The sequence below is a fragment of the Strigops habroptila genome, chromosome 5, assembly GCF_004027225.2.
Source record: "Strigops habroptila isolate Jane chromosome 5, bStrHab1.2.pri, whole genome shotgun sequence".
Classification (NCBI taxonomy): domain Eukaryota; kingdom Metazoa; phylum Chordata; class Aves; order Psittaciformes; family Psittacidae; genus Strigops; species Strigops habroptila.
In genome coordinates this window covers 52,113,251-52,185,057 of record NC_044281.2, presented here as the reverse complement: position 1 = coordinate 52,185,057, position 71,807 = coordinate 52,113,251, and the positions used below count along the sequence as shown (strand labels likewise).

The 71,807-nt window shown below is 44.6% G+C and overlaps 1 protein-coding gene across 1 annotated transcript; it reads right to left on the bottom strand.

The window, feature by feature from the left end:
- Window positions 1-39,186: 39,186 nt before the first annotated feature.
- MARCO (macrophage receptor with collagenous structure) lies at window positions 39,187-50,983 on the bottom strand. The gene is made up of 15 exons (XM_030488551.1): window positions 50,787-50,983; window positions 49,627-49,728; window positions 49,010-49,243; window positions 48,551-48,586; window positions 47,273-47,317; window positions 46,799-46,906; window positions 45,324-45,431; window positions 45,178-45,222; window positions 44,539-44,637; window positions 44,390-44,443; window positions 43,301-43,345; window positions 43,045-43,152; window positions 41,741-41,782; window positions 41,225-41,401; window positions 39,187-40,893 (listed from the first exon to the last, which is right to left on the bottom strand). Exons 1-15 carry the CDS (start codon window positions 50,899-50,901, stop codon window positions 40,763-40,765), a joined length of 1,449 nt encoding a protein of 482 aa, XP_030344411.1. The 5' UTR covers window positions 50,902-50,983; the 3' UTR covers window positions 39,187-40,762.
- Window positions 50,984-71,807: the final 20,824 nt, after the last annotated feature.

The following is a 71,807-nucleotide window of genomic DNA, read 5'->3' as shown; positions in this document are numbered from 1 at the left end:
AATTAGAATTCCTGAAGCATATTAAATGGTATTTAGTTTCTAACTCAATGCATCATTTTCTGTTAAATAATTGATTGTGGTGCAGTGATTGTGTTTGTGTAGTTTAAGAAAGCGATTAGACCAAAGAACATTTGGTAGGAAAGTTGCATCAATAACTCCGGCACTGCTCCAGCATGTTGTGGAGGTGCTCCTCATAGCAAAGATGACCACTGAGGTGGGCAAGCATTGGGGCTGAAGTCACTTGGGGCAATGAAAGCTGTACTGGACCACAGTGAACTCATCTTGAACATAGTCTTGCCTTCAGATGACCCCAACTGGCCAGGAACAAGGTGTAGCTGGAAGGAAGGAGAGCCCCTCACCCCCAAATCATGCCAATTAAGTGAGCGTAGCAAAGAGTAAAAGGCTGAAACTCTGGAGATGCTGAAGGAATACCCAGTGAGGAGTCCTGGCAAAAGCCATGTTGGATGCAGTTAGCCTAGAGGAGGACAAAACCATTAGGGATTTCACTATTTCACTAGGCCTTTGTACCCTGGTCACCAGCATCTGGAGCTCAATGCTGTTATTTTTCTATGTGACATTAATTTACCATCTACCTATCTGGTACCTCCAGTAGGGGAATACAGCAATGTCACACCTCTCTGTTGCCACAGCAGAGAAGAATCTACCTTCAGATGTGTGAACTTAAATAGGATTTAAAATGCTTTTTTCAGCCTACCACTCAGCCATGTTTGGATGAGGAAGGCTTTAACCTTCTTTTGTGGTTCTGTCATGGTTGGAGCAGTGCAATCATGGCCACATGGAAGGCACTGATGGAATTACCACAAGTCTGAGGTTAAAGCCAAAGTTTCTTTTATGCCTTTTAAGTGGACAGGTCTCATTGTAAACTTCCTGCCTAGGTGAGCGAAGACATCTTCTGGGCTGCCTGAACACCGCCCAGATCTTCAAGGCTTCACTCTATTTTACGAGGTATTTAGGCTGATTGAATGGCACAACACAAAGCCCATAATGTTTAACCACCAAGATTTTGGATAGCACTTCTCTCCTCCCCCTCAAGTTTTTAATTTTGATTTGCTTATATTTTTTAATGAGATGCAATTACAGTTTCAGTGTAATAGGTAGGAGGCTTTATATTTGTACTGCTTTGTAGTAAAGACATAATTACTCCATTTATGAATCAAATCCCTTTATGTATTATAAATACTTATTAAAACAGCCACTGGCAATTTTACCTCAACATGTTTCTTCATGAAGTAGGATTTATTGCCTGTGTAAAAATGCCAGTCTTTCCTGGATGTCCCTCCCCTACAATTGCTTGGCTTGCAGAATCTCTGTGGCTGATTTGGAGTGGTTCAGAAGGTGAGATATTTTATAGCACACTTAAATAGCTATGTGTGTGCATACACAGCTCATGTGCCCTGGAGGCACCTTCATGATTATTGTTTGTGCTCCAGTGATACCTCTTGTCTGTCTTTTGCTCAGTACAGTATGGGCAGACAGTAGTAGCTGTCATCTTCATCTTGGCCAAGTTTGGAGCTGACTGGGCTGTAGCCTCTGCTGTGCCACCTCAGCTGTACCAGAACTGTTTGCTTAGTGTATGCTGTGCACTGAGCAGAGACAGATCGATTGTTGCTTCTGTGGGAAGGTCTTCATAAGTCTATAAGCTCCAGGTTTCTGCATGAAGGTGGGTTTCATGCAACTGGAGAAAGTTTCCCTTCAAATACAATTTTTTTGAAAGGCAGGTGTTATTTCCCTGTCTTTTCCCCTTATTCTCAGACTGGTCAAGTGTCCTCCGCATCTTTAGGGGGAAAAAAATGCTTGAGTGGGAGGTGACACCACACAGGGTAGAGATCTGGGAAAGATTTGGATGTGGCAAGTTGTTTGATGCTTCAGAGGTTGCTGCCAGAAGGAATATTTGATCCATGGACTGTTGAAACTGTAGGAAAGGCAACTTTGATTTCTGTAGACAAAAGATCACAGTCCAAACAGTTTAAAAGGAAGGTTGGCAAGGCAAAACTCTGTCAGGTGACGCCAGAAAGTTTGTGCCAGATTAACCTGACTTCTCTCTTTCCTTGGCTAAGCTAAGAAACACCCTTAACACAAGGGCAGTAAATCTCCACCCTGGAAGTGTACTCCTGAGAAAATACTTTACAAGAAGTCCTTGATGAAACTAGAAAGTTTGGTTCTCAACAGATGAACAAGTAAGGTTGATAGGGAATTTGTTTACAGATGGACAATGGCAAGCAATAAGCTTTATAAAGACTTTTCTCAAAGGTAAGTAATGGGACAGATTTTTTTAAATGACATCTCTTTAATGGCCCCAAAAGACAAAATTGTATTTACTGCAGTAGCCACTGAGACACATTCAGAAGATCTGGTCAGTGGAGAGCAGAATGACAGTTGTTTGTTTGTTTGTTTGTTTCAAGAACCAGCAGAAACGGAATGAAATATTGTGAGAAGTGTAAAGTCCTGCATTTGGGCACTTGAGACAGTGCCCACATCTTGTGGTACATGCTAGAGGCTGGGATCTAGGGAGAGCAACCACCCGGTATCAAACAGGCAACTGTAACCTTAGGATGGGATGGACTTTCCCCAGACACAGGAAGGTGTGATATCGTTACCAGCACACAAGCTCTGTACAAGATCTTGACTCAAATACTGCATATCTGGGTCACACATCCTCAAGAAAGATGAATTCATGCTGGAACAGCTACAGAGAAAGACTGATAGAAACCAAGTGGAGGGGAGAGCTTATCCTAGAGAGGAGGTTGGAAGTGCTTGGTGAACAGGGACAGGAGTGCTTGTCTTTGAGTGCTCTGCTTGACAAAGACATGAGGATGGAGAAGGAACTCTTTGAGTTAGAGGACAATTCTGGGTAAGAAAAAAGATGGATATAACTTCATATAGCTGTGAACCATGAAGAATGAGAGGGTCAGAATTTCCTACCTATCAGCAAAAGAGCTTCTGGGGTGGCTCCTGAGAGGACATGAGGCAGGGCACAAAGAACTCCTGGCTAACCAAGGGGGTGTGTAACTCAGACACATGTAATAGTAGGGGACAGTAATCCTGGGTGTCCCTTCTGTCATCAAGCCACTTCTAATAGCCCCTTCATGCTCAGTCCTTCATGAGACAACACATGCAATTTAGGAATACCGTGAAGGTCCTAACGTGCCTGCCCTAGTTTATCCAACGGCTGTTATTCCTTTTTCATCAATAAGGAATAATGACACAATGAGGCCCTGTAGCTGGATCATTAATTAGGAGAGGTTTCACCTCTCAATTAAAAAAAAACAAAACAAATGCCTCCTGGATCCTTTTGCTGCAGTCCCACGGGAAGTAGGAGGTAATCACCCCATGAAGGTAGGGCAACCAGGGAGTTTCATCAAGCAATTCAAGGTGCTGTCTCCAGAGCTGATTGATTGGCCCAGGAAGCTCATTTAACTTGATATCATCTATCTTCAAAATTAATCTGGTGTGATGAATAAAAAAGAAGAAAGGCAAGCACGTTAGTAAGAATAGGCTGGTGGCTGATAGATAATTACGAAGCGAAGCCACCACAACAATAGATGTTTTTTAGCAAGAAGTGACCTTATGGTGTGGGAAGCACAGAGGAGTTTAAACCTCAGCATTATCCGGGGATGAGGGGGATGAAGGTGGGTTTGCCACATGGTAAATGGTGCTGGGATTTGTCACAGTGAATATGTAAAGGCTCTGGACACTGCTCCAGCAAGCTCTGGTGCTGCTGGTAGGTGGTTGTTTCTCAGGCATTTGATCTGCAATATGTTTTTTCAGATGTTTCATGGGTCCTGCCAGCCTCTGGAGTCATCAGATGGACCTGGCCCAAGGCAGCTGCAAGCAGGAACATGGGATGCTCCTGCCCTGGGGAGCTTCCAGGACCCCATGCTTCACCCCATGCTCTTTCTCAGCTCTCTGGGGAACCCCAGAAGCTTCGATGGTCATCCCTTTGACCACATCTCCTCCAGGATGTGGTCTGACCCAGGGGATATAGAGGCTGACTGAGCTCGAGGGCGAGCCAGCTGTGGGCACTTCTCTGTGGGAGCAGCTGAGTGTTGAACCGTGCTCTCCTATGGTGCCAGCCACATCCTGAGAGACCTGCAATGCAGGACTCCAACCCTTCCCTAACAGAGGCCTGCGAGAATCCTCTATGCTCGCATTTTGGGGTGGGTCAGGGCTCCAGCAGTGGGGTCCCGAGGAAGTGGCAGTGCTTGGCGCAGCCGAGAGCTTTCCCCAGCCGAGTTCACTGCTCCCCTTCTCTCTCCACAGGGTGGCAATGCCTGCCTTCACCTACAGCAGCCCAGTCCTGCCGCTTCCGCACACATCCTCCTGGGGAGCAGCTGAAGCACCCGGCCGGAGAGTCCCCGGGTATTCGGTGCTGCTGAGGGCTTGGGCACGGCTTCCAGGCACAGCCTGTGTTTACAGTGGCATGGGACGCCCGGGGTAGGAGGTGCTGCTGGTCGGGGTTGGCACCTCCAGCTTGGCACCTCTGCAATATCATGAAGTGTTTCTGCCCATCACTGCACTTTGGGGTGGCTTTTGGTAACATCCCTGGCCATGCTTCCATGTCTCAGTGCCCATCTGCTGCTGCTCATCTCCTCGGGATGCTGCTGCTGCTGCCGCACCACCAATGCACATCAGCTGAGCTTGGTGGGAAATCTCCTTAGCTGTGATGTCCTGGATTGAGTGGAGACCTGTGACCCCCCATCACACACCCAGAAGGCAGCAAGCTACTACAAGGTCTCGTAAATGCTTGTGCGGCTCTAATTTCAGGTCCTTTTCTGCAGAAGCTGTCAAGTGGTGCATCATGGCAAGAGAAGTAGCTGCTGAATAGGAGACATTAAATAGACATACATCAAACTTCTAACGTAAAAGCAAGCAGTGAAAAGGTAGATGCTAAAAAGAGGAGTATCTCAGGGAGTGAACAGAAATTAATTTCTCTGAAACAGCTGAGAACATTTGTTTATTAAAACCCACATATGTACACATGCATGAGAGGGTGTTGTGGCCAAGCACAAGCTCATGCCACTCCCATGACTGGCGGTTAAGCTGTAAGAATGTCAGAAGCCCCTGGGAGCTGAGCAGCAGCACTGTGCCCTGCTGAACCAGCTGGAGCCCACATAGGTGGGAGAGAGGCTGGGACCCTACACTGCTCCTGTCTTTGGGACTCGGGAGCAGCTGCATCCTGGAAAAGCATCCCCCAGGGTGTCCCGTTTTGTAATTGAATATTTACAATATACCAAGCCAGAGAGCAGAGGCAGGTGTTGCATTTTAAGGCATGCAGGAGGCTAAGTTGTGTGTATAATTGTTTTCAAGACTGAAGTCAGAATTTAACCCCATCTCCATTTCTGCCATGACAGTAGAGCCCAAACACGTCCTCTAACGATGTCATGTGTCAGAATTTCTTAATGATGCTTTCCCTTCTGATTTCTATTTAATTTGCACCCTCTCCTTCTGAAGATTACTCCCTTTTTGCATCCCTCCAAAAAAAGAACATTTAGTTAGCAGGGAAGAAAAGATTGCCATTGAAGAACGAAGAAAAGCACTGGATTAATTCTCTGCCTGCAGCTAAACTGAGAGTTCATCTCCTAATAGGCCATTTCAAAGCAGTTAAATTTACTCTTTTAGACTAACCATACTGTCTGAACAATATTTTATGCCTCTGCTAAAATATAATAGGCTAGAGAGACAACTCAAATGTCAAGAGTAGATAGTGCTGTCAAAGTAATTTGTCTTGGGTAATAGATAGAGTGACATGACTTTGAAACATTTTGAGAAAGAAGTCATTCCACATTTGAATGGTTTGTTTCTTTACTTTTTAAAAGCCAAGCCTGTATTATTTAAACTGTGTCTATCAGGAAGACTTTATTTTCCGTGAAAACACCACCGGTTTTGCAAGTGATGGAGACATGGCACAATGGGACTTTGCAATGTTTGACAGGGGAATTAGGTGACACGAGCAGGGTGTTCCCAGAGCATCCTCAGACCACCCATAGTGGTACCTCGGTGCTGCCAGTACTCAGAGGAGGTTGGGAATGAGTTAAAAAAGTTAAAGCCAGTGCTCTCAGAAGCAACAACAGTGCAACTGAGGTCAGGAGAGATGTTTTTTAGTCAAGGTGTTTCAAAGTCCCCTTAGGAGTGTGACACTGGAGAAGCAGTGTGCTTCTCCAGCATTAACCATTTAGATCAAAAATGCTACTAAATCGCAGGGATAATTACTGAAGAAATGTAAGTAACCTTCTCAACACAATGTTTGTCACAAGCCTCCCCATATCAGAAATGTTATTTTTACTGGTTATGGCTGTTTAAAGCTTTTATCAGTTACTTCACATATAGTCAGCAAATGCATGTATTCTTAAGCAGCATGTTACCCTGTTACCCAGTCTTGTCATTTGTCAAAATGTTCTGGAAGAAAGGATTAATTTAGGATTTTTTTGCTAAGAAAATATATACAAGGACTTAGAAAAAGTCAGAAAAATCTTAAGAGGTTTCATTGTCTTGTGTTAAAAAGATAAAAAGAAAGTTGGTAGGGTCTTATTTTGCAGAATGCAGAGTAGGTAAGATTTTTAGTGCTTACTTAGTCCCTTCACACCACTGTGCTGGGTAAAAGAATGGTTGAGGAAGGACCCAGAAATATTTATGTTCCCTTTAAAGCCTGTTTCCACTACAGGTGTAAATGGCAGATAATGACCACATTCTGCATCTTCCCCAGTGCTGTGTGCTCTCCTGGACTCATGCTGAGCTGCGTCAAGGCTCAGGGGGTTCTGCCAGGGCACGGGTAGGGTCAGGGTATTATCCATCCATGGGGATTGAGATTGGTCCTGCCCCAGGCTCAGAGTCTGAGATCATCTCAGTCATGTCCTTGATGGGGAACCACTTTAAAGGCATAAAAGAGCCTGCAAGTCGAAACACGACATGTAAATACTTCCTTCGCCAGGAAAAGGACCACCTCATTTGGAAATGGGTCCATGCAAACTCAGTGTCGAAATGCTATTGAAAAATGCCCATTGATGTGATTCTGCCTGATGGCAGCATGGTGCTCAGATGGGGACCAGCTTCCCTAGGCGTAGCCCCCATGCCTTGGTGCCTACCCCTTGGCAAAGCGTCTGCAAAAGTATCCAACACTAAAAGCATGTTTTGTGCTCCTTCCCCCATGCACAGGTATAAATAGCCGCCAAAAACCATGAGGCTGTAGCAATAAATTGCCTCATTTGGAGGTTTCCCAGGAGCAGTCCATAGATGACCATCGTTGATATCCCTGTTTTATGGGTGAGTGCATTGAAGGATGGAAAGAGACTCGCCCTGCTGCTGGGGTTAGAGGCAGCGCTGGGAATAGAGTGTAAGTGTCAAGCTAGGGAGTCTCATGTTTTAGTGGCAGAATTGACACTTGTGGATAAAATGTCCCTTTTCTTTTGCTACTCTACTGCCGTTTGCAGCCATTTCTATTCAAGGCATATTACTATCAAATCTTGTGGGGAACCCCTTGAGATTTACAGTTGATAACTAAAAGAAACTCCTTTATGTTCATAATGATAAAACAAAACATCAAGACATTTGAGTTGATTTTACCCAAGACATTTCCTGAATTACTGCTCTCTTGCAGCTGTCATGGGCTTGAAGCTTTCAAAAGCCCATTTTGTTTCTGCCCGTAGCTCTTTCATCGTCAAAGACTGGCACCGTACCCCTGGGTTGGCTTGTGCAGCTCAAAGAGGAGTGAGCCACACAGCTCCTCAAAGTTAAACAAAAAATCCTCACGGTTAATGAACTTGTCTAATTTTATGCAGAAAATGCTACCATCATTCCTTTTAAAACTCACTCCAAATTCCAGGAGTTAATACCAATGGGAATAGTTTCAAAAGTACCTTAGACTTGACTTGAATGCAACTCCCTTTGACTTTCAGCCAGACCTATACACTCCTACACACTTTTGTGGGGGGAGATTTTCGGCTGTCAAAGCCTTTTAGGGAGCACCACAAACCCACCTGGCTTCTTTTAATGTGCTGTGGCCAGCCAGCAAAAATCAATGCCTCTCTACTTAGCACTTCAAATCACATTTACTGTAATTACCCATGTAAGAAAATTATATGGCTCTACTTTAAGGATCTCCAAAGTTACTTTATGATCTTATTGCAGTATTTTATGGATGTTGTTGTATTTTTTTCTCCACATCTTAAACAGTGAATGTGGAAGAAAAAAAACCCACAACAAAAAATCAACATAACAAACCCAACCCATATACAAAAAGACAAATAATGTCCCTAAAATGATTAAATTCTTAGGCAGGTGAGTGGGTAGAAATGCTCTTGCCTACTCTAATATCAAGTTGACCTAAATTATACAGTATAGATTATTGCATTTAGAATAATAATGGTGGAGTGATTTTATACCAAGGACATGCAGCCTTCACTGAGATCTAGCCAGGTTTCTTAATCTGATTTATAATGCAAAATTTGGGTCAGGTGGATTGATTCCTAATAGACATATAATGAATCAAAATTCCTAGAATGGCTTTATTTTGCACAGAAGTGTCAACAAGCTGTACTTCTCTATTTGTGCACCTGGCATGTAATGATTCTCTTGCAAAAATCATAATCCATCAAGTCCTCCATTCAAGAATATCAATCAGTGCCAGGAACAAGGCTATTTTAGCCAGGAGTTCTCAGTCACTCTGTCTTCCTCTTCATGAACACTTAAGGCGCTGTGATATTTAAATTGTGCTTTGACATGTAATCATTACATGTTTGAAAATGTCTCATTCAGTTTTTGTTGCCTCATCCATTTGCTTACACCAGCTTCTTGTTTTGCCATTGTTCCTAGGGCTTTTAGCATAGGATACCCATATTGTTGCTTTTAATAGGTAGAAGCAAAATTGTCTCCCTTTCCTGACAAGAAACTTGTTTTTAGTATTAGAAAGCTAAAATTAAAGCTAATGGGATGTCTGTTCCTGCCTTAATGGAAATTAAAACAAAAAACCCCAGACCTTCCTCTTAACATATCTATCTTTGACATAACAAGCCAATTTCAAGATGATTGTCAAAACCTGTGATGTAGGCATGAATGTAGATCTATGGGAGCTTCTTGCTGAGATTTATGTCCTACTTGTTTTTCTGTGTTATGAATGACTTTTTTTCCATGGTGAAAGCAAAGTAACATGATTGGGATACTGTAATTCCCAGCCTTCTGCCAATGTCATCTTGGGCATCTTTCTGGCTATATGTGGGGAACTCATACAAGGATTTTGGCTGGAAATGCAATAAATCCCTTACACTCAATATGAGTTTGGGCAGGGCTGGGTTTGACGGGGTATAATTATACTATAAGAAGATGTACAGGTATGGCATAATTTGTTATAGCTGATATTGTTATAAACAATAACAGGGGCTTCTTTCTCTTCCTGATGAATCAACGTGCAAATGTCTAAGTCAAGACAACAGCCTGGTGCTGAAAGGTGCTGTGGTCATATCCATTGAGAAGCAGTGCCCCCGCTAGAGAGCAGGGCTAAGTGATCACATTATTTTTTAACTTGGTAATTGAGTTATAAAAATCAATTTAAACCAAACTTAAGCTGAAGACCTTTATAAAGCATGTTGCAGTAGTGTCTGGAAATAGAATAAATAGTCACTGTGTTCCTGACAGTGTGCTGCTACTAAAAAAAAACCCGAAACAACAAAAAACCACTAATGGTATGGCAAAGGTTATTCACTTTGCTAGTTTCAGCCAAAGTTTAGCTCACCAGTATGATCACAAACGTCCTGCTTCAGCCTCTGCTGGCTACTGCCATCAGTCTCCTCCTAAAGCATCTCTGGCATTACACAGATGCTTGGGGACTAAGTGAGGGCTGGAGGTGATCTTCCTATCTCTTTTCCCTCGGTGAGAAAGTTGCTGCTTGCAGAATGATTAGAGACCCTGCGGTACAGGAGAGCCCTGTCCCCATTTCTCTGTGCAGAAGCATCCACAGAGGTACAGCTTTTCCCTCTCTACCTATCTCCCATTTAAACAGGTTGAAAACTAGGGGGTTGCTGTGTTAAGCATTATTTGCCATGCTGGATGCAGGCAGCTATCAGTGGCTTGTAAAATGGTTGTATCTTTCTTGCTAGCCCCCACAACACACAACAAATCCAACTGCCCATCCTTGCAAATATGCTCAGACTTATCCCCCTCCAGCACATGGTGGGCTGAGATGCTGCTTGCCTCCAGTCTTCCAGCAGATCATCAGGGTTTTTTTCCCCTCTCTTGTAATTCTGATGTGTAGCTGTGAAAATTATACCTTATTTCTTCCTTGGTGTAAATTGATGCAGCTGCCTTGGAGTCGGTGGGGCTGTGCCAGATTGTACCAGCCATGAGCCTGGCTGGGAGCCAGTGCTTGGCACAAACTTGCTGAAAGCTGTGTACAAACAAGGCTTGTCACTATGTATGTTATTGCCCTTTTGTTTAGGATATAAATATGTCCCATACATGCCAGCAAGCCTCTCGTTTGCTATTTCAATGGAGAATCCTGTAAAACAGCTGTCATGCTGTCTCCTGTCAAATCAGTTACAGATGCGTGTGTCCTTCCCCATAATAAACAGGTATGAAATTGTCTTTATGCAATGCGCCAGCCCTTGCCACCGGGAATGCAAACAAGGGAAGCTCAGGAAAAAAAAGTCACCCTGAAAGCTGGTGCTTTGATGGAGCATCATGAAAGTTGCTCGGATCTCTGCAAAGAGACTTACAAGCAGAATGTGTCAGGCCATGACGTAATGAACCAACAGCAATCGGTGTAGAAAAGAGAGCTGAACTCCTAGTTTGTCCGCAAGGTCACCTTCCCACACTGCTGCAGGTGCATGGTGGCAAAGCAGCCCTTGTCCTGGCCAGAGTCAGAGCGGGGTGCCAGGGAGCACTCCTTCCTGCATCCAGCAAGATTGGTGCAAGCTTGGATGTGATGGCTTTGAGAATAGCTGTCTGTGTAAGAAGGTATAGAGTGGGAGGAAAGGAGATGGGTAGGATTTCAGGAGTGTTATGCCTTTTCTGACTCCTGTATCCATTACAAAACTTATTATTGCTGAGAGTGGTTGCTAATTTTGACTGGTTTTTGTCAATGGGTGACTTTGGGTGATAGCAGGACACCAGGCCTCCTGCTCTGAGGGACCTCCAAGTATGTACTTATCCAAGGGACCCAAATGTCTTGCAGTCCTTGATGGAAAACTCTGCCCTACCCTGTGCTCACTGCAGGCCAGCATCAGTTTGGAAGACCAGAGCAAACATGGATCGTGTGTCTGCGTGCCCAGCCTTTTCCCCACCTGAGTTTGATAAAAAAACCCCAACACGACATGTGCCAAAAGTCACTCAAGTACAGGCTTGCTCTTACATTAAGTACTACCCAAGAGTGAGTCGGTCTTCAAGATGGTTGGGAAATTAAGCTTAATACTTTGTCATTCCTGGGCCGTTTTGCCTCTGCATTCCACTTCCACCTTATACACCAAATGTTTTATGGCACACCTCCTGCTTTCAATTAGGCGTTTCTTTCCTGGTGGCTGACATTGATCTTTCATGTGAATTAAGTGTCAGATTGCGAAAATCTTCTTTGCACCAATGGAGGTAATAAGGTAGATTTGCAGAGATGAGGGTTTGGCCCACACATTTTATTTACATTTTCTTAGGCCGTGTCTCTGAAGTGGATGATCATGAAGCTGACAGCATCAAATAAATTGCCTATTAATGATTAGTATCTTGTTTCACACAATAAGAGTCAAATCTGCTTACACCTGGCAGCAATGCGCAAAGGTTTGGGGAGTTTTGGGCATCCGTCAGGGATAACTTTTAGCAAAGACTCAGTAGTTCAACAACAAGTAGTTGGGGTCCTGCACTGACAGTGGGTTTGAGGAATCTCTCAAAACAAGATTTGAATGCTGACATAATTGTCCATACTGAGAGTGGAAAGCGCGATGTCTTACAGCTTAGAGACTGTATGCAACTGATGAATTACCCATCTCCTTCCCACTTCAGCAATGTGCTGTCAGACTCATAAAACTCTTACGAAATTTCATGTGCACCTGAGCCAATGATGTTGAAATGGTGTGGTGTACTACCAGGTCTGTAGGTGATACAGCAATTAGTGAAGTGCTCCTGGGCATAGCACACCACACGCAAGTCAAACCTCTGAGACAGGATTTTAAAGAGGGATGCTGGAAACAGAAGTCCAGTGAGAAATCAGAGTGAGAAAACCCATCCTGGAGAGTATTTCTAAGATGCATTACAGGAAAATACAAGTTTAAAGGGGTTACATTCACATGATTGAAGGCTAAAATGTTGCAGGGAATCATAGAATTGTAGAATCATAGAATGGTTTGGGTTGGAAGGGACGTTAAAGATCATCTAGTTCCAACCCCCTGCCATGGGCAGGGATACTTTCCGCTAGACCAGGGTGCTTAAAGCCCCATCCAACCTGACCTTGAACACTTCCAGGGATGGAGCAGCCACAGCTTCTCTGGGCAACCTGTTCCAGTGCCTCACCACCCTCAGAGTAAAGAACTTCTTCCTTGTATCTAACCTAAATCTCCCCTCTTCCATTTTAAAGCCATTCCCCATTGGTCCTATCACTACATGCCCTTGCAAAAAGTCCCTCACCAGATTTCTTGTAGGCCCCTTTAGGCACTGGGTGCTGCTTTAAGGTCACATCAGAGCCTTCTCTTCTCCAGGCTGAACAACCCCAACTCTCTCAGCCTGTCTCCATTGGAGAGGCGCCTCAGCTCTCTGATCATCTTTGTGGCCTCCTCTGGACTTGCTCCAACAGAACCATGTCCCTCTTGTGTTGAACAAGAGATGTTTTGTTCTGGAGCCCAGTGAACGATGGCTTTAAGGAAATTTTACAAACCTTTGCTCATGTGTACAGTGAGTTAGATGTGAGGAAGTAGCCTCATAAAATCAGTAGGTATTGATTTATTGGTGTGGTTGACCAGAAGAATGCAGGCTGATGAAAAGACCAGAGGCTCAGTGGTTCAGGGAGGAGAAACTACTGCCCCCGTCTGCTCTCCTTCCTGCTAGCAATGGGCAGACATGTGTACCACTCCAGCCACTGCAGCTTGGGTGACAGGATGCCTCTTCTCACCAGCTTCATGTGGTTGACATGTTCACAAGAGCCAAACCTTGCTGCTTGGAGACACTGTTTTTTGCTGCCCACTTCAGACATATCTTTGGCAAATTGTTTTCGCTGTTAATATTGTACTCTGCTGCAGCTAGCTCTGCCCTCTTAATTCTACTCCTATGAGATCACTTTAGCAGTAGTTATTACAGCCAACCAAGGCATCATGCCTATCAAGCTCACTTCTACTAGGTGGGCCAAATTTGATCTTATGGCTGTGAGTTGAAGGTGTTTGCATTATATATTCATTTTGACATGCCACACGAATCCATGCAACTCTCAGTGCACAAGGTTGGGAAGAGCATTGTCAAAACGACAGGGCTTTTAACAATGAAGGCTGAAAGCTCTGAAATCCCCAAATTATACCCAGGAAATACATGGTGATACCTGCTGACATTTCATACAACTGCGTACAAAAATAGCTGTCCTGGTAGAGGAGGACATGGGAGTCAGAAGGGTCTTGCAGCTGGAGGGAAAAGGCAGCAAAACTAAAGTAAAAAACCCTCAGACCAGGGAGCTACCATCCTTCTCTTGGATGCTTTGCATGTTGGTGGTAGAAGAAACAGTCTGTCTCAACATTTCTCCCCATAACTGTGTGAGGACAGACATCCATAGGGACAATTGGTGAAGGACCATGCCTCCTTATGCCAGGAAAAATTCATATTACTGCATCTTCTGCAAGGACATGGCTGGGACAAGGGCTGCCTGGCAGGTCCTTGCTGTATCTTCCCACCCCTTCTTGATCCTCCTAGCTCAGGGTATCACTGGCGTGTGTGCCAGCTTTGCACATGTCCCAACATAGTGATGTCCTGGTACCCACTGCTGAGCAGTGCGCCCTGCTGCTGTGGCACTGCAGGCAAGACTGGAGCACTGGCCAGTATGCTGTTGGCAATATTGAAGAAAATAAATTAAATTGACTTAATTGCTGCTCCCAGGGCATTGCTCACTGCTTTGCTTTTGCCTGCAGGTTGCTGTGGGCCTGAGGCCTCCAGAGGGGGAATGATTTGCTCTCACCTGACTCACATCTAAGTTGATGTGTGGGGCTGGCTGCCTTTCTGCAAAGAGTGCAGTGCAGCAGAGCCCCTGAGGGCAGCAGCTGGGTTTAAAATGATGCTCTGGGTACATAAAATCTCAGGCACTGGTAGCACATCTCTGAAGGGAATGTGACTGCCACGACTGTAATAGTGTGCCTGAGCTTATTGGAGTAACTCTAAGATTTAATCTGTCTGTAAACCTCAAGCTCAGTCTTTTTATGACTTTCCCTGAGGATCTTTCCCTTTCTCTGAAATACTGCAATGGGTGGGCTAAGGTCCAAGCAAGTCAGCTGAGCTCTTCTGAGCCTTGTCAAGAGCCGAGTGACCAGCGCCCCCACAGCCCTGACTCCTCTCCCACCTGCGCCCCACTGGGCAGGCAGATCCACCTGCTCTTCCCAACTCTTTGCCAAGGAAGGACACTGCTCCCTGAAGACCAGTGACAAAGGGGTGTTGGCACACCAGGACACAAGCATCACCTCTGGATCATCCTTGCTGTCTTTCTATCTTTTTGTTGGAGCACCACATGGCTTTGCCCTTGGCATCCTTCTCTTCTCCCTCTACTTCTCTTCAGGTTTTCCCACCTGCAAACTTCAATTCAGCCAGTGCTGGTGGCACGCAGACCGATGTTGCTTTCCCAAATTACGGTCCCAACTTGCCTTTTCAACATATCCTAGTGGATGCCTGGTCACCACCTCGAGCCCTTTGAATTCATGCTATGCTTATGTCCCACACGCTATTTCTGTACAGGGTCTCCAACCTCCCACCTATCCATATGTAACTCTGGAGTTACATATTTTCTCCAGCCTTCTCTGCATCCACTTTTCCTTCTCACCTGACAAATGCAGCTTGATGGGCCTGTGGAGAGCCACCATGAAGTTCCCTCTTTGGGCTGTTGGTGTCCATCTCTTCCTCTCTGTACACCTCCCGGCATCTTTGTGCTCTTCAGCAATTCCTTCTTCAGACAGTCCCACTCCAAAATAACCACTTGTTGGTGGCCCAAGGACCATACAGTGGTGGCTGCTTAAGCCCTTGCTCTCACTCTGGTTGCCTGTTGCTGTCTGTGGTCTTGAACTGGAAATAATGCCTTTTCAGTCTGTGCTTGCTAAGGGCATGGGAGGCTCTTCATTTCTGAGCAAAAACTAACACATCAAATGACAGCTTTGACTACAAATGCAGAAATATCCCTCCTCTGCCCTGTGAGCAAAGTGTTGGTCTACCTGTTCCCCAAAAGGTTAAAAAGGAGTAAAATAGTCTTTGTTTACCCTGGTGCAATTCAGAGTGCATGAGTGCAGAAGAGAAACCACTGTACACCAGTATGGCTCTCCCAACAGCTGCCAGGTTTGCTGTGAGGTTTGGGAAGCTCCACTGTGGCAGGTCTATACCTGTGTCTCACCGGCACAAACAGAGGAGGTTTAATCCATCACCGGTTAGGCTGAGGAAAGAAGGAAAATTCAGGGAAGAAATCAGAGAGCAAAACATGATTTCCAAAAACATGTTTTGGAAATCTGCAGGAGTTTGATGCTCATTTAAGATTATTTTCATTTTGTGCAGACAGAAGAACTGCGAGGGCAGGATAATTGGCTAATTAGCTAAACATAATGGCTAAGTCTTTTTTTTCATCTTTATGCCAACGTTATTTTTAAACTCCCTCCCCTCTAGACAAAAATCCAGCTGTTCTTCAAAGTCATCTTGTGATTAATCTTGGTCCTCATTGTAATCGAGAACAAAAATCCCCTTCATTACACTGTGGCCAGGGTTTCTGCTAAGAGGATTTTGGTCAACGTTTTTTTCAAATTGTGCATTTAAATAAACATGAGATTTTATGTAACAAAACCTAATCCTATTTAAAATATTATTTTTGTAGATGTACCATTTACAAAAGCCTTTATGGAAGTATCATTCTTGATTAAAAAAAAAGAAAAGCATTCTTGATTTAAACAAAAAGACTGGAGAGAGAATGGAATTTTATTGCAAACATTTTGTATAAAAATAAAGACTTGCCCTCACCAAATGCTTCCAAACTTAAACAAAGCAAGCTTGAAATTCAGCACAAAACCAGGATTTTGTTCCTGTTTGTTTTGACTTTTCTTCTCGTTGATTTATTACCCTTGGCACCCTGCAGCACTGTCTGAGTGGTCTTCCATTACTCTGCTCTTTTCTTTCGGACATGATGAAACTTTCTGGCTCCTTGCTGTCCTCCCAGCAGTGATGAAGGCAGAGCAGGTGCCCAGCTCTTCCCAACCACTACCCCTCAGCTTTGCTGCCAGCCACCCACCTTCAGCGCTGGTGTTTGCTCTTGTTTTTCTTCTGCTGGCAATCTGGGTTGCACTGGTGCGTGCCTGGGAGGACGGGAGATGGGTGGGGGGGTGGAGGAGGGGGATGTGGAAGAGAAAGAAAGGCAATCAATTAAATCATTAACCAATTAAAAGCCAAACCCATGCCGCATACCTTTCCTCCTGCTTACACACCAATTTAAAACAAAAATATTCAGGGAGCTTCTAGCTGCAGTGGCCACTGAAGCATGGGACATGCTAGGGTACTGAGGCAGCCAGGCAGGCAGCCAAGCCAGGGTGGGCCAGGCAAATCCAGCCTACTTTTAATCATGTATGTGTTTTGTATACACCCCAGCTTTGTGTATTCCACCTTAATTTGGCACCTTTTGCCAAAGAATTGCAAACTCAGAGCAACGAGTCCAGGGGATTTTCTAGTCTATGGTGTTACTTTGAAGCACCTAACCCAATGATTATTTTCTTTTAGGCTAGCTTGATGATGATTTCTTTGTCCTGGCTTGTCAGTTTAGAGCTGCTGGCAACCTGCTGCAAGAGCTGTGCTTGATGGCAAAATAGGGAGTGAGTGAAACCTTGGGGATGAGCACTGGATAGGAGATAGCTGGGGGTGGCAAAACATACTGTCAGTTATCATACCTGTAGAAAAGTAGAAATACACACTCAGGCATATTTGTATATGTGCACTTGTGATATCTGGACTAGTTCTCCATGAGACCTACCATACGTGATCCAGCCTGGCAGTGGTACAGGTCGTGAAATCCATGGCCTTTCTCAGTTTTTCTATTGTGGCAGCCTCATTTTGCCAGTGGCTCAGTACACTCAGTTCTCCCGTTAATGAGGCTGTAATTAGGCAGAACTAGTTGTGAAATGTTTTTTCCATTTCACCAAAGAAACTGACATCTTGAGCATTGCTCCATTCGACAGTGGCATTAAACAGGGGAGATTACAAAACTGGTTTAATTTGCTCTTTTAGGGTATTTCTAGGTTGGGGTTTTTTTGGTGAAAATCCTACCTCAGACACCACAAAATGGCCACTGCCATGCTGTCCACCTGTGCATGCCATGGGAGAGCGCGTGCAAGGCAGAGGTGGATACTAGGGAAGAGGCCGGTGGGAAGATGCTGCAGGAAACCCCTCATTGTAGACTGAGTCACCATGGGGTGCTAAGATGCTGGCAAAGAGAGCAGCTAATCAAAAAAAACAGGAAAAGTGAGCTCAGCAGACCTCACAGGCTCAGAAATCACAGATTACAAAAATCCCTCACAGAAGAAAATTCCCCCCATACATATTTTCTGGAGACAAGATGGTGCCTAACGTGATTTTTGAATGCCTTGTTTTGGCAATATGAAGTCTCATTTCTACCCATCAGCAGATGTATACAACCAACACTTGAATATATAAATTACAGGGTATAAATTAAATTAGTATTGTGAAGTTCAAAGGCACGTATTGGCTGTTGCATCATCTAATACTAAGATCTTGCTAACTACCAAGTGATCCAGATAACTACGTCCTTGCAAAGGCTGGGTTTTTGTAGCCTGTGCACTGGACACGTGATGATGCAACCAACGCTTTTTCTCGTCCAGCCCAGTGTCACTGAAAATGAGTGCATGCGACTTTTGAAGAAATTAAAACCCACACACGAAACCAATAAATTCTTAACTTCAATCTTGTACTAATTCCAATGAAGACAACAGCATTAATCATCTATCAGGAGAGATACAAAGAAGTGTAAGGGATAACCAAGGGTATGCAAGAGTTTCCATATGCCAAACACTACACAAACTGGGATTTTTCCTCTTGTGAAATAAATGACTGTGAGGGAGATGAGCTAGTTGTTGTGATTTCTTGAAGGTGATGAATTTAGTGACAAGAGGAATATTCACCGTGCTGTTGAATACAAGTGCAAAGGTCACCGGTATTCTCTGGTGAGCAGCAGGTTTAAACGAAACACAAGAAAATACCTCCTCACCTGACTCCACAGTACACAGAACCCCTATGGAAACTGCAGTGTCTCAAGGTCTTTCTTTGTTGTTTTCAGAGTGAATAGAAAGAGCTACTCCATCTATAATAGGAGGCGGGGTGTTGGGTCAACAAGAACACATAACAGATACTTTAAAATATTTAATCCACCAAAACCTTCATCTTCTCACTGTACCACTGACTAATTTGTTAGCCCAAAAGGAAGCTAGGCAGCTCTAGCACACCAGAAAGCATCAGCATCTGATACCTTTCACCGTGTCTCTTGCCAGTCTGGAGCAATCAGTCAAGTGCTTAATAAGCAAAACACCTGAAACCTTTAGTGGTATTTTTCTTTGTTAATATGAAGAGGTGACACAAGTGCCTAAGCAGCACTGACTTGCATTGTGCTACTTTAGATGAATGCACATTACCACCTGCAACATGGCAGCTCTTCATTTGTCAATGGGGAGCAATCATTCCACCACTTAACAATTGCCAGGAGAAATGCTCTGAAGCTTTCCAACTGGAAATTAAGGCATAGCACTTTGGTGAGTGATTGCAATTCCCTGAGAAAGCATCCTGGAGTCTTAAAAATAGAATTTTGTATATATTTGTAAACAGTTGACAGTTGATTTCTTACTTCCATTTCTAAGCAGGCTGGGTAAATTCTGTAATTAATGGTCATCAGAGATTTAGAAGGAAAATGAGTCATTCATTAGCTCAGCGTCCAAGCTAATGAGCAATAAATGCTTATGAAAGATGTGATTTATTTAGTATTTAGAATCCATGTCATTATGTGATAGCTGATGAAGATGCCAAGAAGCAAAGCTGACCCACTGCTTGGAGCCTGCTCTGTGGGACCACACAGATGCCAAGTTCAGGGAAGTCCTGGGAAGTCACCAGCTTTCCTGTGACTAACAAGGGTTAGTTTAGACAGCTGAAACCAAGTTTTCTTCTAGTGTTAGGTATTTTCCTAGAGGCTGCGTCCAGGAGGATAATTTCTGGCTATTTCAGATTACCTATCTGAGGTCTTCAGTACACGTATGTCGCCACCATGGGCTGCACATCCTTGTCCCAAAACCATTTTTGGACTTTCCTTTGATACTGTCCAGACAAGCAACACAACTGCTGCAGGAGAAAAGTTCAGCTGTGCTGCTGCCCCCATTATCATTCAGTTTTGTCTGTGATCTTTCAAGAAGGCTTTCCATCCACCCAGCCTTTCTTTCCCACAGCTGAGGCCTGAAGATGTAATAGTCCAGAACAAAGCTAATATGCTAAAATGTCAGAAGTAACAACAAATCACAGAAGGAGCATTAGTTACAGCTTGTCCTGGGAAAAATTTAGTTTGCATCATGTTTAAGCAAGCCAGGAGGCACGAACTGGGTGACTGCTTCACATGCAACAGAGGCAGGGAGTTGTAACGCTAGCAGATACTTAAGGCAGGTAAAACCGGGATTGCAGGTGACACTAGTCACCAGTACAAGGTTATAAAACCTGTTAGTGCCAGGGGAAGGGCAGCTTTTGCCCTAGCAGAGGAGGATTTGTGGTTAGGGATATGGACATGTAATGGGTGCTTATTTTGGAAAAGAAGTTCCTGAACTACTTGGTATGTGTCTGTGCTTACTAATACAACCTCATGAAATTGTTCTCACATGGCTCGAGCTCTCCTGGTTCCATCAATCTCTTCCACCCATAATACTCATCCCCATTTCTCCTCGCTGATTTCGCTGTTGTTTGTATTGGGCTACTGGAGGAGAAAAGTGCCCCTCAGGGTAGCTAGGATCTGCTACCTCAGACAGGACTTGCAAGCCCTTGCTTTCAGGGAGTCATGTGAGTGATCGGTGGCTTTTTGAAGAACAACTGGCTCCTCCAGAAATCTGGTTTCTAGCTGAGCAGATAGCAGGTCCTGAGCAAGATCAGCGCTCACTGTGCTCATTTTCGGAGCCTCATCAGACAGAGAGGATAGGTTTATGGAACAGAGACAGACATTTCTTTTCTTTCTTTCTCCTTACAGCGCCAACAGTCTTCACACAGACCTCTGATCCTGTCACTTGGTATGTTAATCCTGCTGCAAGTAGAAAGCAGGAAACATACTCATTAGTGTTTTCCAGGCACAAAATTGGCGTGTTTTTTAATCACAGGTACTTCATATGTGCAATTTCTGCACTGGGCTAGAGCTACATAACTAAATGTTCTAGATAGCGAGAATTAAAAAATTGGTACAAGCAGGCATTTTGGGGACCAGACAATTCAATTCATTTTCTTAAAAAGAAAAGATCATCACCCACCCCGGTGTCTGGTGGGTAAGAGTCTGTACATCTGCCCTGTCACATTTCCACTGCTATCCTTCAAATTCTGAAAATCTGGCATTGAATTAAGACATTTTAAAAGATAGATGTCACTGAAATGTGCTGAAGGAGACAATTAAAAAATCTGAATATTAATTCAAAATAGAAGGATCTCTTCAGATGTGTGATTTTGGCGCAGGAGTCCTCTGGGCCACAACTAATTACTGTGGAGACCAGAGGCAAGACTGAGGTGAGTTCATTTTGCTTCTAAACACACTCCACCATGTCCCTGCCGAGACTGGGGAGCCCACCAGCACGTATGCACATCACTGGTGCTGGCCGGGGTTGGGGAAGGAAGACAAGAGGGCACGTCACCTCGGCTTTGCAGCACTCACATGGCTATGAGAGGTTTGGAGCTGTTGCCAGCAAGAACCAGGTAGACAGCTGATGTCCATGTCACCTCCATGAGTTTGCCTGCAGCCCCTGAGCAGGGTCTGGGGCTGGTGGGGACACGTGGCTACCAACCTTGCCTTGCTTCAGTTGGGCACAGAAAGTGTGTGGTGGCCTCTCCAAGCCTCAGGATCTTGAGGGGGATCTTTGAAAGCACCAAAAGTTCTTTGGGATTGACCATGTCAGTGGTCAACCTCTGGAGACTCAGATCATTTGACTAGAAATGGTAAAGTAAGATATGCGTGTGATAGGGTGACTTCCCCCTCTGGATATCCTTTAACAGGCCAGATGAACTGTGCTGCGTGCTCAGAGATGGCCCTACTCGCTTCAGAGCTGTTGAATTAACCTTGTCCATCATGGCAGAGTGGCACAAATCTCACCCAGGAGCAAACAACTCAATGCTTAAATAAGATAAGCAATTTGTGGCTTCTTGAAACATCAGCACATCTCAATTTATGCCATTTAACAAAGGCATATATTGTTTTCTTGCATAAACAGTAGCAGCGAAGGTAATGTATTCTCCCTTGCTGTTTTTTGAAGGAGGTTGTAGTCCCCTTTAATGTGTGACCTTCAAGCTCTACAGAGAACTTACAAATGGAAAGCTCCTGTGAGTAATCCCATTTGTAGTCAATATAGCTGCATTCTGCAGAGGTTTAGTAGAAGTCTCTCACCTCAGAATAGCAGGTGATAAACTAAGGGTAGGATTTTTATTTTTAAGAAATGGATTATTTGGCATTCAGAAATCCTCCCTTAAGCCCCAGGCTCTGAATTACACTATAGCAAGAAATGTTTTTAATTTAATTAAAGAGAGGTTCTTAAAGACTTGCAGCTCTGGCCATGGTGAGCGCCTTTTGTCACAAAGCCAGTCCTTGGTGATGCTGCTTACCTGTGGGCAGGAGAGTGGGAGTGGGAAACCTGGCGTGCAGTGTGGGCTGGATTGCCTGTGTCTTTTGAAAATGTTTCTCATCAAGTTAGTGATGAATGCGAAAGGGAGGGGGGAGGATGGACATTTTCCTTGCCTTCCTGCTGTCTTGGTTGACTCTTAGTGTAAGAAAATCTCTTTCTTGGCAGCTCATGGAAGTTCATAAAAGAATAAGTGACAGAAAAGTAAGTTTTTTGGCAGGAGCTGAGGCTGCTCTGTCTTGGCAGGTGACCTCCAAGGGTACCTGGGAAGAGGGTTCAACAGGGCATTTGGCTCCCCCAAACCTGCCTGAGAGCTCAGACAAGGAGAGGCTGCTGTGGGGTTCAGCCTGGATAATTAAAGAGGTGTCCAGGTCTCTTGCTGATTAAACAGGTTTTCTGTATTTGCCTTCCAGAGCATTGATTTCAAACCTTGGCCTCTCTCTAGACAAAAGCCTCTTGCTTTTTCATTATTTTTTTGACGTGGGCAGGGGTGAGAAAGCAGGAGGAGAACGTCTGAGGGATTGCGCGCTGACCTGTCCTGCTCAGTGTTCAATGCGAGAGTGCAAAAATTGTATCTTTCCTGTAGCAAACAGTCATTGCAACTTTAGTTTTAATATTTGCACAGACAAAGCAGCTGGGGGTAGGCAAATGTATCCTGGCAGAAGAATGGGTCTCCCTGATGAGGGCAGCCGGGCACTTCTGTGACAACTGGGGCTGATGTGGCTGAGTTATGAGCCTTGGAGAACTTCAGTTTATTCATGCAATGAGTATGACTGTACATCTGTCTAGAGGAGACGCCAGCTGCCCCATGCCCACGCTGGGGCTGAGGGACCTATAGGGATGTGACTCATCACTCACAGTGTTTCCTAAATCTCTGTGTCAGTCAAGTAGTGGCTGCAGCCTGGTGTGCAGAGCTGCTCATAAAGGGATGCAGCAAATTCAGCCTTCCTTCCCTTTTGGGGAGACTAGGCTTCAACTACAACAGAGTAACTCTTTCCCACTGAGCCACAGTTCTAACCAATTATCATCCTTCTCTTTACCTGTATATATTAGAGATACTCCTCGTCTCTCAACTGAGCGCTAGAAGACCAGCTGTCCCTCGTGCATGGTCATAAAATGTGAGCAAATCCCTAGCCTGTGGCAGATGATGGGAATGCTGGGACAGGTCAAGCTGTGAAGCAGCTCCTGAAGGCTGAGGCTGCCTCATTTGTGTTCAGCATTTAAGGCTATCTGCAGAATACTTGAAGGAGTGATTTTAAAGGTGCTTTTGAGAGGCTATCAAGCAGAGAGAGCAAACTGCGTTTCTGCAAAGTGGGACAGAGCGAGATCTCTGTATACTGCATATTTCTTGGGCCAGGGCTGATTTCAGACTCCTTGACCCATTGATCTAGTTCAGTGGTTAGGAGGCAAGAGAATAGGACATAGGCCAAGTCTTTGTTTGGTTACTGTTCTGTGATGGGCAAGAGGTGGTTTTGATCTAGTCTTAAAAAAAAACCAAACCCCTAACAAACCAAATGAATCAAACAAAAACAAACTCACAAAATGGTGCCCATCAGTGGTGGCCAAGCCAGCAGGCTTGTTGGTGGGAGCCAGGGCATGCTGCAGTGGTCTTTCACTGATAAGCTCCTCTGTACACCTTCTGTTCATAGTTAGATTTAGGCAAATTTTTTTTTAGCTTGTCTGTTGAACAAGCCAAGGGGAGATTTGGCTTCAGTCAAGTTAAAATGGTCATTTTTTCACTTCCAAAGGGGAAAAAAAGAAAGTGGTTTGAGTACTTGAAATGTTTTCAGAAGATTTGGCTTGATTAAAATCACATTGTAATTGGGATTGTTTCACCTCTCCTGTAAAAGAGTGCCTCACACTAGACAGGTTGCTCAAGCACCTGTCCAACAATGGCCTCCCATTTTCAAATGGGAGGTGAGAACAGAAAGTGAACAGGTTGATGCTTCAGTGCACTGAGACCTTATAATAGCTTAAATTTAAGCAAACACATGCTTCAGTATTTTTATAGTTGAAGGTATAAATCCCTATATACAAATGCTGGAATTGCCAGGACAAAAAAAACCCAACTCATTACCCAAAAATGAATTTTTCCTGAAGCTGCCTTTACTGTCAGCATTTTCCACCCTGCCAACAAACAAACAAGGATTCTCCCCTTTAGGTGAAGACAATAAGATGCTTCAAACATCTTTTATTAAAATTTTGAATCAAAGTAGTTTTCAAAGTTTCAGAGGGTCTTTTATTTGTGGAAAATACAATTCAAGAGAAAACAGATTTGTGGAGGATGAGAAAAGTTATGGTGATTTGGAAAGAGATCTTTCAAGTTTCAAAAGTGGTCACTTTTGAATAAACACCAGTAAAAGAGCCACTGAAAAAAAAAAGAAAATCCAATGAAAGGGCTCCATTTCAAGGCCTGCCAAGGCAGATACAGCTCCAAGGCTCTGCCTTTGTTTCCTGAATTTTTTTCCCACCTGCTTTGGTTTTTGCAGAAGTTGTTTCCATGGGCTTTGGACAGCCTGACTGACGATTTCTGTAGGAAGATCAGGCTTGGTTGCTTACACGCCATCTACAGCCCCTAGATCACCTCCTTGCTCAAAATGGGCTCCCCTGAGAGGTAGGAGTTCGTGGCTGTGGGTGCATTTCAAGCCTCATGCTGCCTTTTTTTTGAACGATTCATGTGAAAGTCAGTTTCCCTGCTTACAGCATCTGTTAACTGTGGGAACCCAGGCTTCCTCCTGTCTCAGGTAGGCGAATGGCTGGCTTTAATTTTGCTTGCATCTAACAGTGTTGCCAAATTAAATGTTCTATGGGTAGGCAAGAAGTGATAAAAACAGCACTTTCAGAGGATAAATCAAGACCATGTTCCTGTTCCATGAGGAGCATCCTGGCAGTAGGGACATTTTCACCAGTGTCACACACATTCAAGGACAGTAGCAAAGCATGGGGCAGGTCCTCACTCTTATATGGGTGAAACAGCCCAAATTCTGTCTGTGGGATTGGTGGGGTGCTCAGGGTGCTAAGGACATGCGAATACCCCATGTTGAAGCTGCAATGGCACCAGGAGGATGCTACTGCTAAATAAATATGACACCTTTCAAAGAAATCAAAGATTTTGGTCTTTTCCCTTCTTGAACATTGCTGTGAAATCAGGCACATGGCTCCCAAGGCAAGGAGAGCATATCAGAAAGTCCCAGCCTTGCGGGCAGCAGGATTTTGCCATGCGGGTTTGGATGCAGGCTCTTTCGAGGAAGTGACAAGGCTCATTAATGTCAGTGGTACTGGATCAGGGTGTCCTGGGGCACCCTCCCACTGAGGGCAGGAAGACCATTCGGAACAGCAGTGCTTGCAGTCCTCAGTGGAGGTTCAGGTCTTCCCTGTGTCAGGCAGCCAGGCCAGAAGCAGGCTCATGTTTGTCCAAAGTTTTGTCAAAATATTCTAGGTAAGGGGAAAAATTAACTAAAAATAAATATAAAAATCACCTACTTAAAACTTGCAGAAGGCAAAAAACCTGGTCAATATTAACCAGTGGGTAGGTGTTAATTAATGTCTTGTTTCTCAAGCCAAACACCATCAAGCTGGTAAACCACTTTTAACCTCACTTCCAGGTAAATTACGTTTAGTTGCCCTTTTATGTGCCACATTTTGTATACAAATGAGCAGCAGCCCCCAGTGGACTCCATCGAAAGGTTAGCAGCCATGCACAGCATCCGGGATGAACATTCAAGATCTTCTCTATACAGACAGAGCACTGCAGCACAAAACACTTGGGTTTGATTAATTGGGACAAATTTTACTTTGATGGGAGTCCGGAAGGTACAGTGGCAAAAGCGGTTGTTAATCACTATGCCTATACCTCAGTGTTGTGTACTCCGGCATCGAACTATTGTTATGACATCAAAATGCATCTCTGGGGTGGATGATGCATAATTTGAGTGATGTTTAAAGATACGCAGGAGAAAGTGGGAGAGTAATGAGAAACCAGACCCTCATTTACGATCTTTTCAGGCTGTGGATTGTCAAAATATCTTGGAAGGATTTTGGCAGCTTTGTCACTTCCCTTAGCCTGGTACTCAGCTCTTATTTAATTATTAATGCATGTGGCTTGGGGTTGTCTCCGCAGGTGAAAGAAAAGTCTCTGTTGAAAGTGATGGGAGTAGACTTGAAAATCTCAGTCACGTGGTCATCATGTAGGGCCTTTTGGAATAGTACCGGAGGATAAAATGTCATGAAAAGCTGGATACAAAGTCCATCAAAGCCGGTGAAGTATTTCCATCACTTCAGTTAGCTTCAAGCTAATCCCCAGACAACCTGATGAAAAGAGCAGAGTGGAGAGGAACAGGAGTGATCCCAGCAAGCCACCGCTTCTGTGGATCACATTCCTCGCCTAACAATAACCCATTAATTGCAGATTTGCCTGGTTAATGAGGCTTCATGCTTTCCCCCCTGCTCTGCGGGATTTGCTGGTCCCTACATCTGCCTCGGCAGTGACACAGGCCCCTTCCTGAGTGGCAGCCCCCAGCAAAAGCCTACCCCATTCCAGAGATATCTCCTGCTGCTGTAATGCCTCTCGGGCTGTGATTTTTCATAACGTCTTCATGCCAGCAGGAGCAGCAATATATAGATTTACACCAGCTGAAGACCGTGTCTTCCTTCAGTAAGGGAGTGTGAAAGGTTTTTGTCAGCAGAAGATACGTCTACCTTCAAAAGTGCCAACAAACTCTTATTAGTGCAGATAGGATCTGGGGAGAGGTTCCCTCCCTGGTTGACATTTTTGGCAGTTTTTCGACTGTTTTCCCCTTCTGTGAGGAACATGGCCTTGGAGACGTTTTGACCATCAGCTTTTTAAACAGAAATCTCTTTCATTGGGATTGAGACACTTTGAAAGTCTTCTCATCTGTGAAACATTTTTCCCTTTAATTTGGGAAACAAAATTACTGAAGTAATTAAGTTCCCCACTTAGTTTTCCTAAGCGGTTTCTGCACGCTATCCTTTTTACCGTAGTCCCAGCAGAAATGGTGCTGGATTCCAACAAATAAGGCAGAATGAGCTCATTAGATTGGTTTCTGAATTGGGCAATTGATTGTTCAAAAAAGCAGTTTATGCTTCCAAGGATAATAGAGATGCATCTGTGGCATTTAGCAGCAGTGGATACATGCACCTCACGCACAGTAATGGTGGCAATCAAGCAGTAACAGAGGAGAAGCAGACCCCAGAGGAGATTCCCCAAAATGGAAGATTTATGCCCTATAATTAGTTTTATCACTTGCCAGTTTTTTGTTGGGTTTTTTTTTTTCACTGGTGTGGCAAGGAAAAAACAACAACAACAAGAAATCCCAACAGGAGAACACTGCAAAATTTCCTGCTTTTCCCTTATTTTCAAAACAATATCTCCATTGTGTTTACACCTGTCCTGAGTAAAATATATTGACAGTTTTCCAGTATTCCCTGCCAGTCTGTTACTAATCCCCCTTCTTGTGTTTTCCCAATGACAGATGGTCACTGTCAACAAAGTTTCTAGAAAGTAGCTGCGATGCTCAGAAGCCCTTACTGGCAGTGTGGGACAGGGACATTAGGATTAAGTTGGTGTTAATGTGGCACAGACAAACACTGGGCCAGGTGGGCTGAACTCCTCTGTTTGGCCACTTTGGCTGGGGTACAAAAGGCTTCTTTACTCGCTCTTGGGGCCACCTGTAAATTGCTGTGGATTGATTTGAGGGATATGGAAACTTGGTGAAATCTTTAATACTCACTTTCCCTAAAGACATATTTTTGCTTTTAGTTTTGGCAAGAACACAGAAATTTGTGTTTTGGCTCAATCTCAAGGTTTTTCATTTTGTTTAGCTTGCCATAGAACAAAAAGAGCCTTGAACTGCTCCAGTTCTCATACCTGCAGTTCCAAGACTTTTTAGACTTGGTGTGAGCTTTGTTTTTTTCTCAAATTTGACTTTATTTTGGTATGAATAACTCTGAAAACCAGAGTCCAATTTCTGACCTGAAACTCCCTGGAAATATCCCTTTGGTTTCATAATAATGGATTATTTAGATGGTCTTTTGGAGGTTCTCTATTTTTCTTTTCTTTCCTATGGAGTCAGTTTGGATTTTCTTTTCCTCTGTCCATTTTGAAAGTTGGATGTTCCCCTCATCCCCCTTGAACTTCACTTTTCCATACAGGTACTGGTTATATCACCTGACAGGTAACTTCAGCCAAAGTATTTACATATTTGACTTATCCTGGTCTACTTGAAATGCTGCTGGGACAAACACTCTCCTCCTGCATCAAATGTCCTGCACAGAAAGAAAGAAAAAGGTTTGAGCTTCTTTCAGCTATACGTTTAATCTGTGCTTTTAATGGGGTAGAACTTGCATTCTTTGATATACAGCCATTTTTCCTTTGAAAGATACAGATAACCTGCAATAACTTGGGTGGTCTTCTGTCAGACTGCTAATTCCTCTTGATTTTAATGAGATTCTTAGAGCTCAAGCTTTCTGAAATGATTCAATAAGGGATTTTGTGTGTTTACCTCATTCGGGAAAAACAACTGTGGGTGTAAACCATTTTGACCTCAACAGAGCTGAGTTTATTTACACCAACTGAGGACCTGCCTGAGCCTATGCAAGCCTGACATTGATCTCTTCCTTTCTCAGCTGTGATTAAAATTTCTTCTGTCTTAACCAACCTTAAAGGCCTGCTCTCTATTCTATGCCTTAATATGTTGGCTGAGGCTAGCTTATCATTAGTCTTTTGTCATGCAAGAGAGACACAATGTTTTTTTTAAATTCCTCAAGGCTTTTGCTGATTAACAGTATCAGTATTTTCAAATACTGCCAGCAACCACGATTTCATTTGAAAGAGATTGGATATTTGGAAACTAAATGTCAGAAATATCAATAGAGCAGTAAATACAGCTCTGAAAGCAAAGTTTAAGAGTTAAAGCCTCAGAAACAGCTACATCTGTTTGCCTCCTCAAAGTGGAAATAATGGCTATCATCTGGTTTATAAATTCATATCATATGAACATATTGGAACAGTTTACAGCTAACAAGCAGAAGATGTACAAATGAATAGGAGGAAAAAACCCCTGAAGATGGGGGAAAGGATCCGCAAATACTTTGCTAGATAGGCTTAGCTGTGGTACTTGATGTTAGCTGGGGAATAAGCCCTTCTACGCTGGAGTAGGAGTTTCTCCTGTCCAAATGTGTCTTTAAAGAAATTTGGATGAAAATTCTACATGACTCTCTTCTATGCTTATACTTTGACAAAACTTAAGCAGTTTTCTAACTTTGCATCCCTGTTGCCATGTTCTGGGTCAGAAACCATTTCATCACTAGGAGCATTAACACTAAGTGAAGGATCAGAATCCTTGAATGTTGGATGGCACAGAGCCAAATGATGGATTGGGACTGCATGGCGTGAACAGATAGACAGCAATAATACGGTTAAACTGCAGAAGTGTCAAGGTGGGAGAAAGCTGGAACCAGAGGCGTTGATGAAGTGCTGTTCATGGCAGTTTTATAACACCTTTGTGCCATGAGACAGAAAATTACTGCACTTTCTAATAATCAGTGCAGTTCAATTTAAAATGTCTTGTTTAAATAACCATTTTGGGAGAGTGCCTGCTGTTTTCTGTATTAGAAAGCTGGTGGGCAATCCTACTTCTGGGCTTGTGGATGGGTCATATGTGCTGCCTGGGAGCCTGAGAGGAAAGCAAAAGACCCAACTCCCAGGTTTGTGCACAACGGGAACAGCGAGTCCCTCCTCAAATGCCTGAGCATTTGCTGGGCAACCAGCAAAAACATGCCCAAGGCTGTGAATCCTGACTCCTGAAGCATCCCACACCCCATTAGTTAATCCATCTGCCTTGAAGCTTTCTCAGTCTTGAGTTAGGTCTCTCTGCTCTTGGCAGTACCACACACTTTCCAGATGATGACATTATATCCTGCATCTTCTATTCACTTCTGTTTCATCCTGAATCTTCTCCGTCCAAATTTAAGAAGCAGCTGGTTAGAGAGTTCAGATCTGATTTCAGATGGGGCTGCATGGGCAGCAGGTGGGAAATGGGGACTGGGTGGGCTTTTTTATGAGCACCGCATCAGGAAACTGTGCCCACCAAAGAGTTATGACTGGCTGGGAAAAGTAGGTAGCGAAGGATTTATAAATGACACCTGGACTCCAGAAAGTCCCTTGGCAATGTCCAGCCCTGGCTGCTGCTTCTGGGCTATAAGCAGCTGATACAGCTGATGAGAGCTGTGCCGAGTGGTGGACAGGAGACACATGGGCCTTCGCATTCTCTGTATTTGCGAGAGAAGGTAAAGAACTGGAATGGGATTTCTTTTATGGGTGAAATAACTGCTGAGAGGGACTCAAAGGAGCAGAAAAGTCTGGCTCTGGGAGGCACTTTGCCTCTGACTCGTTGCTGGGATAACTTCCAGAAAGACTCTCTAAGGGAAACTCCAAATTTTGCAAAGTAAATGCCAGGGGAGGAACCAGCCAGTTCAGTATAACCACAAGAGCTAAATGAGCTCCTTGAAGAAGACAAACCACGCTAGCATTGCCTCCCTTCTGCAGGTGCATGTGGGAGATGTGCACCTGATGTTGACCGAGACAGAGCACAATCTCTCCCTTGCCCAATGGCCTCATGCGTTGCCAACTTCAGAGCTTATCCCATATGTCCTGCAGACAATGTTTCTTTAAAGGTTTCATTTATTTTTTTCTCCTTTCTCCAGTGTCGAGGGAGATGAGGGGCAAAGCACACTCCAGCCCCAGTTTAGGAGCAGAGAAAAGTTGCTCCAGGCTTTTGGGCCATGCTCTAACTTCCACTTGGGATCCTGAAAGGGGAAGCGGAGTTTGCAGAAGGTACTCTGACGTCTGTGACTGTAAAACCAGCAATCCCTGGTCTGGCAGAGATCCAGGGTGGATTAATACATATGCAATCCTAATTTTATTACCTAGCTCTCATGAAACACCTGCAAACCAGCACAGATACAGCTTTCAAAGGGCTTTCCTGCAGTCGTTTCTCTTTCTTCCACTTATATTTCTAGGACTGGGTGAAATTCAACTGTTTGTATCTTTTCATCCAAGCCAGAAGACGCCTCCTTTAGCAGACCAGCCACAAAAGTATATCCATGAGGAACATGGATATGAATATGATAAACTTTTTCTTTAAAAAAAAAAACAAAAACCCCAAAAAAACCCCACAACCCCACCAAAAAAAACCAAAAACAGACAACCCAAAAAACCCACAAAAAACCCACAAAAAACCCAAAAGCCACCAAAGAAAATAATCCACCCTTCTTGCTATTTTCCTGTTACATGAAGAGAGCTAGTTGGAAAGGCGCATCCTAGTGGGGTTTTCATCTGGACTTCTTGGGATAAAGAAAACATAGACTAAAGACATGATTACCTAGTCCAGTGAGCGTGGGAGGATGCTAAAATAAAGTTTACTCTTTAATTTTCTGGTGTCATCCATCTCCAGATGAGGCAATTTTGTGAATCTCTTATAGAATGTTTGTTCTAGATCCTTTTCCTTTGCACAACAGCTTGTTTGATTTGTCATGGATCTCATATATCGTGTGAGTTTCTATCTTCTGATGTACCATGCAAAGGCTGTCTTTTGGTCTGCATGCCAAGCTTTTCTGTAAAAAGAAAGGCCTTGTCCTTCCCACTACTCGTATTTATGGGGGTTTTTTTTGCTGTTTAACTGGCCAGGAGCAACCATGTGCTGACATGCAAAAGAGAGATCACAAAAGTGCACATGATGGGGATTATATATCCTAAACTACTGGACATTGTTCCTCTCATTGTTGCCCTGTGTGAGCCTTAATAGCATATTGCAGTGACAAAAATTGTCACTGTCAGTGTATGTGTGGCCATTTTTAGTGTAAATTTACAACCAAACCCATACAAAGGGATCATATCTCTATCAGAGAAGTGGTCCCACTCCATGGAAATGGGTTTTGTAAGTGTGTTATAGAAAATACTGGAGAAAGAAGAGTGGACTTGTAAGATATATTAACCACCAAAGTGCCTATTATTAGAACAGTTTTTATGGGAGTTAAGTAATGTTGAGAGAGCTGGACAAAGCAAAAACGAATACAAAAAGGCTGAATAATTAGCCTGAGCAAAGTCACATAGCTCCCCAGATATCAGCAGAGCAATATTGATTTATACCAGCTGCAGAGATGACCTAGGTCACAACTTTCTGCTTCATTTCCCATGCCGGGTGATGCTTGAAGGCCTTTCACTGAAGTCTCATCATCCAGAATCCCCTCACTAAGCTGGGCCCTACATGTTTACTGGAGACTGTACATTTTATCCTTGCAACCTCAGTGCACTGTGTCTGCCCCACAGGGTCAGAGCACGTCACACTGGAGCAGGTCACAACTGACACGCCAGCCTGTAATTGGAAGTGGCACTGCACATCCAGGAGCAACAAAAGGAAAATGTTGAAAAAGTGACTTTTTTCCCCAGATTTCCCAGTCCAAAAGGTAGAAAGTCTGAGTGCCCCAGAGCACTATGGTCACAGCAGCCCTTGGCAAAGAGGGATGCTTCTCTCCATTCTTCTGCTCTCTCCATGCCAGCTTGCACTGGGGGGAGGACTCAGAAAGGCCTCTAAAGAAAATAGCTTGGGAGCAGGGGACTTCCCCACTCAGAACCTTGTAGTTCTGGAGTACAAACACAAGAGAATCGACGGGCTTTCTTCTGCTTGTCTATCCCTTAACCACAGGCAGATCAATTCATAGTGTTGCGCAGCTATTCCAGGCTGATAGAAATAAGCAGATTCTCAGAGACAGGGTATTTCCCTTCCCTCCAGCATTGCTGTAGGAGTCTGTCCCTGCTTGTTACTGGAGAAATTTTATAGCCCTGCAAGTTGAGTCAACAGTCTTTACCCATGTGTGGAAACCGCCCCCCTTGTTCTTTTAGCCCTGAGATCCTCATGTCTTAGTTCTGGGTAATTTGGATTAGCTGTTACTCATGAAAACACTACCATTTAAGTTTAGTTTGATCTCATTTCCACCCAGAGAAGAGTTTGAGGGCCTCAGAAGTGTATTGAGAGCTTTCCACCCTCACTGAGCTTCTTGCATCGCTACTCTCTAAAGTCAAAGCATCTCCTTTGAAATCAGAGCAACTTCACAATCAGAGCAATGGCAGAGTCCCAGTGCTTACATGAGTGCCAACTACCATAGCAAAAACCTTCCAGAAATTCCCTTTCAAATGCCAATCAGGAGTAAAACCATCAAGGTCCAGTTTGATCTTGGCATGTGCCACACATTCCTCTTTTAACTCCAGTAAGGGCATTAGCATCCCTCTACAGGTGTGCTGCTGCTCTTTACAGAAGCTCCTCCAAAACCTGGTTGAGGGCTTGTCCCTGCCAGGTGAAGCTAACTGTATTAAGGAAAACTTTTTTCCTTGAACCTTGTCTGTACGAATTTAAGGCAAAAAACACGGGGTGGCTCAAGGACCTCAGCTGGTTCTTTGTGCCCCAGCACAGTTCAAAAGCGGAGCTATTAGGAGGGAGCTAGCAGGATAACTAACATAGCAAGAACGCGGGGGTTTTTCAGGAACGTGGTGATTTCTCTGTTTTCAGAAAACTTTAAACCAAGATGAGGCACCTTCCTAGAAAACAAACTGTAGTTTCAGAAAGATGCAGAAACTCCTAGGTGAGTTTTTCTGCCCTGCACCATGCAGAAGGTCAGATAAGATTATTATAACGGTCCTGCTGGTCTTAACATCTGTGAAAGTTTGCTGCAGTTCCTTTGAATAGCTAGTCAGCTTAGTAGGAGATGATTTTTTTTCCTGCTGGCATTTATCAGAAGACATCAGACTAATTGTATATTTATCTGGAATTACAGTTATGAAGCTGCTCTAATAAGGCAGTAATGCATATCTTGAGAGAATTATGGCTCAACCCTGAAAGCCCTCTGAATCCGTTGACTTCAGTGGGATTTCCTAAGGCAGAGAGATACAAGGTCATTGCAGAGCCATGCTCCGCCATGCTGCTGATACCCTGATGGTGTGGAACCAGCAGCTTCACAGTGCCACTTATTTGGTAGTATTTATATAAAACATCACAAAGTGGACCCAGAATAAACACAATTTGTGTGCTACTTTCTTATTGACATGGTATACTTACTTAACAACTCCCAAAGTCCCCTTCTGCTTTCCCCTGCTGTGGCACCCAGATGACTTGAGAGGAGTTTCAGGTGGCAATTCATCTTCACTCTGGAACTTGTATTGTAAAAATTTATATAGTTTCAACAAAGGAGAGTAATGAGCTTTAATTGTCTCTATGAAGCAGTTTTAACCGAGGATTCAAAAGACGAAAACCGCTGTTGAATAGCAATGTTTATTTAGCACTTCAACATTTAAATCTTTCTCCATTTGGATGTGTCTTTCCTCTATGTGCCTGCAAAACTCTTTTTCATCTCGCACTGAATCCCCAGAAAATCCTCACATATTCTTGCAGATCTCAATGATATTAAGGCATTAGCCCCCCTTCCTCCCCGTTTAGACCTTTGAAGGCTGATGTGACTAGAATGATTCTGGAGTTATATCTCAGAGTCTGAATAAAAAATGAGGAAAAGCATTTTGCAATACTGCAGCCAGTACAATAACTAATTACTTATAGATTTGAGGTCACATTTGAAAAAGACAAATACCGAAATAAATGGATAATCATTTGGAGCTACCACTAACAGTTTGTTTAAATACTTTGGGTTAAATTCAGCTCTGCATCACGGCACGGCAGCTGCCTGCATTGATGCATGCTGCAGCTTTATGCCTGTGCCAGTGAGACCCAAACCAGCCCCTTTGCTGAGATCAGAAACACTTGTGGCTTGGGCTATGTGCTGCACTAGATGGTTGGTTGGACCTTTGCTGGACCATGCTGGTGGGAAAACAGTTAACCAAGCAAAATATGACTGCTTCTGACACCAAGTGAGACAGAAAAAGATATCTGAGGCTTTTGAGATGAGATGCTGCTTCCACCATGATATTTCGCAGAAAAAGCCAAGAGATGTTTTGGCAGATTTGTGGTGACATGAGCTCACTCTGAAAACATAAGACTTCAGAAGACTGAAAATACAATTAGTGGTCCATATATTAGATGATGAGTTTAATTTTTAGACATAGCCAGCAGGAGTATTAAAATTTTTACCTGTCAGTAATATGACCAGAAAAGTCATTCCTTTATTACATCATTTAATGTGATGGCTTTAATGTACTTTAAAGAACAACATCCCTCAGAGTGACCTACTTCTTAGCTGTGAGCCAAATTAAATTGCCTTATTTACATTTGCATCTGGAATCATCACGAATTTTACTAAGGTGACGCATTATGAATGCATTCAGCATAAACTTAAGGCTTTGTAAACCTGGAGACCTGGCTTTTTGCTCTTCTGCATCTCTGTGTGCCTTCCATTGCATTTGACTTCTGTCGAGGCTATGAAAATTGCATTCAGCCTCTCATCAAACGTCACTGGCAACTTGCAGCCTTCTCCTCTGTGCCATTTTTCTGTGGTTTGACAGTAATGTCGATATTGAGACATGGCAATGATTAGATAAATACTCTTTATTTATTAACACACATTCTCAGCAGGATCCTCCATGATTTAAAGCTCCGATGCTGGGAAATCTGCACCTCACTGCAGAGCTGAGCTTTCCCGATGCCCCTGTCCATGGAAGAAGTATTGGCTGAGGTCAAGCGTCTCTGCACCATGGGGCTGGAAAACCATCCGCCTGGGTGCCTGCCTGTGCAGTGTATTCGGAAGGGTGGCACATATCTCCTCCCTTCCCAAGGATTTTAGTAAATCCTTCCAGCCACAGCACATATCTTCCAGTCTCTGGCTGCTCTGCATTCATTTGCAATTGACAGAAACCCCTATTTTCTCCCCAAAAGGAGAGAAGTCCCAGCTTGGTGCCAGACAGCCTCTCATCTTCTTGGAAAAGCAGGGACAACAGTGTCAGATATGTTGGAAATGACGTTTTAGGGCTCCAGAGAAGATCTCTGTCCTCACGGGTCTTATAACTTACCTCAGAAATACAAGTTAGTCAGTGAGATGGGGAGAAAAACTACCTAAACTCACCCCAGTTCTCCCCATCCCAAATCTCTTCAGATCATGAGGAGTGGTCAGGGACAGGGATGGGAACATCTGAAAATAAAAATGTTCGTAAGGGAAAGTATTCCTTTTTAATTAATTGTATCCCTTTTATCCATGACAGTGTAATTGCATTTTGCTTAACTAAGTCTTTTTAATTGGTGCTGGGAGTGAATGATAAGCAAAGCAGTACAATACCTTATTAGCTACGATAGATAGCTATTTTAGGACAGTGTAGGGGTGTTAGTTGTGAGACTTAAAAGCCAGGGCTGAATAGCACTGAGCTGGGTATGTGGGGAGCGAGATGGTGTGGGCATGCAAGCCAGCCTCTACATCACAGACCTGTTTTTGTAGATGCCAGAGGCTTTTTTTGTTGCTCACCAACTATTGTGTGGGAGCTTGTGGCACTCTTCCTGACGCCGTGGAACTTCGTTGGACTGCAGAAATGGACGTGTGGGACACGAGTGCCCCACAAACCTGCTGCCTGGGGTTCCCAGTTCTGGGTTTCAGGCTGCTGCTGTGACTAGTGTCCTGCCCTCACAGCAGCAAAGCTGGGGTGAGCTGAGCAGCTGCCCCTCCTCTGTCCCTACAAGGGGACATTTCTGACATGCTGTTACATCTGGGGTTTTGCCTTAAAAATACTGTTTCTAGCCATTAAGAGTGGAGAAAAAAACCTGTACAACTGTCCAGACTGCCTGGTGGTTTCTCACAAACCATCAGGCACACGAGACTGAACCACAAAGGTGTTTTCCACGCTTATTTTTCCAAATCCCTCTCTGAGAGGACTGGTTGACCACAGCTGGAGCTACTGAAGACTGAGAAACCACCACAACCTGCCTCACACCCTTAGACCAAGCACTCTGCTTTTGGGTTTTAGGTCTTGCTGCGTATGCCATCAGTCTGTTGAACAAAACAAAACACATTTTTGTCCTTCCCTGTGACATAGGTGGGACATAACAGGCACCCTCTGGATGCATCACCGGGACCCTCCTCCTGCGATGCGCAGGAGCCACGGTTCTCCGGGGGAGAAAGCAAAAGGGATGCGCGGTTTGAACTGCTGCCTTCCCAGCGCGGCAGGGGCAGCCTCCCATCCCATCCCACCTCGGCCGGAGGAGCAGCGGGACTCCCTGCGCGGCGGCCGTTGAGCGGGTGGCGGCCCTTGAGCTCCCCTTAGTGTCGGGAAGGAGCATTTTTAATAAATACACATCGTGCGTGAGCTGTGTAGGGAGACCCCGGCAATTCAGCACCGCTCAGTTACTGGGAAGGGACCCGAGGCTCATCACGCCGGTGGCACACTGTTGGGATATGTCCAGCCATTGCCCTTGCTGGGAAACCTTTATATGATACAAGAACTGTCATGAAGATCGTCCGGATCCGGCTGTACCCATGCTAGCTTTATCCAGTGGCTCTAAAAAAAAAATAAAATCTGAGGTTTTGTTTTGGTTTTGGAATTAAATAAGGGCTTTTCTTACCTCTACCAAAACACAACACAGCTGTGGGTATGACAATTTGTATCAAGTGAGAAGCTGCCATGATATCTGTGATTTGAATTAGAAGCATGGAATTTAGTGTGACCTTATGAATCTGCTAAAGCTGGACTTCCAGCTTTTATTCTGGCACCTGGACTTCTGATTCTTGTGGGAAGTGAGTCTGCAGTTTAACAATCTCACAGCTCCACGACTCCTTCAGCTCATCTGCCTCCTAGGGGAACTGGGAAGAATTTCTGCCTGCTTAAATGACATTAGTGACTTCTCTCTGGTTTCACTCTAGTTTGGACAGAAGAGGATGAGATGCAAATTTTGATGCCACCACCAGCATCTTCTGCTGCTTATTCACAGCTGGGCAGTGCTTCTCCAAGAGGATCCATCAGGACTGACATAGTCAGGGAGGGTGAAATCACAGGCACCACGACCTGGCCATAGTGGTCCCCTCCAATGGATGCTATTTCTTGCACGTGGCACACCCTGTACTGGGCTCAGTTCTTCTCTTGCTGCTCAGACATGCTCTGCTTTAGCAGGCAGAAATGTTTGTGTTTCTAATTCTTGTGTGAGCTTTTTGCCCACAGCTCTCCTCCCATCTGGCTGGACTTCCATCTCCGGAGCAGGCATACAGAGTTGTTTTATGAAGGCAAAGTTTGTTTTCAAGCCAAGATCCGGCTTTGCCAGCATGGTAATATTAAGACAGGTCCTGGTCCTGAGCCCCCTGATTCCCTTCCCAGGCCAGGATGAACTGTACTGGTACAGACACTTCTGTAATGGTTCCTGCATCCAGCTCAGTGGAGTGGGCTATGGCAATGCTGCCAGGCAGCTGCATGTTTTGGCCTGTTCCCCTTTAGCAGTGGCATTTCCTGCCCCTGCAGCCATCGCCTCACTGTGTGCCTGCCTGAGCCACCTTGAGCACTTCCCCCGGGCTGTGCTGCAGCATGGCCGTGGTGCCACTGAGCTTAAACACAGGCACTCTCTCCATTGCCCACATCCTGCTTCCTCCTTTAGTCCCTGCAATATAAATGACATGTTGTATACCTGGCACTGAGCTCTTCACTGTTGGCATGGGCTCTCCCAGACTGTCAGGAAAATCCCTCTGATTCTGAAGTTTGCAGATTTTTACATCAGCACTGCAAGGTGAAGACATGGCAGGGGACTAGGTTAAGCACTTCATTCTCTGCTTCATGGCCACACTGCTGGACAGTAGCTTGGTTTGAACCTGTTCCTGCTGTGCTTAGGGGCAGATGGGCTGGTCTGTGGTGTCCTTTGCCCTGGGCAGGTAGATATAACCCCTATGTCTTGTCCTTAATCCTGGCATGATTACTATTTTCTGGATGCCCATTCTCCAAAAAGGAGATTTATGGGAATTTTTCCGGCCAAAGGGTCGTGATTTGGAACATGGTGACTTTCCCTTGAGTGGAAGTTTTGCCTGATGAAAAAATCAAATATCTCAACATTTACCCTGAAAAATGGTGAAGAATGTACCCTGTTAGAGAGGAACATGAGAAAATGGGAGTGTTAGCACCACATGCTGATGTATCAAGACAAGAATGCAGCTTATAAATCCTTTATTTCCTAACAGTGCAAACATTTTATTTACACACTGCCACAAAAAGAAAGATGAAGCAAATCCATGCAGGCTCAGCACTGTTCGTGGGAGCCCTACAGAAAGCTGTATTAGCCCAAGTGCTGGTACTCAGCATGCCGTTAGTGCTGCTGGGGCTCCCTACCAGAACAGAAAGCTTTTGTCTCTTCTTGTGCAGATGAGCCACTGTTTTCATATTTCCACCAGCTATGAAATATCAGGAGTACCAGGGTTTGTGGCAAGTACTCCTTGCCTCTTCTAAAGGAATGGTAAGCATCTCTCTTCATTTTCCTGCTGTCAAGGGCAGCAGGCTAGTGGGTAGTGGAAAACTCTTCGGATTTTCCAGACTTCTTTCCTGAGGCCTGAGACCCCATAAAAACCATTTCCTATGGTTCAAAATCGTGATGAGCTTTGTTGCAGACTGCATTGTTGCACTAAAAACATGTTTCAAAGCTGTGTAGGGAAATGCTATGATGGCTAACATTAAGGTGGAGATGTGGAGTCGCTTACACGTATTTCCAATGTTTTAAATCAAATGTCCACAAGGAGGTTGTTGTGAAGTGCCCTGCTACATGTATACAGGCTGCTTGTCACCTGCCAAATGCCCTGTGCTGGTGGAAAAGGGTAAGACTCAAGAAAAAAATCTTTAGGAAAGAGAAGCTCTTCAGCTATCATCTCAGACACATATAACACTTTCAGTTAAGGTAGAAGCCCTCAGTTTAAGGTCCATATTTTCACTCTGGAAGTTTAATTAGCTGATACTTTCTCATTATCGCTTTTATTCATCCTTCTTTTGCTTTACTGAAGCATCTAATTTCTAAAGGTATGAAATGCTTAGCTTTATGCACCGAATAAGGTAAAGGGTATTGCTTCGGGATACAGGTTAGGAAACAGTGACAGAGAAGGCCTTGGGGACTTGGCCAAGGTCAAAAACAAGGTCTGTGATAAACCGGGATAGTATGGCACTTAGATCCCAGGCACTTATTTTTGCATTTTAACCCGTGATCAGCATAGTTTCTGGAGAACATTTATATTTCCATGCCAGAAAGATCATCCGATGATTTCTGAGCATCTGCTTTCTTGGATGTATGAACTTCACTGGGGGTTTTAGTCTTAGATTCACAACTGTACTGTGATGACAATGGACTAGCCAGCTCAGCTGCAGTAACTGCCTGTTTCTACACACTGATCCTGTTCTCTCTTACTGCACTAAGCTGAAGTGTACCATCTCTCCTCCTCTGTGGACTCAGAGGTCACATGTGTGAGCTACTGCAGATGAGCTGCCGTTAGGTAACTGGAAAAGCTGTGAACTGGCTCACGTGCCAGAGCTCTGGTTATTTTGTGACAGCTGGGATGTTTCAGGTTACCTATGGGTCTTGAAACCATTATCGGTTTATGGAAAATTCAACTTTCTCTGTCAATATTACTATGACCTAGTAAAGAGACCATAAGCACAGCCTGACAAAATCTGGTTCGTGTTATGAAGAAAAGCCCCATAGAGAGCAGAGGCAGGCAGTGGCTCCCAGGGAAGCCTCTCTGTCCCATCAAATGCACTCCAGCCCAGCGTCCTCATTGTGCGAGCAGTTGTTCACACCCCAGTTTGGCTTTTGACAGTCGAAAATTGAACGTTCGTTCCCACTGCAATTCACATCATCAAGCCAAATTTGTCCAGAGCCTTTGGAAGATGAATTAAACAAAAAAACAAACAAACTGTTGGACGAAAGAAAGAAGAATATGGGTTGTTTTTTTTTTTTCTAAAGAAACCCCTGTGAATAGCAGGTGTGGGTTGGGTTGCACAGCTGGCTTGCTGGAAATCAAGCGTTTGGGCACAGTTCAAGCAACACTGGACATGCATCTCCCCCATACTAAGGGAAATGAGCTTCCCCTTTCAGGAGATCTTCTTTGCTCTCCTGCTGCTCATGTAGAGGACCTTGCTATGGTGCTTTCTGTGTGTGCATAATCTCCCATGTCAGGCCTGGGGAGGTGAAAGGCTGTTGTGGACTTACCTGCTGTGGCTGTGAAGGCAGAGATGGCACGGGTGTATCCCAGCATTCGGCAGACCACAGTGGCATCTTGGGTGCTCCAGCCATCGTCACATATTGTTCCCCAGGACCCTTCGTGAAAGATTTCCACACGGCCTCTCCTGCCCCCTCCTGCGATTCGTACAGAAGTACTCAAGCTGCCTGACAGTTCAGAGAAGAAGAAAATAACTCTACTGGTCATATACACATGAAGAAAAAAGCATACTGAAAGATAGCAGGAGTGACTGCCCAAACTGGACAAATGTTCCCATCTCCACGGCTGTAGCCCGGGTGGGACCAGAAGGTACTGGTAACTCAAATCCAAACAATTCAAAGCCCTCTCCTGGATCTAGAGACACCAGGCTACAGCTCAAAGCTAGGACCTCTTGGTTCTGGTAGCTGTGCTGCAGGTTAACCAGTGTGTGCAGGGGTCAAGTTGGTCCTGATTTCAGATAGCTTCAATGCCAGAGGGCAAGTAGAGAAGAAATAAAAGTCCAGTACCTTCTCCTTTTTCACCTTTGCTCCCTTTCGTTCCTGGTGAACCTGTTCCAAATTAAAAAAAGCAAATATTTGACAGCTGTTCAGGGGAAAATTCAGTTATTAGCTTTTTCTGAATAATTGGGTGAGTCAAAGATATAAAGGCTCTGTCCTCTCGTAGAATGCACCTGCTGAAGTGACTAAGAGAATGTAAAAGAAACATGGCAAGAAAACTAGTATGCCATACAGCAAAGTCTTATTAACATAAGACCCAAGAAAAGGACCACTTGCAAAATCCCATTCACTCACTCATGGGAAAAGTATCTTATTCCCACTACTACCTGCAAGATTACATCTCTGATAGCCTTTGGGCTTTCCAGAAGCAGGTATGGTATCTCCCAGAATACTTGAAGGAAGATTTACATCATGGGATTTGCTTTCCAGATACTGGCACTGGGCAGCAGAAAGCCACTCCCAATAGTCCTCCACATTTATGTGTATCATCCTGGTCTTGAGAGCAGGAGTGTTTGGAAAAAACCCCAATGAGCTCTTCCACCAGAAACTACCTCCACAAAGCACACATTGCTGTCTCCTTCTGGGGACCAGGAGAGGACACCCATGTAGAGGGCAGCCCCTACCCTGGGATCACCCTAGTTACACTTTTATCCTGCTCCAGAGGCAAAGCTCCACAAGAGGAGTGCATGAAGGAACCCCACATAGGCTCTGGTTTATTTTCTTTTTGAGGACCGTTGTACTCTTCTATGTGAGCAATTAAAAGTAAAACCATCTGGAACACTGGTTGCTTCCCATAGTCTATTGTAAGTACTGTTTGGGGATTTTTATTACTACAGGTCTTACAGTTTTTGGAATCATTCTGTGATCAGAAGGGAGGGGGGTAAGCATGGGGAGTAGCTGCAGTGTTGGCCCATTTGCACTATTTTTGTGTCCTACAATTAGTGAGGCATAGTTAAATAGCACTGGTGTTTCCAATTCAGTGTTCCTGACTGCCATGTTTATGTGGGATTTATCCCAGCAGTTTGGTATACTGCAGGATGTCTTTGTACCAAGCAAACAGAAAGATGGTTTGTTCCAGTTTTCTGTGAAATCAGGGGTTTGAGGAAATCTAATGTATCTGCTTACTTGCATGTCTTTAACACACCTCCCAAGACAAAATGTGACACTCCACAAATTCATCTTCTGGGAAGATTGATCTGTCATTTGAGTTCCTCCAAATGAGCTTTGTTAACATGCTTGTGCCAGTCTGTGATGGACAGCCCCAAACCCAAATGCACCATCAGCTCCACAGACCCCATGGCAAACAGACTTACCAGGCAATCCACGGTCTCCCTTGGCTCCTTTTACCCCCGGTTCTCCTTTTGGACCCTGACTGCCATAATCACCCTTGCTTCCTTTTTGACCAGGTAAGCCTGGGCTGCCTGGGTGGAAAGCAAGAAAGTCATTGCCTTTGTCCCTTCCCAAGGAAAGAACTTGACAAGCATTTCAAGTTGGCGCAGAGAAGTGGAATGTGGCATTTAAAGTGCTTTGCATCACCAGACTAAGTCATGTTGTCGAACAAGGTTTTACCTGGTGGGCCCTGGTGTCCCTTTGTTCCCTTTTGCCCTGGAAGACCTAAGATCATCAAAACAAACAATAATATTATAAGACAGATGTTTATACATTTATAAAAGTGTATGCAAACTAGTATTTATAATGGATTTCAACTCGTCTAGTTCAGCTACCTACACCTTAGACGTCTATTTCTGAAGTGGGTGGCTTATTTCCCATTATACTCAGTGGGGACCTCATCAATCAACAAAATACAGGCAATGGAGAATCATTTTCTCCTGAAGTCGATCAACTTCTGGTCATTTATAGATCCTAAGCTCCACTGATGGGATAGAGACCATTCCTCCAGGTGGGCCTTCAATGACCGCATAGAGAGCCTAGATGTGTACATTTAAGTGCATCAGACATATGCAAGCACATAAAGCTGGGCCAGGTGGCTCCCATCCCTATCATCCAGGTATCAATGAAAGTAGAAGGGTGCAGCACTTGGACCTTTGTCACCTCCTGATGGAGATGAGAGGTTGTGTGCACTACATAAATTCAGGGTTAAAATGGTTGATTCAAGAGAAATAGACGGGAACAGGCTTGTACTGCAAAATGTCACCCTATCATTTGGGTGCCTGGGACAGAAAGGTGACCTTTGTAAGATGGAAGGTCAAATAAAAGTCCTGTGTTATGTGCTCTAAGTTAGCCTCCGAAGATATGTCTTCCTGCAATGCTACAGAGGAGGCCAGGACAAACCCTTGCTGTCTTCCTATGCTCAAGAGCCCACCCGCATCAGCTTTACAGCCAGTAAAATTTGTCTTTAGCTCCAGGGTAGGGAGGTTGTTGTTTGGTTCATCTTAAATTGCTGCTTTGTGTGTTTTCTGTTTACACAAAAATGTAGGCAACATCACCTCCTCGTGCGTGTTACAGATGGTAGAAACAACCCCTCAGTGAATAGCTAACACCCAAGCAGTCTGGCAGAGGCCCAGGCCCAACATGGCACCCTGGGATGTGTTGAGGCTCCAAGAACAGGGCTCAACAAATCTCCTGCTGTTGCGGACCCCTTTCCAATGTCTGCATGATGCATGCTGTTGACCCTGAACATCTTTTATTTTCCTTTACCTGATTCTCCTTTGTCTCCCTTTTCACCTCTGAGTCCTGCAATGCCTGGTATTCCTGAAATTAAAAGAAAATCAGTAAGGGTGAAGCCATCACACAAGGTGAGACCAGAGTAGTTGCTTAGTGAGTTACAGCTTTGAGTAGTGTTGTACCTGGCCTACCACTGGGCCCCAGGTCCCCCTTCTCCCCTTTCTGACCAGGTCTGCCTTCGATGCCAGGAATTCCCTGAGGTCCACGTGGTCCGGTTACACCTTGAGGTTGAGCAGAAGCAGCACATGTGAAATGCAACACAACATATGAAAGTGAGAAAAAGAAAGATAGTTCAATCACCAACCCCTGCACTATGCAGATTGAGTTGACCCTATGAAGGCAAAATAGTCACTGAGTTTCTCAGAATTGCAATCCTTCCCTGGCAGCACTAATCTCAGTGGTGCAGTGAGTGTTGATCTGGAGTGAAAGGCTGTCCTTGCAGACTGTCAGCCTTGAGAAGCACAAGTGCTGTCCTAAAAGAGCAGCCACTTTCTGTCCTTGTGTGTGCACACGTCAGGAAGGAGGACATGGCCCTCCATGGTACAGGACCCTTCTTTCCAGCTCATTCTCCTGCATAGTAAGCAGGGTCCAAATGAGACAGCCAAGGCTGTGGCATGAGTTTACACAACACTGGAATGTTCTTTTAATCTAATCATCATCTTCTTTCACCCATGTTGGGATCTAGCATTGTCATGAAACATCATCTAAAAAAAGCTCAGTATCATATTTCTAGAGGAAACTGCATGTTCTGTACTGCTTACCTGCCTCTCCTTTCTGCCCAGGACGTCCAGGCTCCCCCGTGCTACCTGTAACAACATCCTAGCATCAGTGCTAATGAGGCTTAGCCATATGTTTCAGGTAGGGCAGCCCTGCACCACGGCATATGTGCTGTGTCCTCTGCACTTACCATTGAAACCTGGCAGTCCTGGGACTCCCTGCTGTCCCTGAGGACCCATTGGTCCCTGGGGCCCGGGGTCCCCCTTCTGGCCCATTTCACCTTTCTGTCCTTGGGGACCTATCAAACAGCACAGCCGACATGTATAAATTAAAAAAACCAAACCAAAACGAAACAAACCAAAAACTTTTTCATTCACCTCTGCAGCCAGTGGAGCACCTCTGTGTAGCTGCAGCAGTAGCAGAGTTTGGCCTCACACCTGCATGTACTTGAGTGACATTCCCATAAAGCTGTATGAGGACAGGGCTGGATGGCACCTCAATAGTCTGCCTAAGCCACCTCCAGCTCTGCCAGACTGTCTGGCCAGATGTTTGTCTGACCTGCTGTTAACGACTTGCAGTGGTGCCATGACACTTCCCCTGTCTATTCCCCAAACTATCCCTATCACTAGAATGTTTTCTTCTCTAAATACCCCTTATTGCAGTCTGAACCCTTCCTTTCTCCTAGCCAAAATGGAGATGGAGGACAGTGTATTCCACTCCTATGCTTCCAGGGAATTGCTACATCTCCCCTTAGCCTTCTCTTCTCTGAACAAGCTGATCAGCATGATCCCAAAGAACCGAATTACTTGAAAGTGCCTCATTTAAAGACTGACATATTCATCTTTCTGCTCCAGAATGATCCCATAGTCCTCACCTTTTGATATTCCTACTTTCGCTTTTCTCTTCTGGAGCAACTTGTGTTAATAAGTGCACTGGAGCATGTGTGATCTGATGGAAGATCTGAGGAAGCTCTAATCACCCTGTCCAACTGTCTTCCATGGTCTGCACCACACGCATCTGCTTTCTTTTGCTATCCTGCTTTCAGCTGCTGCCCATGTGAGATCACTGAATAACAGTATCCCGAAGATGCCAACTAATGCATGTTGTAGAGGGGAAACACTATGTATAACTCTTCTACTTAAGGTGTATAAAAGTCAGGCTTATATAAGACACAAAGTTCTCAGAAATAGGTTTTACTAAAGTGAGGACTAACATCCACATGCTTATGCATACAAATTACATTGTATTCTTTTATATCATGAAAATCCTATTGCAAACATCTCTGCTTTAATGTGAAATAGGCTGATAATTGAATACTTGTGGCTTTCATTAGATAAATGTCACTCTACAAAGAGACTTCCATTGTACAGAGTCAACAATTTTCATGCTTCCTTCCCCCAGTCCTCCTCTGGGAGCTTTGCTGAAGTTTCAATACAAAATGAAATCCCTTCAGATCAGGTTCCTGTGTCCTGTTCATCCAGCTCCCTCGTTGACTGGCAGGCCATGCTCAGGGCTGCCTGGATTTTTATGAAATACTGACTATTATTAAGTCACCTATTAAGTATGAAGTCACCTATTAAGACTTCTGGTGTTGTAAGTAGAATGAGTTTAAACAGGAACACACAGGAGAATCTTAAAAATTTTGCAGTAGTGAAGAAGTCTTACCTGTGAGACCCATCTCTCCTTTTTCTCCTCCCACTCCTGGTCCACCACGTGGGCCAGGAGTACCAGGATCTCCTTTGCTCCCCTTCTCACCCTTCAGTCCAGGTAAGCCTGTGAGGACAACACCACTTTTTTAATGCTTCATCAGGTGTTGTACCTACTGAGTGCCAGAAGCATGCCACGTGGCTCAGCTGCAGGCATGACCCAAACTCTGGTCTCTGTGTACTTGAGAATGACGCTGGTGGCAGTGGGGAACTGGTCCACCATGACCAGTACACATTGATCTTCAAAATAAGATTTTTTTCAGCTAAGTTTTGCTTTTGACCATGTTAGTTTTACATAGGCTTATTTCTTTCAACTCCAATGACATTCCTATTGACTTAAACCTTGACTGAGGACAAGATTGCACATAAAATCATCCATAAAGCCACTTTATGTTCATCCACAGAAGTAATTCAGGTGTCAGAAAAGCCTTACCTTGGAATCCTTGTTCTCCCTTTGTTCCTGGTGGTCCCTGTGGCCCTGAGAAGTAAAATGCATATATCAGCTGACACACATCATCTATTCACAGTAATGGCTAAGAAGACATGAATTTTTTAATCATCTGTGCACACTGCTTCAGTCACCACTGAGGCCAATCTTCAGCTGGCAGGGACCAGCACAACCTCTTGAATAAAGTCCGTAGATCTTGGTTGAGTGTATGGCTGGGCAGGGGCCAGCTGTCCTCCAGCCAAGCCCAGCTCGTGGGGACCTTTGGGGAGATCTTTCCTGAAAATCACTGAACTATTGGGCTCTGATGTATAGTAATGGTGCTTGGCGGAAGGTGCTGGTTCAGTGTTGTAAGTACAGCCAGAAAGATATGAAAACATGATTTTTAAAAATTGTATTAGTTTTTTCTTTTTTCTTTTTTTTTTTTTGGGAAAGCTCATCAGTGTAGCCAAGAACAAGCGATGGATGAGATACAGACCTGACCTAACAAGGGTTGCATCTTAGATCACCATCATCTGATCATTAGATTATTATCATCTAATCATAGAAACTATTGCCTAGTCCAACTTCTGCTCAAAGTGGAGCCAATATTAGATTAGGATTTGTGGCATCCTCACAGTCTGAAGATATTTATCTCCTGCAGCAAGTGTAGTTCTATCCAAAGCCCCCAGGTGCCCAGGGCAGCAGGGTGTGTGTGGCTGTGCAGGGGAGCACTTGCACCCAGCTCATTCCTAAGTCTGTGTGGTCATTTCCTCTGGGACAGAGTAGGCAAGGTCCCAAATCTGCCACTGTTACACACACCATTTAGCTGTGGCCCTGCAGAGCAGGGATTAGGGATGTCTCCTTGAGCTGTCCTGGAGTGAGCTGGAGAGCAGGACTTGCTATATCTGGAACAAAAAGCCCAGTTATCCTCTGGTTGTGGAATGCACATAACCCCCTCACTGGTCCTCTCTTGTCTCACGTGGATATTTGAAATGATTATTGCAGATAACCCCTGAGCTTTTCTGGTGGGATAGCAGTGAGGAGGCAGAGCCAGAATTGTTCTTCTCTGGTGGTCACCAACCTCTGTCGCAGTGCTTGGGCAAGCTGGGCTCCTGGGGGATCCCTCAGAGTTGCAACAGATCTCCTTATGGCCAGGGCACTGGGTGCCTGTACATTGGGTAGGATATGGGTCTAGAGACTGAAAGCCCTAACACCCACTTCAGGTCTCTTAGGGGAAAAAAAGAGAAGGAGGAAAAGTTCCTTATGGCTCATTTACAAACATACCTGGTGGACCAGGGTATCCTTGACGTCCAGGAGGCCCTGAAATGAATATTAAATGGATCTCTTTCAGTAGTCATCACTCAGTGAGAAACATACCAGTATGGAGTTGCTAGGCTTGATGTCTGGGCTGAAGACACCACCCTTTCAGAGGGCACCCAGAGCCCAGGTCTACAAGTTTCAGGAGGGGAGAGCAGCCCAGCGCTGCATGTGCAGCTGCAGCAGAATCCAGGGTAGCTGCATAAGGCTGTGCTCCAGCTTCCCCACGTGTGTTCAGATCCCCATCCAAGGCATCTGAAGCCACTGTCCAGCCCTGGGCACTGGGATATCACTAACTGATAGGAAGACCAAATCTTGCCCTAGTTACTTGTTCATCTGAACTAGGTTTTTGGCCTGGCTTTTCCAGTAGTGCAGAGGAATCAGCTTTCCCCACTGTACAGCCAGCATGGAGAAATGGAGCCATACCTGCAACCAGGGTGATGTTATTCAACATCATCATCAGGTTTGCATTGCTGCTTTTAATTATAGTGATTTCCTCTTCCATGCTTCTCCTCCAGTCTTCTCCTTCATGTCCCATAAGCTTCTCTCTAGAGTTTCTCTCCAAAAGCAGTTTGCTGGCAAGGGAGCTTTCCAGAATCTCTTCTGTATAGGAGGTATTTCTTTCTTGAAATTTCAGTATCTCTCTCTGCATCTTAAAAACTGAGGAAACAAAAGGCCCATGTGGTGCGTATTTCCTGCCCGATCTGGTTAGGAAATGCCTGTTCTGCAGAGCAGCTCCTTGGCACCCTTGGAGGATACCTGAGATTAAATACCATCACTCTTTCAGCTGGGGAGGTGGTTTTCATGAGCCGGTGCTTGCTGCAGATAGGAGTGCAGTCAGGAGTGCTTTTGCAAATGCACATATATGGGGTGGGGGAATGTTTTCCTGCAGTGACTGCTTTGACTTGCGGTGTGCAGAGGAGCATCCGTGCTCCCTCAGAGGTTTCCTATCTATGTGCTCATCCCCACTTGCCCATACCCCCTGAGAGCACCCAGCAAAGCTGTCTTTTGATGTCAAGCTTGCAGTAAGGTTGCAGCCTTACCTTTGTATGCCAGCAGCCCCTGGCCGACCATAAGCAGCAGCAGGTAAATGCCGAGGACTGCCCAGGCACAGCATGTAGATGGCTTTCTTTGGCTCCGAGGCTCTAAAACCCAAGAGAAGTAGGGTAGACATCCTCTCACATCTCTCCTGATACAAACTCTGTGCTCTTCCAGCTATTTAAGACTTGGCCAGAATAAATTAGCAGTGCTTTCCAGCAACAGGGAGCAGCAAGGTCCCTCTGCAAGGCTGCCATGTCCTGCAGGCTGCCTTCCTGTCACCCAGGTTTTGCACTGCAATTCACTTGGCCATCTTTTTGTTAGCCAATTTAATCAGCTCACTTCCATCAAGACTTAACCCAGTCTATAACAGTATGAGGTAGCTCTCCCATTTCTGCACCAATAAACTCTGTTTCCATTGCTTTTATATATCCCAAGCTGCCATTCAAAGAGGGTTGGTTGCTCAAAGCACATGCCCCTCCATCAAGAGCGACACATACATGCAATTGCAGTGGCAAATCATGTATGCATTGAAACAAATGAAAAATCAATAATAAATTGAACTACAGAACAAATGAAAACAAGCTGTAACATTTTAAACAAATTGTCACCAGCAAGCGTAAAAGAAATAAACCACTTTGTTGAATTTTGGATTTTAGGGAGAAAAAAAATTCAGAAATATTTATACTTACTTCACACATTCACTAAGTCGCCTTTAATTGAATTTTTTCAAAGTAAAGTAATCAGGACTTTAAAGTCTTGGTTTTGAATAAGTACAATGATTAAATTAGTTTTACAATAGAATGGTTTAGTCAGCAATGAAATATTTATATTCAGCTAAAAATTCATAAACTTACTTACATTTTTCTATTTGATCTGGTGATTTCAGTATCTTAACTATTAAGACATGAAAGTTTTATTCAGTGAAATTAAGCATTTTCTAAAACAGGAAAAGAACTAATTTTTTGTGATTCTCAGCATCAGCTTTTAGCTAGATAGGACATTTTCAGATGCTTCTCTTTTTAAATGGCAGTTAATTTACTAGCAATATCATTATAAAACCAATTTAGTATGCACTACAAATATAGTATTTTGTTTTTATGTACTGCTTTTTAATAGACCAGATAAAATCCATATCAATCCATTTAATAAAAAGAATCCTTACCACTTATCTGAAAGGTTGTAGTAGCAGCTGAAGCAAACCCAATCTTGTCTGAAATACTGAAAGTGTTCATATCACTCGAATTTCCATCTTCCCCATATCTGTCTTTAATCTTCATGCCGGATTTGTTGTGGCTAACTTAAAGCCTTGTCAGATTATGGACAATAAATAACTGAAGGGACTACCTATCTGCCTCCTGATTTGATATGTTTTCTGATATGCTTTTCCTATCTGCTCAGTTTTTATAGACTTGTGAGAACTCTGATGTGGTAATTTGAACAGTTCCTCAAAAAATCCCACAGCTAAGATGTTCAGCTGATTTTGTGTGCTCACTTGGGGACACCATGTTCATGGAGCCTTGGGTAGGATCCTGAAAGATGTTCAGCCCTGAGTTATTCAACATCTGTGCAGTTTGATGGGGTTGGCCATGAGGTGGTCATTTTGCTTCTAACATAAGTAAACATCCTTACGAAGCCAAGAAGATCCCAGGTTTAATATTAGCTTGGAGATCCATCCCCTGGGAAGGGAGGTACAGCACTGCATGGAAGTGAAATCACAGTAAATTGCACCAAGATGACACTTTAGTGATGGTACGTAACTGTAGGGCAGGGAGGGAAAGAATCAGGAGGAATTGTGAAGATGAGCAAATGATGGTGGGATGGGGGCGCTGAAGCTCAAATGGGTTTGGGATATAATGGAGCAGACACCTGCAGCCTGCTTGCCAAAGCTCTCTTTAGGAATCTGCTTCCTCTCTGACCGATTTTCCACACCCTCAGACATATATCCTACCACCTCATCACTTCTTTGCTCACGTCCTATAAAACTTACCCCTGCAGACCTTGCTGTGGCATTTGACATTTTGGAGCCTCCAGTTGTGCCAGGGTTGATTTTGATTTTGCAAAGCGAAATGACTCACCCAAGCTCGCAGGTGAAAGCCTTTGGTAGGCAGTGGGCAGAGCCCTTTGTATCCATGATGCCACTGCCACATGCTGCCCTCCCAGAGGCTCAGGACAGTCCCCATCACACGGCCTGCTCCCGGGCTGTGGGTCTGTGCTCATCTGTGTGGCTGCTGGGTCCTCACCTCTTTGCATGGCCATAGAGGAAAGTGTGGCGTAAGCTTCAGATAGAAGTGAGCTGGAAATCCACACCCTGACAGCCCAGCACAGAATGAAGCCTTCTGTTCTGCACCTATCTCTTAAAGGCTTACATCAAAAATATGTGGGGATTTTTAAATCCACTTTTGTGTTCTCCTTTCAAATGCGCTTGTGCAGCTGTGACCTGGTTTGGCACCAGCAGGGAGGAAGAGGAATACTCCATTATCATACATTCTGCCACACACTGAGTAGGAATTTGGATAATTTACTTTATTGTGAGGAGCTCAGATACCCCCTTGAATTAGGGTGGCCTGAGAGATTACCACTGATCAGCTGAGCCATAGTAACTACCTGTACGTCCTCCCAACTGGGGTAAGGGCTCGTATTCAGCCCATTTCTGATGGTTTGCGTGGTTCAGCTGACTATTCTGTGTGAGCCTGAAGCCATCTACTCTTTCTGGTTCAGGTAACGAGCTGGGCATGACTGTACTTGTGTTGGCAAGTGGATGTTTAGGGATGGATGTGATTCAGGTGCACACAGGGAGCAGATTTACAGCTGAGAGGCTTTTAACAACACTTCTAGGCAAATCCATTCTACTTCAAAAGTATTAAAAAGAAGTTTTCAGAAACGCTTCTAAAAGGCAAAAGGTGCAATGAGATCTTTGTGCCCTCCTCCCTGAGAAAGAAGTTCAGGGGTATGCTTTCCCATCTCTCATGGTCATGCTGTGGCCATGCCATTCTCAATGGCCCAGGTAGCATGGGTGCAAAAGCAAGGATAGAGACCCTCATTTTTGACAGTCCTGATCTGCACTGCTTCAGGGTTCAAAATCCAATTGTCTACTTAGCTATTTCAGGAAGATCCATAGCAAAGTCATGATTGAACCCAACTTTGCACACCAGTTGTGGTTACCTACCCACCTGGTCAAACTTGATTTTCCCCTTATTTCCAGTTGATGTAGCCCCGTGCAGCTCTGCATGCTGCCACATTCCCATCAGTCAAGTGAGCATCTGGCTGCCTGGGAGAGTCATGGTGTGTATCCATTTGGACATCAGCCTCCATAAACACGTGGCAGATTTCCCTGTGCTGGGGGTGCTGGGGGTCTCGGCCATGCCGCAGACGTCAGAGATCATGTACCAACATGTTCGCTCAGCCTTTGTGTGTGCTTACTGCTCCCACCCTGCTTTCTGCTGTCTTTCATTTCTTGCTGCACCATCACTGACTGCAGTAATAGATTGACTCTGATTGTGCAACTGGGGTTACTAAATCAGGAAAGAAAAAAAGGAAAGAAACTGCTGATTCAGTGTAGCCTTCCTAGGTTGAGGGTTTGCTGAAATGGGATTATTAATAGAATAACACTTCCCATCACATTATGGGTCATGTCTGCTGGGCTATCAGCCTCACCCTCCAGGCTCTCTGCTAGGTAGTTCTGGTCCCTCGCCCTCCTGCTGCTAATTCTGCCTCCCCTGAAATACTCTGATTACATCTTGGGGAATAGTCTGAAGTTCTCCAGCTCATCCCTTCCCTTCCTACACTGGGACATAAGTGGCCCGTGCTGGGAAGAAGGTGCTTTTATTGCAAAGATGCACTACCTCTGAAGCAAGTTTTATAAACAGATCACAGCTGCCTAAATGGCACAGGCCTGGGATTAACTTCTGGTGAAAGTGTCTTGTCCCTGGTCATTCCCACTACCTTTCTCATGTCCTTTTACCATTGTTGTCAGCTGCAGGTGTTTGCTACCACCAAAAGCTCATGGCAGAGCAGAGACAACACCAAACTCTAACCTAGCATTAGTTAAACACAGCAGTTCCCAGCAGTGATACTGCCAGGGAATTTGGACAGATGTTAGCCTCCTCAGGATAAACATTTATCCTGAAAGAACTGAGATTGAGATTTTTTTAAAGATTTTTTTTTGTTTTTCCTAAATGAGAAGGTATCCTAGCTCAGAGTTGTTTCTCCACTTATCCATAAGATGGTAATTTTTCCAAACTCATCTATTTGACTGCAGACTGTCTTAGAAATAAATGGGCAGAATTCAGAGGGCTTTCATGCCCCACCAAGGATGAGGAAAAGAAGATGTGACAGCACAAACAGACCCCATGTCAGGTAAGCCAGGGCAGCAACCTCCACAATTTGTGCTGTCTCCTCTAGACCGAAGCGAGAGTGACAACCAGAAAAGATGACGATCTACCCCTTATCCCAACACCTTCATTCATGCTTCTGCAGATAGGCTTCAAAAAAACAAAAAATAATCCTACCCACAGGCCACACTGCTCTCCCACAGAAACAAGTAGCTGTGGTTTGACCTGGGACGCAGCCCATATATGCACATCTCAAAGCCACCAAGTGACCAAAGCTGTACAATTGCTTCTGCAGTGGTAGGTTTGTTTGCAAACTATCTTGGCTTTTATTTATTTTACCTGATTTTTCAGTCTTTTCTCTTTTTGGAATGGACAAGGTTGGTGAATTTTAACACACCAATCTGTTCTTGTGGTGGATTGACCCTGGTCATCATCCCAGTTTGGGTGGATGTTTGTTCATTCAGTTCCCTCTCCCAAGGGATGGGGAGAAAATAGACCCACAGGTCAATATAAAAAAATATTAATAGGGAAAGCAAAAGCTGCACTTGCAAGCAAAGCAGAAAGAGGAATTAATTTTTACTTCCCATTGGCAGGCAGATAGGCAACCACTTCCTGGGAAGTAGGGCCTCAGCATGCATGATGAGCTGACAAATGTTGGGCTGACAAATGCACTAGCCACAAGCATCTCCCCTTCCTCCTTTTTCCCCTGAACTTCTATTGTTGAGCTCAACATCATATGGTGTGGAGTATCCGTATGATCTGTTTGGGTCAGCTGTGACCCCTCCCAGCCTTTTGCCCACCCCTAGCCTACTCACAGCTGTGCAAGCACTGCTCACCAATAGCCAAAATACTGGAAAAACAGTGTAATCAACACTGTTTTAGCCTCAAATCCAAAGCACAACACTATACTGTGTTGGGCTGCTCTGGAGAATATTACTTCCATCCCAGTCAGATTCAATACAGCTCTCCAGTATGACAGCATTTACGCTAAAATGACGTGTTCTCCCCAAAGTAGGACCAAGGACTTTGATGGCCGTGGACATTGGGAAGCACTGCTGAATTCACGGTATGCCAAAGCAGGTTGTGAATGGTCTGCCCACCAGCAGCTCATGGAGGTGCCAGATTTGGGGTCTCCCTTGTGAGTGTCCCACCAACTGCTCGGCTCAGCCTTGGTCAGCACTCCCTGAAAAAAGTAGATCCAGCTGTTAAGAGCAAGAAGTAATGTTGTACGTGGAGAGTTCCCATGCAGAAGAGAGACGGAGGCCAACACACAAGATCTAAACAACTGTGATTTGTGCCAGAGCATTTAAACAAAGCTTGAGCCAGGTCCCATATGGGAGCTGGGGCCTTGTCATGAAGCACCCTGTGTCCCTACATGCCCGGAGCTGTGCTCAGGGGGTCCATCTGCTGTGGTAGCACCTGGGCACTCCTGGGACTGTGGAGAAGTACTTGTGCTAAAGCAATAAAATCCTCAGGGCTGCCTGGCTGACAGTTCTCCTTTCTAGCTTGATGTGTTGCTTGGCTTTGTTGTAGAGATTGAAAACAGATTTTCTTTTCCTTCTATGAGTTATGTTAATTTGTGTTTCAACAGAACTTGCCTCTTCTCCTCCTTTTCTTTTTTTTTTTCCCCTTTAGGCTGGATCCAGCTGCACCATGAATTCAAGGAACCACCTGCAAAATATTTTAATGACTTCAACTTGCTCTTTGAGGTGAATTAATACCAGGACAGCCTCCGCAGCATGGTGAAATAGTCAGGCTTGACTAAACAGGCCACCCTCAAAGCTGAAAAATATGTTCTGCAAGGCAGCTGCTCCTGACAGGCAACTCTGTTTTCAAGGTCCTGGTACACTGTATTGCTCTTTACCTCAAAGACAGTTGTTCCCTATTCAGGTAAGACCTGATTGCAGAGATTAGATGTATCCCAAACCAGCTTAGAAACAGAAGGGATAATGAGATGTGCAAAAACAGGTTAGATCTGTTAATGGTCTGTCAGAAACTGTGCAATTACGGTTGAAGGAAGGCATCTCCTGGGCTCACTTTGCATGTAACAGCTTGGTGCTGTGAGAGATCAGCTGCTTTCTAAAGCTCCTCTCTGTTCGAACCCTTTGGTTCATCCCACATGTTCAACAGGGCCAAAACTACTCTAAGCACAGCTCACAGTAGAGCCATGTCCGTACATTTCTCTGTCCCTTGGGCTTTTAAAATTCCAGGGTCATTTTAGATTTGCTAAGCAGCTATCAGGCATGTCAAATGATGCTGCAAGTGCTGCTGTGGGCCCCTCTGCCCCACAACCAACCACCCATCCAGACGAGAAGGTCCTTAACCCACCTTCAGGAAAATCTCTTGGATTATGGGTTCAGGGTCATTGTAGTTTTAGATATTAAGGTAGGCAGGTAATTGACAAGTTATTTAGAGGGACGTTCCTAAAGAGGTTTATTATCGAATGTTGTCCTTGCACTGGGGCACATCCCAATTAATAGCCTGCACATCAATGTGTTACTCTGAATTTATCTCAGGGTAAACAAACTAAGGAGCTAATACTTCAGCTTCCACTGAAGGATGCCACAGGATGGTTTGTCTCTGATAAGGTTTCTAGCCCAAATTTCCATGTCCTGAATGCTACTGGCAAACATTTCAGCTTGAAAATCCATTAACCTGTAACCACCCCATGCCCCTTATTCAGTGAAGGCAGAGTGCAAACATGTGTGTGAGCAGCTATACATACAGAGTTGAAACCATCACTGACAGCAGTCCATACAGAATTAACTCAAAGCAACTGCTCTGTAAAACATGTGCGCAGTGCTAGGCATTAAGCTTCAGCCCCTGAAAATGCTTCAGACTCCCCTGCCTCTCAGTTTTCTGCTGTCCCTAGAGAGCCACAACCAGCCCTGCTGTTCAAATCATCTCCCAGAATTGCTGTGGTAACACTGGGTGTTTCAGAGACCCGAAGTCATGCCTTTTTCCCTTGAATTTCCTTCCTTCATGCCTGCCCTATTTTCTCACGTCCCTTTGCTGTCCTCCTGCACAGCTCTTCTGGGTGCTGACACGACAGCACTGCTCTCATCTGCTCAGCACAGCTCTGCAAAAATCCTCAATTTCCTTTCAGTGACTTTCCTGCTTACCAGTGACAGCCACGTGTGGTTGAGCTTGCTCTATCTTCTGCTAGGAAATTATAAGTCTGAGTGTGAAACCTCCAGCATCAGCACATGGGGTAAAAAGTGACGAAAAGGAAAAGATGCCTTTACTGAAAGCTTTATTGCCATGCTCCAAGACACAGCACCTACAAGAAACCACAGCCAGTTTGCAATCAGTGCAAACTGGAGATCAGTATGGGTTGTTTTCCCTTTATTAGGGCCAATAATTAATTGCTGCTTCTCCCTTATGGTTTTCAGCAATGATAACAGATTCTTAATTCACTCTTTTGATTCTCTACTATTTCTCAGAGTTGAAGGTGTTTACCTCAGGAAGTATCCCAGGGAAAGGGAACAAGAACATGCCAGTGAGAGATGGAAAGAGTGGGGGGAAGCATCCATTTGGATAGAGCAGGGACCCTCTTAAAAGTGGTGAGGGACTAGGAGAGGACAGTGCAGTGGATGTGCTGTCTGGGAAGGGGTTGGTGTGTCTGGGGCCATCAGTCAGGCTTGCCCTGCATCACAGGTGGTGTGTTAGGGTTTGTGAAATATTTGGACTTGATTTCTCACCTGCCAGTGGCAGGCTGGTACTCCTCATAGTTCACATTTGCTACCGTGCATGAAACCAAGTGTCATCACCTTTACTTTTCCATGCAGAAACAAAAACAAAGCCCTGGTTTAATGTTCTCCTCTAAGCATCTCACAAAATGGGCTACTGCTAGTAGGAGTGACTTATGCTGGTATCAAAAGAGCAAAGCAAATTACTTTTTCTTTCCATTCTTTCAGATGCTTTATTTCTTTCTAAGAATCTGAGTGCAAGTGTCCAGATGCCTGGAGAATTACATGATGCTCAGATCTTGCCAATGGCTAACTTGCCCAAGGTGTAAGAAAGTCTTTCTAGGAAAAAACAAAAAATCTTCTGTACTGACCTTCAGAATTTTGTGTTGCTTTCTATAATCAACACACAGCTTCTTTCGGGAACTAGCTGGGAATTCCCTCCCTCCTGCTGCACTGGTAATGCCAGATCTAGCAAAGCTGAAGCATTTTGATTAATAAAACTAGACTTTGCCCCGTGGCCCTGATCCTTGCCTAGTTCCAACCTTTCCTATTAAACTGCCATTTGCTTCCTGCTGCCCCCCCCCCCCCCAAAAAAAAAATAATGTCTGGAATCAGTGGGTCTCTAGGATTCTCACATTTGTGTAAGAGTTAAAAACCCAAAAGGCTGGGGCAGAGCAGCTGGAGACTTCAACACTGTTAATTCACAAGTACTGCTGTTCTTGCATGCCTACTCATATTTGAGCAGAGTTTTGACAGAAACCTGTTCAAAAGGGCTTCAGATGCCTCAGCCTCTGTGCGTCCTGCACGTGTTGCCTAGGAAGATAGGCCCAGACAGTGATGGTAGAGGGTACTAGTGGTAGAGCAAAGAATAACCAAATGCTATGGAATACAGAAATGGTAATCACTTACTTACTTAAATAAAAAAAGTATGATTCTTAATAAATTCCCTCTGTTCTTACCACCAGGGATCTTGGCAGAACGCACAATTTAAGCAAAACCAAACACCAAACCCACACATGTGTATGTACTTTAAAAGAAACAGAGTGAAGAGAAAAAGGAGAAATCAGTTAGAAATATTAGTCAAATATTAGTCAAATATTTAACTCTAGCCCAATGAAATAATATGATCAGCTTGTCATTATTTGCCCGTATTAATGACTTGAATATCTTTAATTTGATATAGCACTCCTGATGGCATCGAGAAATTCTACCTGGAAGCCCTTAATTTACATTCACTGTTGTATTCAAATGAGCTGAGCTGGTGAAAATGTCCACATGACAGGTTGTTTAATCTTCCCAAGGTGTGTGCAGGTTTAAGGCCTCACTCAGAAGGTGTTGGTATCAAACGGCAGTTTTTGGGATGTGTCAGCAGGCTTTGGGTCAGGCAGGATCAGGGAAAGCCATGAGAGGAGCTGTAGTCACGGTGCTGAAACAGAGCATTTTTGTGCCTGCTGTTGAGGTCAATGGGACAGGAGAACTGGAGGACATTGGCTAGAAGACATTGGCTAGAGCTGTGGTGGTCCCGAAAGCGCTCGTTGGTGCTCCTCAATGCCACCTCCTTAACAACATTGAGGCCACTGAAGGACATAACTGGTGCCTCAGACTCCCGTTCCTTCTTGGTGAAGCTCCAGCAGAAGACCTGGCTGACCACCCACCCATGTTTCAGGACTGAAATCAAGGGGTTGGGCACATGTGTGGGTCTTGGCAGGTTTGCCAGTACTGGGCTGAGCGAGGGTTGATAAGGGAGGTCAGCCCAACTAGTGGGAGGCTGAGCCAGGCAGCCTGGCTCCCACTCCCCTCCCAGCCACATCTGAAAGAGATTTGCAGAGACCTCAGGATGAGGCTTTGAGACTCTGTCTTCTCCAAAAATATTAGAAATACACAAAAAATTAGAGATCCCAGTGTCAATAAAGCATATGACAATTGCAGTGGGGGTTTGGCTACCCTAATTTTTTTAATTAAATTGCAGCAAGAGAGCAAGCTGGTAAGCAGCACTTACACTGTGATGTAAGTGCATAGCTGAGTGAATTGGACCAAGGTGTCACCTGTTAATCATTATGGGATTTTGTCTGCACAACATCAGTCTTGCACAGATCTGCTTATGAAATCATACCTTTCCCTTTAAACACAGTTTGAGTTTTGAAAGGGAATTTAAATTGGCTTCGCATGAACCTTTGTATTGGGCTAAGGAAACCTGGAAGAAATGGCCCCACTTTAGGTGACGAAAAAAAATTAACCTGACTTCTCTTTTGTGATGCATTGAAAAGTCTCTGCCTATGGACTGTGGATTGATGGAGTGGCCTGAGGTGGGAAGAATATTTGAAAAGATGTCAACATGCCAATATATGTGTGTGCCAGAAATAAATACCTTATATGTTAGTCCATCAGAGCAAGCTAAAGAAAGGTGTTCTTTTATGGAGAGAGACAGTCTGGTAGCTCACATTGTTAAGGAAAAAAATGATCAAAGCAGAAATGAACTCGAGTTGCCAAATGTCATCTCACCTTCAGAGTTCATTATCTCAACCAGTCAAGGGCCGGATATTTGATGGATAAGATCCAGGGGGGATCTCAACTCTACATAGAAATTTGAGTGTACATTTTTCTTTAACTGTCCACTGCTCTCCCTACATAGGCAACCTGAAGCCCTGGATTAGAAGTGGCCTTTAGGAATTAGCCCCAACATTTTTCCCCAGACCAACAAGAAGAATAGCAAAATCCTAAAGTAAAATGAAAAGAAAGTGGATAAGGTCATAGATTTCATTCTCCAGCTTGAGAGCATGAAGATCCAGACTAATGACAAGCAGATGGAAAGTTAGGCAGTGGTCTAAGTTGGCTGCCTTTTGCAATAGCAGTAGGGCTTTGTCTATATTTCTGGTGGAGAAATGTTGGCTGGAGAGCAAAAAACCATCACATCTCCTCACAGAAAGCTAAGCCAAGAAAATTTTTGTTTTAGATAGTGTTTTATCAGCCTAGCAATGCTGTTAGTGGAGATAATATAGCTCTGCTGGCAAGAAAAATCCTAAATTGGTACATGCAAAGGTCTGATTTCATGTCTCCAGTGGTGTGCCCTTACCAGGAGCAGTTATGTCATATCAATAAGCTTGGTGATGTGTCTTTAGCTGGGGATGTGCCTGAGCAGCTGGGACAGGAGAAGGGAGGACCTGCACTGTACCTGGCTCTAGCTCTGTTCCCTGGTACCAGCACAGGTACTGGGGTGAGAGATGGGGTCTTTTATCTGATTTGGCATAGACAAAACCCTCAGAAATAGACACGTTCATGTGCCTAATGCTTGTTGGCACATGAATGATATCCTGGAAATCTCTCTGGCACACCAGTGACCCGCACAGGAAGTGCTCAACTGTCAGCAGTTCACAGTAGGTGTTTGTGTAGCCTCCACTCAAAAGTTTGGGTTCTCAGTGTTCCAGTAAGTACATTTGAAGTTCATTTGTCACACACACAAAAATAATAATTGGAGAACTACTTAAAAAAAACCCATATAGAAATATCTCCTGTCCTAGGAAATAAACACATCCCAGTCCTGTGGCAGTGCCCCAGGCTGGCACAAACTCACATTACTTAATTATGATATGTTGCATACACCAAATAGCAGGGGACAAACCTCCCCCTTTATTCTCACAGTCTAGCATGGCTGCGTCTGCCTTGCAGCTGTTCAGAGCATATATATCAACACATCTCAGCATCCCAGTGCAAGTGGAGGTGTCGGAGATGCGACACTGGAGAGAGAAGTTGTGATAGCGAAGTCCTGATTTTACCCTTAAACAGTGCAGAACCATCTTCTTCCATTCACAGGCTGATTTCCTTCTCTTTAAATGTAAAATTGGTTATAGTTCTTTGCAAGGTTTTTCCCCTTACAGCACCAGCTGCCCTTTTGCCTCTGCACCAGTTCTTCCCTGTCACCATCCTGGACCCAGTGTAGGGAGGACCCGCTGCTGCATTGCCACCAGGCAGGATTATATGGACAGTGAGGGAAAAAATGCCAGGAAACTTCAACACGCCTGGAAAGTCTGGTCTTGAGCATCCCAGGCACATGTTCCTCTTCTCCTGTCTTTATTTTCCCTGGTGAAAGGCTCAGTTATACCTCCCAGCTCTGTCCTGGGCTGGGGACAGAGCAGAAAATCTCCAAAGGCAAAAATATTTTTTTCAAAAGTCAACTACTTTTAAAAATACAGAATATTTGGGCGGGGGGCGGGGGGGGGGGAAGTCTTGTACAAACTGCTGAACTGCACAGTCCCACAGGGAAAAGCCTAGGAACATGCCTCCTCAAGACCATGGTACCCAGAGCCACGGCCACTGTGCCAGCCAGACTGGGGAAAGATGCAAGTCTAGAGTACCAGGATAAAAACCCAACCAGGAAGCCCGGAAATGAGACTTTGCCAGTGTTACTCCTGGCTTTAATTAAGCTCATTGTCATTTTGGTCAATTCCTGCTCTCCTTCCCTCCCTCTCTCTCTGTCTTTCTGCCCTGAAAGTCTGTTCAGCAGCCTGTTCCCAGCTCTCAGCTCAAATTTTAATTAAACTCATTCAGTGGCTTTGAATGACTAATGACCTCTTATCATGCATTTTATTACAAATAACAGGCGAATGACCTTCCCTCCCACTCGTCATTAATACCGTCTGCCCTGCCAAGACCCCTTTTGCTTTAAAATAACATCAGAATAGGAAAACTCCTTGAAATACATCATAGTTAGGTGCAAAGGGCACAAAAAGGCTAATGGATGAAGAAGCACCTTTACAGACACACCTTGAAAAATCTGACTATGAAGGGGTATAGCTTCTAATCCAATTTTCAGCAAACTAAAAGCAAATCCTGTTGAATTTCTAATATCGAGGTCTGTCTAATGGGTATTTCTGTCATCATTGAACAGCAAGATTCGGATGCTGACTGGGCGAGTGTGACTCAGGTTTGGGTATCCCTCAATCATCCAGGGATAATCAATAACGCAGTAGGAAAGAAACATTTTTACTGGAGCTACAGAAAGAATAAGCACTTAGGATGCAAAGAAATAAGTAAAATTTCCATTTTGCCTGTATTCCTAGCTCTCTCCTTTAGCTGCTGAGAGTTTTGATAAAGAAGGAAACTCTCTGTGATTACTGTCCCGAGCAGCCCCAGGCCTCATGTGAGGAAGCAAAATTGCTGAGAGGAGCAGAAGTCGTTGGTGAGTCTTGTTCTTTTTTCAGAAAAAAAGAGATAGCGAGAAGTAAGATGAAGAAAAAAGCAGAAAGCACAGTTTCTTTTCCCAGTGGCAGTTCTCTTTTCAGGGAGTGGGGTGGGGGTGGCACCTGGCTGTGCTACCTCCGGATAAGTTTCTCCTCTGAGCTTTTCTGCAGTGCTTTGGTTGCTTGGAGCAATAGAGTTTTGTCTTCCTTCTGTGCTTCTTCACATCCACTGGTGCCGGAGACTAATGTTTTATGAAGTTTCAGTGAGTGTCTGCGGCGTGAGCTGAGAGCACAGGAGACGTCTTTCAGGCTCCCACGACTGCAGTGGCTGCTCTGGCATGTTGTTTCCCTGGGAAAGTCCATTACACAGGTTTCCAAATCCACAGGAGCATGGCGAGCTCCTTACCACGAATTTGTGGTGCTATGATGATAAGAATTGAAAATAAACTTGTAAGAGAAGAAGTTGTAGAAAAATTCTGGGTTTTGTCTTATTGAAGTTCTCTTATAAACAAGCAAACAAACAAACCAAAACCAAAAAAGGTGACTTCATAGCATAAATCCTCCCCTATAAATGACACCAGCAACTACTTTCACAAGAGCAAAAAAGTGTTGATCTAGGAGGGTCTTAAGACTATTCCTGATATATGTTTGTGCAACCTGCTCTTAAAACTCAAAGACTTCCAGCTCTCCATAGATAACCTGGCCTAATGTGTGATTACCGTCACAGTCAAAAAGGCCATATTTTCCCCCAAATGCCTGCTATTAAACTCTGTCACTAAACATTGAGCTCCTTCCTTTTTGTCCTCCCCTTGGTAGCTATGGAGAGCAATTGACTCTGCTGCCCTCTTCATAATAACCTCTTGCATATTTGAAGACTATAATCAAGTTCCCATTTCTCTTCTCTAGAATACTTTGTTAAATTTGGGAAGTATCACAGCTATTGTTTGCCCATATTCATTATGCAGGACGTCCCATTCCCAGCTAGTGGGAAGTATCATGCTCACCCAGCCTGAAATGTATGGGAGCCCATGGTGCCTGTAGGGTGTAGGCAGAGCAGAATCCCATCAATGCCAAGGGAAACGACAGGCAGAGCCCTGAGCCTGCGACACCTCTGCTGGCACCCCCGGCAGCAGGTGTTCTGGAGCAGGCAGTGATGGTCAATATACACAAGGGAAATGCCTTTGTGTTGCCCACTGGCTGCACGCTGCCCTGAAAGTCAGGGCTCGATGACTTTCATTGAGCACAAACTTATATCTCTTACAGTTTTTAAGGAGCCATCATCCCCTGCCTCTGTGCAGGATCTGCTCTCGCTGTGCCATCTGCCTCTTTGGAAACCAAGTAAAACTGATCAGGACCATGAAGCGCTGAGTTTTCCAGCTCAACTGAGCCTCTAGAGGAAGAGATTCCCTTAATTGCTTGAAATCCATCACCTCTCTCTGACAGTGGTGTCACCTTGCTCTTGCAAAAAAAAAAAAAAAAGAAAAAAAGAGGCACATCTGATTTCCCCTCTTCCCTGAGCCTTTCTGTGTCTTGTCGGCTCACCCCAGCCCCAGAAGCAGCCTTGGTGCTGGCTCTCCAGGTGATAGAAAAAGCTCTGGGGCTCCTGTGACCAAATTTCACTTGCACCAACACTTTCTAAAGCCTTTAATGCTGTCATTATGTAGGAGATGCAACGTAGGGTAACATCCCAGGGCGTGGTGCAAGGTATGCAGAGCTAAGTGATGAAGTGATGGCTAGAGTTTTCATAGAATCATAGAATGGTTTGGGTCGGAAGTGACATTAAAGATCACCTAGTTCCAACCCTCCTGCCACAGACAGGGGCACCTTCCACTAGACCAGGTTGCTCAGAGCCCTGTCCAACCTGGCCTTGAACACTGCCAAGGATGGAGCAGCCACAACATCCATGTGGGCAATCAGAAACTTCGTATCATGCAGAGATTAATGCAATCATCTCTGTGTTGCCCTGCCGGGAGCAGCCTGCCATTCAGCATTGTAGCATCCCCACCTTGTGGTGCGACGCAGGACTGCCTTCATGGTGCCCAGCCTTGCCAACCAAAGTGTCCCCCAGACCTCCAGGGGCACTTGGCTATCAGCCTTCAGCCTCAAACCCTAACTAGATTGCAAACACATACGTAATCATGTACCCTCCCTCTTCTTCTAGCCAGGCTCTAAAAGGTATGAAAAAAATCCTGGATAAACAAGGAAGGGCTTGTTGTTTTGGTTTTTTTTCATGTGATGTTGTTTAAAATCTTTCCTTCTGGAAAGATGAAACTTATGGTTCTGATTCGTAAATATGCACTATGAAAATTAAAAATATCACTAGGGATTTCCCAAAAGTATTACACAGCTGGCCAGTACCACCTTCTTTGCAAGAAAGGGTCTCAGAGGTGATCTGTGAGCTTTACTGAAAGCACATTTTGCAAACAAAAAAGAAGTAGCCATTTATGATTCCTCAGTTAGTGCTGTGAGTAGTAACTGTCTTCAGAAAAACCAGATATTTCTAAACCCCACTGATTACCAATCAGCTGAGTGAAATAATCCATCATCTGTAATGAGGTGATGCATCTCCTTTTAGGGGTAACAATTCAGAGTAAACCAGGCATGTTCTTTAGCCTCTGAGAGCATCTGCAGGAGGGTAACTTGAGAACGACCTCTCTCCTCCCAGATCTGATGTTGCGAGCTCTCAGCACAGCACAGCATCAGAGATGGAAACCTGGAACCTTCCTGCCCTATGTGAGGATGAAGCAGCTTCAGTCCTTGTTCTTTGAGGGAAGATGGCAGCATATTGCATCTTATAAAAAGAAAAAAAATAAAAAAATTGTGTGTTTCTGCACACACTGACTGTGACAGGTCCAGGTAGATGCCTGATACCCAAGGGCTGCATTTTCTCCAGAGCTTTTCAGCACTCTTTGGATAAAAACAATTATTTATAAAAACTTAAAGCCATCAGTGACTGACTAGCCCAGAGCCTCTCTCTTGTTCTGCTTCTTTGCGTATCAAGGAGTGAAGTCTATTTACATTGACTTGATGGAGGAGCTGATGGCTAGAAGGAGCAAGAGGTGACCTCCTCCCAGCTGCTTCCTTCTGTGCAAAGAGATGACAATCTGCAGGGTCTCTCTTAAAAAGCTTCTCCCTGGGCACGCTAACTTTGCAACCTGCTGATGAGCTAATGCCAAACAGAGCTCTGGAAAATGCAGGGAGCGAGAACAGCAAAGCAGCCTGGGGCTATGGGGTGGATAAATCATGGGCATGCTGGCCAGGAGGGGAGTTGCAAGGCTTCAGATCCATAAAGACTGAGCTTGCTCCATACGCCTCTCGCCGGGTTGCTCTGGAGCTAGCTGACAGAGCTCTGCCTTACAAGCTCAGTCTTCAAAGCATTCCTCTCTTTACTGTCGAATGCACCAAATGTCTCCCACAGCTGTTTAGTTGGTTTGCAAGCCTTGTTAAGTGCTGGGTTTATCATAGCTTTCCCAAGGAATGCGTGCTCCCAACAAGTAGCTGAAAGATATTATCTGATTCAGGCAGCTGAGGACTTCAGGCTCCTTAGATCAGCAAAGGCTTGTTGGAGACTAGCTGGGAGCTTACAATTAGTTTATTCATCCAGATGAATGCTGGGCAGCTTGATATGTTTAATTGAACTTGATTTTCCTTTGGGTTATGTTCTGCTGGGAAGAGAGGTATGAGGAGAGATTCTCATCACCCTCATGGTGGTGGAAAAGCACCAAGTATCACTTGGGAAGTCATTCAGGTAGTCATAGCTTTTCAGACATGAGGCCTTTAATCAGTGTGTTTATACATCACCATAAAGAAATATCCGTCACCTAAGGCTTGCCCACCTCCAGCTGGCAGAGCCCCCTGCGCAGACAGATCTAACATTATCTGTGCCTTGCATTTTCTCTGTGGTATAAACCAGAAAAATATCCCTTCAGTGGCCATAGCTGCATCCATACCAGGACTTGTTTTCCTGTGGAGCAATATCAAACCATACCCACCCTTGTGGTGCGGGGCGAGAGGGCTGCAGCCTGGTCTGGGAGTCGTACCCAAATGCAGCCTGCTCCCCTGTGGATTAAACCTCGCCCAAGCTACTGGCTATTAAAGTTTCCTCAGAAGCAACTCTAAGCTTTTCTCTGAAGTTCACTTTAAACATCTCTCAAAGCAATAATGAGTAATGTGAAGGTGAGATACATAATGGCCACAGTAACCTTATAAAGCACACACAGAGACAGCCAAAGTACTTGAGCACTGCAGAGTAGCGAACCACTGAGTAAATGGGCTTAAGAGCCTTCCTCTCTCATTTGCTTATTCAGCTGATTGATGCGACCATAAGCTCCCCATCTGCAAGCTCTCTGGGCTCTTCCTAAGCTGGGTTTGTCCATGACACACAGTTAACGATATTAATTATTGTCTCTCTTGTCTCTGGGGAGAACAGCACTCTCTGAGTGAGCAAAGGAGAGCCCCTCCGGTCATTGGCTGCAGCCGGGGCACAGCACAGAAGCAGAGTAAAACAGGGCAGGTGAAATATTAGGGAGAAACATGCCAAGATGGGGTTTCCCTCCCTTTGCAACTGTTTGCAGGAGGCTTGCAGACAAGTGCTGTGTGCCCTTGGATGGAGGATACAGGACACAAACTAAGCAGTGATTTAAAATCTTTTACTGGAGGATGATAAAATTACAGCATGTTATGCTATGAAGGCATGAAAAAGAAGAACAATAATCTAGGAAATTCTACAAAACAGATCTTGAGACAAGAAGTCAACTCTGCTTTGAAAGTGATAATACAAAGCTCAAATTGTACAGCACACCCCTGTTTTCAGTGCTGTCTTAATGTTTCAAATATGAAATTCAGGATCAGAGATACAGATTTGCATAAAATGAAACAAATAGTTTTTAAAAGATAGCCTGAATAACTGAGTGGCAATCCAAACTAAGACCATACTGAACACGTGAATAAAGAAAGAATTCAGCTAAAAGGAGAAAGTGTGGGAGTGCAAGGGACAGGAGGACACACTCCATTTCCAGCAAAGTGAAAAGAAAAAAAAAAAGGTTTAAAAATATATTCTCTGATTATGCTTTTTCTCCTTTCAGCTGCCCTTGACATGAATGTTGATGGATGTCAAACTGCCACCACCAGTTCAGATGTCTTGTGCTTCCCTCGGGAAGCTGCTGTTTCACTGACAGTGTGAGGTTGGACATCACCCCTGACCAGAACCTGTCCCCAGTCCTGCCAGACCGGATGGACACGTTCGTGAAAGAGTGGTTGAGAAGCTGGAGGCATTTTGGCTTGCCCTGGGATGGCATTACAGGCACCAAAAGTTTCTTCTGGGGTTAAAAATTTTTTTTCTTCCTTGGTATTTGTTGACTTCAAGTCCCAGCTTGGACCACCTTAAATGAAAGAGGGTTGCTGTGGGATTTTTTTTAATGTATCAATCAAAATAAGAGGAATTGAACCAGCTGCAATAACTATTGCATTTTTCACTTGATCCTAAATTTAGCTATGGTTATAGAAAAATCTAGCCATTCTTTCAGTGGTTCTACCAAGCAATATTCTTGGCATAAAGGTGAACTATGTTCAGAGAGTCAACTGTGCTGGTCGTGTCCCACTCAGCTTCTGTCTCTGAAGGCCATGGACCAAATTCTTCCTTCGCATAAGAGTTAGAGAAAGAATCAGTTTGATGTGATGAATCAAAAATTTATCCAGCGTCAGCCTGAGTTGACAGTTTCATTTCAACAAAACCAGATTATTTTGGGTATCTATTAAACTAGACCAACTGGTATTCCCATTCCATGTATATACACACATACCAAACAATAATCTCCTTAACAACTCACAGATGAATTCCTTAGCTTATGAATCCGCCAGAAAGCACATAATTTTCCCCATCAAGGAATGTTGCCTGGCACATCTTTAATATATCACTTACGCAGCTCTCAATCAACCTAAATGATTCATCTAGCAACATCTCTTAGTCAAGGCTTTACGTGATTGAATGGTTTACCTTCACTGAAAAAGCACACGCCATTCAGTCCCACGTATCAACTATAAAAGTTATTAATAACTAGAAATTATTTAGATAAGAGCCATGAGGCCAACTTTAGCTTGGGTGACTGCAGCTGGCTGGATTTGAGCTCCATCAGTAAAAATGAGCCAGAATTGGCCCCCGTGGGAACAGATCAGAGGCTCACAGGCTCAACACCAACCCATGCATCATATTTTATGTTGTGTTTTACAGTTTATCAGCCTTCAGATTAAGATTTATTGATGTTGCCTTGCTGTTTAGTGGTTATAACTCATGATATGCTCATTGCGTTACAGTGCTGCTGTTGCACGGATGCCTGTGACAAAGATGCTGAATCTCACTGCAGGCATCATACCAAAATACAGCACCCATGCAGGAAAGCCACCCCAAGCAGCAACACAGGGACACCAGGTTATCTGCGCCTCTGCTAGGCTGCTCATCCTTTCTACATGGTGTCTCACATCAGTAAGAAACCAGGAAACAGATCTCTTCAGCCACCACTGTAATCAGGTCCACAGCTGCCACTACCAAGACCATGTTATGGGCTTGAACACCTCTTGGATGGAGACATTGGTGATTAGCTTGAGGAGGGTACACAGCAAGCTGTCTGAGCCAGCACAGCCAACACATTGTCCAGGACACCTGGGAAGTCATTTTTCATCCCTGATATCTTCTCTCCTCCATGGCTGGATGAATTACGTAAGGTTCCTTGGACCCCAGACAGGCGAAATGGCGCCATGTGATCTCAGCTACATTTCCCAGCCCAGCATCCTGTTGTTGTGCACAGACATGGTAACTTGGCTCCTTTCCTGCTTGAAAACATTTGTTTGGATGTTCTGAGACTTTCCCAATGTTGTGGACCCCGCCATGGGGTGTTACATGGCTTTAGATAAGAAATATCCATAAAACTGCAAGCAATGTGTCTTCTGCAGTAAATCTCTCTTCTTAGGCAAGAGTGAAGCAGTCACATTATGTTTCCTTACATTGCAGCCCACCTGTTGCAACGAAAGTGCCAAGAAAATTATACACCAGTGGGAAAGTATAGATTTCATGGATGGCTTAAACCCAGCAAGAGTCTGTGTGGCTATGGAATACACATTTAACATCACCCCCCATCTGTGAAGCTCTCTTTGTGCAATCAGAAGGGAATCCCTGGCTGTATGGAGACAAGTGATCTGCCAGCTCAGACACTATAGCTGGAGCTGCTATCTCCCCATCGAAAGGAAGGAAAATTAACTGGGTGTTGGACAGACAGCTCCTGCATTGTGTGGCACTGTGGCAATCCTTGGGGTGCCTTGAGGCTTGATGAACAGCCTTCATTTCCCTGCCTGAACCCAGCAGCTCCCTCCTGTGCTGAGTGGCCATGAGTGAGGAGCTGGCTGGCAGTGCTGAGTATGCTCCGGGGTGCAGGGCTGCCCGTGTTTGCTGTTACAAGCCTTCCTGGTAGGTAAAATGATGGGCTTGCTGTCTAACCAAGAGATTTACAAGAAAAGACCTGTTGACACCGAGTGGTTTAAATGTTGTTTCTTTATCTACTGAATAACTACCACTAACTCATTACTTGTGAAAGATTTTAAAAGCCTAGCAGTTCCCTGTTCTCTGCAGTGTGGGAGCACTGTGTTTTTGCACCACCACCTGTACAGGCAACATGGAAGTGGATGGGACCTTCATGGTCCTGCTATTTGCTTCCTACCACCCGCTTTACAAAAAAGATCATCTTTCACACCCCAGTGGGGATTCATCCTTCCCACTTCAGCTGAGAAGTTGCTCCTGCAAGTCTCTGCTGCAAAGGCTGGAGATGGCCCTCCTGCCTGCAGCACACAGGGATGCAGCTTCTGTCCCTGCACCAACACTGCCTTTCTCCTGCTTCTCACAAAAGTACTTTTGCTTTATATTTCTCTGCCTTTGGAGCACTATCATCTGAGGAGCTAAGGAAAAAAACCCCTGCTGTGTCGCATTAGGTGCTGAGGCAGCAGTGTTGGATGTTGCGTAGGGAGCAAACACTGATCTCCTGCAGCGACACCAGCCCGGGAGGGCTCACACCAGCGACACTTTTGCAGAGGTTTTCTCTCCTGCAGGACTGATGCTTACACCCATCTCCTAGCCTGAGCTGTATGTGAGAGGGAAATCCCACAAAGCCGAAAATACACATCGAGGGGTAAAAGATAGATAGATAAATAGATAGATAGATAGATAGATAGATAATTTAATTCGGGGTGCAAAGAGCAAGCAGCTTGTGGAGGAGCTTGGCTACCCAGCACAGCGGGAGGAACAGCATGCTGGGGTGTGGAGCAGTTCAGCTGTGATAGCTGGCAAAAGCCACAAGATGTCTCTGGAAACCAGCATTTGGACTAAAAAGGTATTAATAACCCCGGGAAAGGGGCAGGGCTGTTTCCATCCGTAGTGAGCACTGAGCCCCAGCGATGTGCGCTCCGGCGAGCCTGGGCTAGGAGCGCCGGGGCTGGGACAGCCCCACTCGCTGAAGCCCCCTCTCCATCACCGTTTACTCCAGGTGAGAATTTGGCCCGTGAGGTGGTACCCATGGCGTTTCCTCAGTGCACAGATGAGAACTGTGGATCAGTAACTCACAGTAGGGTTAAAAGCTATATTGACTTCTGAAGTCACGGGACAAACAGCAAAGAGTGCACATTGAAAACCAGATTAAAGAATAATCACAGTGCAGCAGAAAATAATAAAACCAGGAGAAGTCCTCTTTGGGAGCCCTTTTGCCATATGTTCCCTGCACGCCAGAGCAGTGTCAGCCCAGCTTCAGATCCCTCGGGGTCCATGGGCACCGTGGGGTGCAGCACAGCAGTGCCTGAAGTGGGCCAGTGCCGAGACCCTGGCCACCTCAGCCCAGAGCAGTGATGGATAATCACTTTCTCGCTTAGGGTCCTGCTCCTGCTGCAGGTCACTCCTGAGAGAGCTAAAGGAGATATTTTCAGGTTCTAAAATGTTCCCTGTAGGCAG

Coding starts and splice junctions, on each gene's coding strand:
- MARCO (XM_030488551.1), bottom strand. CDS start 50,901: ATGAAGATTAAAGACAGATATGGGGAAGATGGAAATTCGAGTGATATG. Junction 48,587..49,009: donor TAACATCACCCTGGTTGCAG/GTATGGCTCCAT, acceptor TATTCATTTCAG/GGCCTCCTGGACGTCAAGGA. Junction 45,223..45,323: donor AGGACTGCCAGGTTTCAATG/GTAAGTGCAGAG, acceptor ATGTTGTTACAG/GTAGCACGGGGGAGCCTGGA.